We start from the raw sequence: 72089 nt of genomic DNA on the forward strand, positions 1-72089 counted from the left end.
CGCACAGAGCCATGACCTGCATCCATTTGCAACAGCGCTAATTAGCTTTGACGGGCCCCAGGTTTGCGTGGCGGTTGTAAAATGAAGCCCTGCAGTGCCCTGATTGAAGAAAGACCCGGTGCAGCTACTCCGCTCCGTGCCCAGCGTTTCCCCTTTGCCGAATGTCAAACACATTAAACTTAATGTACCAGCAAATCTTACTCAATTATTTGTATGTTGTTGAAGTGTGCGCACGGGCGTGTTTATGTGAGTATCTGGTGGCCCTAAATGGTGTTCATATGTCAGTGTATGTTCAGCTGTCTGAGCACACTCAAGCATGCTGGTGTTTACATGTTGGAATGGAGGGGGGGGGGGGGTGCAGCCAGTTGGAGAGTTTCACCACCAAGTTCGCGCTGGACGAACTGCACATCCTGCACCGCGCTGCAGACGGAGGACGAGGCAACTTGCTTTTAAGTAAAATAATTGAATTATTGCATCCTGCGATCTAACTAATTATAACGAAGGCAAGCTTACAATTTTCCAATTATTATCCTATGCCGATTATGTTCCTCCCCAATAAAGGGAAGCACTGATGCAAAACAAAATGCTGGGACTCCATTTCCTGTCTGTGCCTTAGAGCTATGCAGAAATGAGGGACGTACACACCCTCCGAATATCAGCCCCAGAATCCCACATCAAACATCCAACCACAGAACCTACACACTACAAATTGTTGCCATGTACAGTGATTCTTTCTCTGAATCCAAAGAGATGAGAAATATTTCCGTTGCATTAAAATAAATACTGCATAAAAAAATGACAAATTAGGTATAAAATCAATGAGTCCCTCCACATCTGACACATCATTGTTTTCAACCCCCCTCAGCAGGTCCCCCCCCCCCAACGCACACACACACAGTCACACACACTTCAGTCACTGTCGTACGTGAGTATCAGTGAGTATCAGTCATTCATACGTCGCTCAGCTCTGCCTGTCAGTCTTCCGCCAAATTCCCTGGATCACACTACATCTGACAGTATTTCATCTTGGATTTGAGGATAAGTCGGAGGATTTCACTTCAAGCTCGGAGCTTAGCATGAAAACACAGTTCAGTGTGAAGGGCTAAGGGTTTACACGATGTGGGATCCCCCCCACGACCCACCCCCATCCCCCTTATTCTTTCTCCCTGTGTTACTCTCTCTCTCTCTCTCTCGTTGTTGATTTAGCTGTGAGTGGCTGCCTGACACAACACTAGCTAACTCCTCAAGGAGCTAAACATGGCTAACCCTATGCATAGTTATTCTATCGCCTGGGTCCGCGGGGAGCCCAAAAAAGGATGTATTTTAATTAGGCAAAACCCATGGGCCTCAGCATTACTATAACCACATGGAGACGGAGACAGAGGAGGGAAGGTGGAAAGACATGGATTAAGCAGTGTGAATGGAGGCTAACTGTAATCCACGGGTATCAGGTAAACATAGTGGATGATGTGTGACGGGAGATGTAATTAATGAACACATCAACATGTGAAAAAAAGAAAGCAAAGATTTGATGCACATATGGTTTGGGACAATTGCAACGGATACTGAAATACCGACTAGTCAAGTTGCCTTTTGGCCAAAACACAGGTCACATTTTAGTTCAACCGTTCTGGCGTCTTCAGGGTCACAGATGAAGATAGATATGTTCAGAGTGACATTTGACCCGTCACTCTCACGCTCTCCAAGCACATTGTGCACGGGAATAATCATCGGTCCTTGGTGATTTGTTTGTTCAGGTTCAGGTTCAGGTTCCTACGTTAGTCCCTTTAGCAGCTTAATGTACTGGAGATTCTGATATTGACACCTGTTTATACACATAAACAAGTACATTTAAAATATCACACACAAGCTTCTGTCCTGCTTATAAAGTCATTTACATATAATTACAGTAATTATACAAATGCCTTCCAATGCCTGTGCTATGATTTGCCTAACGTGGGAGAACCCATCATAAATGAGCACGCGTGTTTACGTCTGTGTGCAGCACATTTTGCTGCAGCATGCACATAAGATAGGCAGACTAATAACAAGTGAAGGGTTAGTGCCGACCCTACACACACACATATCTGCAGCCAAAGTTAACCCTGGAAATAAAGAAATAAAAGCATTACATGGAGAACCTGAGGAGAATCTTGAATGCCAGTAGCTGGTGGGAAAGATGGATTGCCTGAATTCTCCACCAATCACCAAACAACACATTGGCCGCAGCATTGATTGATGAAGTATTTAAGTCGTCAATCTCACATCACCTGCTTTTCTTCTCCTTCGCCCCAGTGGCTGCAGAAAAGCTATGCTGTGTCTGCAGATCGGATAAACCCTGACGGATGGAAAACTTAGCAGATTTTCAGTTATCAGGCGTCAAAATTAATAAAGCGGTAGCTGAGGAACGATGGGCTTTTAACGAGGGATCAAAAACCTTTTGTTTTGTTGACGATTAAATTGACAACCCTGCATATGTGTGTGTGAGCTCAGGCAGTCATTTGGAAATTACGCACCCACCACCGCCCTCTCAATATTCCGTAATAACCCCAGTGCATATAACTCCTAAGCCTAATATTATTGATTGCAAATCATGATTAACAATAATAATATTGATAAAAATGGAGCATTAGCCCTCACCTCTGACCTTATTTGCAGACCTCTTTGTACTATACGATGTATTCAATATCATAATCATGCTTGAGTACACCTGGTTTGGAAATGGGAGGGGGGGGGGGATCAATTGAATTCCACTTATGAACAAGGGGAAAACATCACACCTGCAGATATTGTGTTGACAGTGCACTGAAGAGCAAACGCAGAGCTGGTGTTTTCCCAGAGTTATGCTGAAAAAGCCATTGATCCACTGGTTAACCTATTCTCCTGCCTCAGTACAGCAGCAAACGCCTGCGAGGAAGGCGGCCCACCCCCACCCCGGCCATTGTTTCCCTCTACTAATATGATACCCCCCGAAGGTTCTCCACAGACCTCATTTCTAATCAATGCATGTGGTTGGTGGGATCATCCTGTCTCTGCAAATTAATGACTTCACTTTTTTCTGTGGTTTCATTTCATTGATTTGTTTTATTAGCCCATTGATCTCCATGCACCCCCCCTCTCTCCCCCAGCCTCACCATCTCCGACTAGGTGCTTCCTCTTTTCTTATTGATATGAGTTTGTGGCTTTCGCTCCATATCAGCCGATGACGCCTAAAAGCAACATGAACGGGCGCGACGAGTGAGACCCTATCTGCCCGTGTGACGTAGGTGTGAGGCTGCTTGGAAAACATGAGAGGATTGTTCAAACTTCCTTTTCTATTTTAGCAGATCCCAAACTTACAGTCACTAATGAAAGAGTTTTTTCAAAGCAGAGTACAAAGGATATCTATGTTCTTAGTGAGTCAGAATGAAGAACATCCAGCGAATCCAGACAAAAGACTCAGGTTTTATTAGTTTAATACAAATGCCATGGTCTAAATCACTTAGACGTTCATCTGGTCAGGCCCCGGTGGTCTTATTAACAGCCATATCTAACGCTCTCTCCTATAATTCCCTTTGAGATCCCAACAAAAGGATAGGAAGTGCTTTACTCCGACAAGTCAGACTTCACTTCACAGGAGGAATTGCAGCTTTTCATTTTCTGTCACTGGAGCGTTTTAGTGAGGTGCCCCCACTCGCACAACCATGTTCTCTCCTTCCTTGTTTCATGACTTGGGCGACGCATGAAGAGTTGATTCACAAATAATTAATAAAAGTACAAACCACAAAGTTTGAAACACGGCTACAAAAATGCACACAGTAGAGTTTCTCACGCTGAAAGAAATATGCAGCCGGAGCCTCGTGGGCCAGAAAACAAAACCTTAAGCCTCAAGCCTTAAGTGAAACAGAAACACTAACATCTAGTTATTCCCCATGTCCATCAGTGCTTCTGTCTGAAAACATACTGTAGATACTGTAAAACAGTTTCTGGACGCTGCCTATCTTCAAAGATGAGCGCGGCGGGGACTATCGAGCACCTCGCTCCCCGAGCGAAAGAAATGTTTATCCAGCTTGTGGGAGTTCCTGTTCTCCAGGATGGATCTGGAGTCGTCACGATTGGCCACGTTCCCGTCCCACCCTGCTCTGCATCCCACACAGACAGTTACTCACTCTGCTGAGGAATGCTGCTGCTGCTGCTGCTGCTGCTGCTGCTGCTGCTGCTGCTGCTGCTGCTGCCGCTGCTGCTGCAGAAGCGGCCGCTACGTTAATATTTAAAAATAGCAGTGAACCTGGGCAAACTTGCACATGTGCAACGCGGCCGCGTCATCGTCTGCCGGAGCCGTGACGTCAAACCTGACATTTTTTTCCAGTTGTTGGTTTGAAAATCGGAATTTACTGTACACACAGTAACGATAACTGAGCTCCTGCCCCGTTTACAGCCTCTCGATGCCAGCATGTTCAAGCGAAACGCGGTCATGTCAGCGCATTAACGGGCAGGTAACTGAGTTCAGGTACCTCTGCAGTGCATCGCTACGTCGCTCTCCCGCCTTTGCATAAAGCCTTTCAGGGCTTCTGGCAGCGGTTTCCTGCTCTTTCATCTGGCTCCCTTGTGGTAGGACTATTAGAGCAGCCTGTATACCTGCAAGTGTTTGGGAGGCAGCTGGCTCTGGATGCTCAGCGCCTGCACGGGCCCAGGGGCTGCTGGGACCTGGGAACGCTGGCACCAAATACCAACGGGTAATTAGACCTTCGCTCAAGAGCGAATGTGGCAAACATTAGACACAAGGCTCTTTCCGGTTCAATTCATATCTCCATCCTGCCTTCCTTCCCTTCCAAACAGCCAAATTCAGTCCTCACGTCTTCGCCCGGTGCTTTTGTTGTGGTTTTGCTTGTCTGACCTTGGAAAATTCAGTGAAGGAAATATTTGGTGTGTGTTAGTTAGTTATGGAATTTTTTTTAATTAACATTCAATCAATGTAAAAAAGAAAAAAAACCTTTGCAATTCACAGCACAAACTATCTACTGAGAATTTTGAGCTGCTTCTAAACTGCAATAATACCCTTTATCCTTCAAATGTTAAACAGTCCACATCACAAACTAATTCATTCACGTAGCCTCACTTTTCCTACATTGTGAGAATCATGACAGCGGTTGTTTCTCATGCAAGAGGAAAACGATGAGAGGCCCCGTCTAGTTTTGTGGTGAAAGGTGACATAACCCATAATTCCACTCAAACCACAAAGTTCTTTTATCAGATGCTCGTCTCTGATGTTGTGACAGTGGTTCACATGACACGAACCGATCGCAAATGACGTCTCGCCCGTGGGCCCGAAGATGTAAGGAAGCCCAACAAGTCCAGAGTTGCATAGAAAATGCTATGCTAAAATATATTCATAAAAATAAGCCAAATGAAACAAAGCTTCACATTTTAAAAGGGGAGACAATTAAGCAGTCTGCATTCTCACTATGTAATCAAACTACATTAATGACAAATAACTAGAATATTAGCAACAATGCATGTGTCAAACCTCCATTTTCAAAACTTCTGGGCTTATTTGCACAACTTACTTAGTTTCTTCATACAAAGCACGTGGATCTGAAATAGCTCAATTTTACACCATAATGAGAAATAATTGTTTCCCTCATTGCAACCTGGTGTCACAGGTAAGGGAGGCTTGAATAGGATTTGAATCCGGAGGCTGGGGAGGATACTGCTTTTAGCGGTCAGGGAAAAAACACTGGGTCCAAATTAGCATAAACAAGAACACAAAGGAAAAAGGGGAGAGGAACGAAACAGAAAGTAGTGTTGTCAACAGGACCCCCCATTGAGGAATTTCAATTTCATATATCTAATTATCCCTGTCAGATGGATCGAAGTGACAAAAAGCCGCCTTTGTTCTCTCTCTTTATCTCCCGCATCTCGCTCAATTAATTTCAGCATACGAATATGACTAATTGTCTGTCTACAGCTCTGCAGCCACATAAATAATAATTTTAGCCCGTGATGGAGAGAGGTGGGATGCTCACGCATCAATTTTTGATATTTGAACACAATGGGTTGTGCATAATTCAGGTGTGCGCTAGCCGGCCGACGCCACCTCTCTGTAGGCATCACCTCGCAGTCTTGTAGTCTGCATAATACCTCTGTACTTTCCCTCCTTTGTAAGCGAGAGCATTATGTCCCTCATTTCTGTCATTGGGATTGTTTCTTTGTTTAGAGTGGTGATATTAGCATCATAATCAGGCAGAAAGAAAGAGGCGGCGGTGATGACTGATTCATGAACGGCTTGTTGTGGAGCCACCGACACAACCAGTCAGCATCTCGTGTGCAGATATGCGCAGTCGATTATTATTTCCGCCATTCATGTGCTAACTACTTTGAGAAAGTCGCATTTCTCCAGTTCTCGTTACTTGAGACGTGAAACTTTTTGGATGTGTTTTTAACCTTGTGTGCGTTTACTGTAGAAACTTCATTATACTTCACAGAGGACGCAGTTAGGTTGGTCATGGGAAAAAGATTACAGTGAAACATCCTGCTGTCTGACTGTAGCATAAAAGTAGAAGACGTTGCTAAAGCGATGACACTTGTTTGCTCTGACCAAACGCTGGTGGAGACAATGGGCAGAAAGTAAACACAACGAGACAAACGTCCAGAACCTGTCCACACAACGCTTCAGTGGAGCCTCTGCACTTCAGCCATAAAACACACTCAGTCATTCAGCCGCGTGGGGGGGGGGGGGTCGAGGGGTGGGGGTGGTATTGTTACATTTCATTAGACACATTCCTTCTCTGTGGACTCTTGACCAGTTGCCATGGCATTTCAGCTGACCACGTTTCATATCGCTCGCTCTCGCAGCCGCCGTTCTTTGCCGCCCGTCAGGTTCACGCTCAACTCAAACTGGCTTTGCTGATGTTAGTGGGTTTATAGAGACAAAACAGCAGAACGGCCAGAACCCTCTCTCACTGCTCTATACAGTTATGAGATGCTAAGTGAAGTTAGACATAAACACCAGAAATCTCATATACACATCTTGATCACACGCTGAATTCGATGATATGACATTATTTCAATAATAATCCAATTGACTGTATTGTATTAGGATAATTAATAATTCATTGTCCATGTGTGTTGTTCAGCATCATCACAATGATAATCAGATAATCACCATGTTATGAGACATTTTTACTAAACACATGTTGCTCTCTGCAGTATCTACCCCCTTCGTATGTCTGAAGCTACATAGGAGAGGGCAGTTGTATTTACTAAAATGCTACCACTTCCACCTTGACTCTGACTTTGACTCCTTGACCCATGTATTTATTTTATTATAAATGTGCTTACAGTAATGGGTGAAATGACTAATAGACTAATTGCACACACTTCTCTGTAGTTGCAGTGGCTCCATAAGTGTTTGTTAAAGAACTGTATATTTATTGTTTAGCCAAAATCAGTGAGTCTAAAGAGTGGATGATGCTCCTTTGACTCATCTACTGAGCTTTTAAATAAGAATATAAAATAATTCCTCCCCGTTGTTTATCTTTGTTTGTAGCAGCAGTGGAAGCGGCGCCTGATCGCATTGGTGTCATCATAATGCAACCTGTCACTCAAATCCCGCGACATGGTTTGAACTTTCCATGGACACGTTAATTAGCATTTTTCCATCAACAGTCAAGTGTCAGAAAGACGATAACAAAAAGGAGAAACACTTGATTTGCATTCTGCGTATAAATAGTTCCAGGACAAGGGCTGTTATGTTTGAAATTAACATGTAAACAGTTGGAAAGTCTGCCCTGCTACTCCCACCGCTTTCCCCTTCACCCCCCCCCCCCCCTGTTCCCTTTTAGCGCCTTGATAAATATACATAAAGCCTCGCACAAAGCCCGCCTTGTTCCTTTAAATGGGCTACTTTTTAATGGAGACATATATTTCCAGGATTATATCAGCATTCAGTTGCAAATTTTGAGTTTTAATACTCCGGTCGGAGGAGTCTATGAATGAGAGCATCATCTGAATACAGCGAACACCTGGTGCTGAGGGCTGGGCTGCGCGCGGGGGCTCGGAGCTGACCTGGTGTCAGTGCCAAGGCTTTGCTTGTTCTCGGCTTTCCCATTCACATTCTCTGATATTGTAGACTAAAGCGTGTGTTAGGGCAACCTAGAGGTTTTAAACGTGCATTATAAAGTGTGTGAATTCTCAATATCTGTAAAAAAGAATTATTCTGATCAGTGAGATTCCACCTGACTAGCAGTGATTATTTGGTTTGAGTAAATGTTTGGCAAAATCAGCGGCACCCAGTTCTTGTGAGGTTGCATTCAAGAGCTTAAAATCTAGTTCTGTAACGAGAAAAAAAGATTTTCCTACAATACTCACTTGGCTGCATGAGAAGAGATGGGAGTTGAAGGGAATGAGTTGTGTTGCTCGAAGGGAGGAAGGAGGAAGGGGTCCCGGGTCTATTCGTATGCGCTCCACATCCACTCAACACACAATCAGGCCTGTATTGCGTTTTGCAAATTTATACCCAGGATGTTGGTTTAGAGTGTTTCCCTGAAAAAAAAAAAAAAAAAAAAACGAGAGAAAGAAGGATTTTTTTTCAAGTGTCTGCTTTCATGAGCAAGAGTGATTGAAGCACACAAACAAGCCTTTGTTTCCTGGCTCACAGATGCAAGGCCTGATTTATGCCCCACCCCAAGACGAATTTACACTTGTTTTAATTCTTTGAGACTAAGACAGCGTTAAAAAAAACATGGATGTCGGTATAAATGACACAAATAAAAAAAAACACAGGCTACAGTAAAACACAATCTATCAGAATTCTTTTGCAGCTAATTTTAAGTAAAGAGATACAATGTTTATACAAACATATGCTGTGATATTCTCACGAGCGTCCACCAGTCAGGTTTTCTCACACTATTTGCACAGCTGTACTTTGACACAGTCTACAGCAAAAAAGGACACCTGTTGACGTCTTCAATTAAATAAAAAATGAGCAAAGAAAGCAGAACTATAACAAAGTCTTCTTCATGGCACCATAAACCACATCCTGGTTTATCATGCTGGAGGACTTCATACACTACACTACAGGTATCATCAGACTCAGAGCTTTGTGCCTGCGACTGGATCCAACCATCCCGCTGGTGTCCAGTCCCAGGTCCGACCTTCCTGCCTGTGCTCTGTTGTTGCTTGTTGGTTGTTATTGTGCTTTTCTCCCTCTCTGTATCCGCTCAACCCAACCCGTCGAGGCAGATGGCCGCCCACATTAAGACCGGTTCTGCTGGAGTTTCTCTTCTCCACCGATGCTGTCAAACTATAATTAAAATCCAACTCATCTTTATGTGGTTACAATTAAATGCTCGCTCTCTGAGGGATTTGTTGGGTTTAGCTTTGTAAGGTCTTAAACCTTACCTTGTAAAGTGCCTTGAGACAACTGTGTTGTAAACTGGCGCTACATAAATAAAACTGAATTGAACTGAACGTGTATTAGTAAAAGTGCATCGTCTGCAACCACAGATTATCTTGTGATGAAGTTGTGTTTGCTTGTAATGAGGCTGTTTCAGAACAGATTCATATTTTTCCACCGATATATATCGACTAGAACGTTAAACAGTTCAGCAAGAGAAGCCCAATATTGCTATTCACATATTATGTGTGATATGGATTTCCTACATAGCATAACTCATACAGGTTCTGTTCTTTATGTAATAGCTGCATTGCGTCTGTCGGGCCGAGCGCACGTCGGCAGGCTGCTGACAACTTGTTTACGTCAGTCCCAATTAATAATTAGTTTAATGATTTGAGCGCTTGACATGTGCCCTGAACAAATGCGGGCAGGAAAATGCACACACGGCGCTGTTTGCATAAATCTGCCGTTTCAGCTCGGGGTTGAGTGGGAACAGAGGGAAGCGAGAGGTGGGGGAATTATAGGACTCAGATGTGTGTGATTGGCGGTTCCCTCGGCTCCCGGGGTTAGAGAGTTCAGAGAAAAGCCGATTATTGCTCTCCCTCAGGTCAAGCCTTCATAAATAAACAAGGGGAGCGCCCGAGGCACCGTGTTTTAGTATGATTAGCATATCATACAGCCTATCGACAAGGCACTTATCATATTACAGCACGCGGGGGTTACATGTACAGGGCTGCTGAGCATATATCTCTGTTCATTAGACGGGTCCTTGGGGGGGGGGGGATAAATCATATCAGCACGTGGCGGCGGCAGCCCGTGTTAACCGGTGCCTTTAATAAGCTGGAAAGGGTCTGACAGTTACTGGCAGCTCACTGAAAAGCAGAAGAGCCGTGGAAATGATTGGGGAGATTGATGGCGGGAGAGGAGTCCAACGGAGCAGTGCTGTAATCGCTGGGTCACTTTTCACACAGGGTCTTGTGTGTTGGGCCCGTTTTGGGAAGTGGCATCTCAAGCTACAGACTACACGCTTTCAAGCTTTCAAGTTCTGTCACACGACCAGGGCTTGAGGTTGAGGTTAAATGTTCCTAATGTTCCACAAACATCTGCAGTTACGCAAGTGATGGTGAAGTCAGACCTGAGTATGTCCATCTCCACCTCCCTCCGAAATGCACTCATCGATTAGTCAGGGTTTATATTTAAAGCAGCAATAACTGTATTATGTTCTTAATATTTCCTAAGAAATATTAGAGACGCCTCTGGCTTTTCCCCCTTTTGACCCAGCAGCACCTGGAGAGTGTCAGCAGACGGCAGCAGCCTCTATTATGCACATGCACAGTTGTAAAAAGTCGATTAGTAACCTGGTTACGCGTTTCCACGCCAGCGTAATACCTGGGGCCCTGGGAAAGAAAAGTTCTGTAATCCCCCACCCCGACTGTGGAAACCAGGCTTCTCGCTTATTCTAGTCTGGTTACTTGAGTGCAGTAATTGTGACTACAGGCTGCACATTGGCCCTGTCCCACACCTGAAACCACTGGACTCCAGTACAAGTTCAACTTTCTCTGCTGCAGCCACTGGACCAAAGACCAAGGCAGCATTTATTAGCATGATTTTTAAGTATTGTTGATGAGGTTATTTAAATGTCAAATATAGAACCCACGACATAATAGTTCCTGTCTAGGCTCATAGATTTGCAGAGACTGACTCGGAATGCAGATCATTTTCTTCTGATCTCAGAGTTTGGTGCAGGGAATAAAGTAATGTTTCACTGGATTCCCAAATGAAACCAGGGGTTATGACTATGCCTGAAAACGGCACCAAGGCTCTCAGACACGGTGCTCCGATTTCAATTTAGCCAAACCTTTTCTCCTCAGCCACACAAGCTCAACCCGCGGACCACAATTAGCAGCTAGCCGCTCCGAACAGGTAGAAGGAGCAAATGACATCGGGCCCTAAGCCCTTCTAAGCCTGGGGAGCAGGGGCACGGAGCAGCCCCGGTGCTCAAGCATGGCGTCTTTAGACGGGCCACACTCTGGTTGGAGATAGCATGTTTTAACCGGTATTAGCGCTGGTTAGCCTCCCTCCGGGGAGAGAGCGGCCCGCTGGGTGCATATACAGTAGGGTATAAGCAAAAATGGGAATATTGGAGGCGTGTCCTTCATGTCTTCACGGCGGCGGCACAAAGCCGGGATCAGTCTCGATGCCGATAATGACACCCACCACTGGCATGGATCTGAGAGGGACGGAGGGAGTCGGGAGCAGCTAATAAAAAGGGCGTTTTATTTTGAAGGCACGTGGTTGAATAAAGCACCACCTTGACCACGCTCTCAACCAGCAAAGTCCGCGTCCTTCCGCCGCGTTCCCGTGCGTCTCACCGTGTGCTCCTAAGTGATGACATCCACCCCCCCCCCCCCCCCCTCTCACACACACACACACACCAGCCCACCCATGCAAATTAGAACTTCACACGCGTCGCGGCAAGCTGCCGAGCGTTCTGTGATTTCACGCGACCAATTAATGCCCTCGTGGCAGTTGTGTGAACAGTTTCATTAGAGGAGATAATATTGCAAAGTGAAATGATAAGCAATCATTATGATTAATGCCCAGACATTACATTGCTCGTTAATGAGGTGTAAATGATCTCATTATTTTTTGAAAGAGTACAGATTAGATTAAAGTGGAGTGGACAGCGCTCCTCTGTGTTCAGACAAGTTAGTGTTAATTAGGCCCAATCTCCAGGAGCAAATGAGCCGCAACCCTTTGGTAAACAATTAGGCTTCCATAGCCAGGGGCTAGATGGACATGGATAGGCAACGGAATGGATAGATCGCAGGAGAGATGGATGTTGAGGGAGCCTTTGTTATTACATGCGAAATTAGACAAGTTATCCTTTTTCCTTGTGATAAAAGGAACGTCTGTGCGTTCAAATCGAGCTGTTTGGTGTCGCTGGCATGCGATATGAAAGACTTTATTTATACACCTATATAACAGCTACACAAAAGAGAATTTGTTTCTGCATCCTCTAAGATGCCTTCAAATCTAATGATGTTTTAGCATCAGCTGAATAAGCAGGATGCTGTGCTTCAGCAGCCTTCTGTCTGGAGTCGCTATTTAACCTCGCTGCGTTTCTGGACACGTCCTGGACTCCACCTAAGCAAAACAAGCCTGTGACTGTTCACGGTTATCAGTAGCCCATTAAAAACAAATTTTATAAACTGGTCCATCCTTGCTTTGCTAAATGACACAATGGACACGTGACCTAGTTAGAGGCAAACAAAAGGCAAATATGAGGCTCATGACAAACTGCTGGATATTCAGGGCGACTTCCTCCCACCCTCCGCGGCGCACACTTGCAGGCGTGGAGGCAGCTGCTTTCAAGGTGAACGAACTTCAGGGGCTTTAAATGCCTTTCGGAGAAAAAAAAGCAGTGATTTTTGATTATGAGTCATTCTTTGTCTTTATTGATTCAAACAACACTTCTTTGTTTGCGATTTGGAGAAACAAAAACGCTACAAAGGCTTTTGTCTTCGTGCTTTTGTTTCTGACCTTAGTGATGAAATTCCATTCATTCAAGGAGATCCAGCGTATTATCATGCTCGACTGAAATTATTCTGCGCTTCATTGTGGAGGCGCCACAATAGCGTCTGTAAACCCAGGAGCGAAGTTGTTGCGGAGTTTAGAGGTGAAGATCTCAAGACGCAGGCTGATGTCTCAAAGGCGTGAGGAGCGATCCTGTATCTCATCTAGTGGTGGCGTTGGCGTAGTCGCAGCAGGAAATGTTTCCCTTGGACCGCATTGATTTCCCCATCCTCTTCCTTTGTCTGAACAGATATGCTTAGATTATGACAAGAAAAACTAAGCCGTAATCCGCCTGCCATGCGAGTTATGCTTCAGAGACATCAGGCCCTTATCGGTGATTGATAACGCTTAACTCAAAAACATATAGAAGCATTAGGAACATCAATATTTAGCCAGAGACTGAAGGTGACCCCCGGTTCCTGTGTTTGCCGTGCGCGCAGAGGGGCTTTGATGGTAAATTTGTAAGGGCGGTTATGTGGGGAGGCTATTATGGATTTGCTATCTTGGCCTGAAGTGTTTGTGGCTGATTATGTGATTAAATCAATAATAATTTCTGTTTGGGCTCCTTTGCTCCTCTGCTTCGTCTTCTTTTCCCTGTGTGGCTGAGCGGAACGGCGAGCGGGGTGCGAGTTGCAGGTGCAAGCGGCCACGTGAGCGACCGAGGACCACGCCCAGAACATGAAATAAAAAATAAATAGAGGAAGTGGGAAAATGCTATACACGCTGTTATATTAAACATACACACCCCCCAGACCTTGGTTTGGTGCCGACTTGGTGCCAGCCACTCCTTAGCAACCACAGTCGTTCCCCTCCCTGGTTGTGCCAGGTCTGTTGTTATGTCTAGACTCCAGGAAATGCAACATTACATTTGTTTACAACCAACAGGAACTAGAACCAGAAGCTGTTGCGTGATTAAAGAGCGCTACCCAGAGAGAGGGTGTGTGTGGCTCAACCCCCTGGGTTTGGCAACGGCTGACTCCATACAGGCCAACCAAACTGGAGCCACAGAGATGGCACTTAGCGCGGCGCTACCGCGACCCCAGGTACCGGGAGGAGGCTGAAGGGCCGAAGCTGGGGCCCTGTTTGTTCTCCACGTACTGTATTTATGCTGGTGTTTGTCTGAGCCTTTGACCGGTATACTACGCATTTAGGGTGACTGTGGCTGCGCGTGTGTGTGCGACTGTGTGGCTCAGTTAACTCACAATCCCTCAGCACCCTCTTAAATCTATACCCAATAAAAATCAGCACCGTCTCGAAAAACAAAACCCAGGGAAACATCTGTAAAACATTGATTTTGCAGATTGCAAACCAACTGCATGGCTAATGAGAAAAGAAATCATTTTTGATTAATTAACCCAAAAATTGGAGAATCTAAGCCCGCCACCAGGGAGATGACAAGTGCCGCAGGCCCGATCGCACAGGAGGAGGACATACAGTGCTCCGGAGCCGCTTCCAGGTCCAGCCCTGGCTGGAGAAGGAGGAAGCCGGGGCTCTGGGAACGCTGGAGGTTGAGGTATGGCTTCCATTAGCCAGCCAAAATCACCACGAGCCGCCGTGGTGATCAAATGGAGGAGGCAAATATTTTCCACCCAGTGATTGTGCCCGTTTATTCATGCAGGGGGAAATGTTGGTTAGCTATCAGGATAGGTGGAATTTCCTGCCTCGACAGTGCTGCCGTGTGTTGTTGGGTCTAACTGGGCTGCTTAAAGGGAGGTTTCCCCCAAGTGCCAACAAATACAGTATTTATTTTTGCGTTAGACCAAGGGATGCACTTCAATAGCAATGTGACCTGTTAAAAGGGGAATTTTGCCTACAAGCTAATATAAGTAATTTAGAAGAACTGTATAAAAAGTTTCCGTTTCTACTAATAGGAAACACAGGAAGTCCTTTTTTTATTTTGTTTGACTTGTGTGAACTAATCAAACACAATAAGAAGCTTGTTTGTCTGGTGGTTTTTCTGGCTCTACCACGCTCGGCCACTCATCCAGCATCTCAGTAGTCGCTCCTTCAAATAAATGATCGAGCCTGGAACTACGTGGCTGTGGAGGGCCGTCCGCACGCAGACGTGTGAAAACACACACTCTGCTCACACGCACATCAGTAAGGGTTTCTCGCACACACGCGCAAACACACACACACACACAAACACACACACACACGGTCACACAGTCACATGGGACCTGAGGGAGGCTGCGGAGCCAGGTGGACCTGCTGCACTCACAACACAGCTGGTTCCACAAGGTCAGCGAGGAGCTCGAGTGTTTCTTTGTCCATCTGTTGTGTTTGCTTTCTGTCACCGTCAAGGCAAATCCACTTGAAAAGTATAGATTAATATTTAAAGAACATGAGAAAGTTTTATTTTCCTCTTCTTTGAATCGGTGAGGTTTTTTTTTTTATTTCTCACCATCTTATTTTTCTGTCTTCCCATCAGGAAGGACTGCTAGCTGTTCCCTAGCAGCTCACCGGGCAGCTTCAGTAACTACCTCCCACCCCACTGATGGCTAGACAGTAGGCCATTGTAAAGCTGAATCGCCATGGATTTATAGCCACGGGCCCGGGTTCCCAGAATGCAATGTCACTCTGTAACACCGTCATCAATCTGCTGTCGCTGGGCCAAAGACAAAGAAGAGAAAAATCACTTCTGAAAAGTAGCACAACAAAAAGAGTTACACTCCTCTATGCGTGATCTCATTTTTATCAGACGCCTGTCGATCATCGGTGAACGGGCGTGAACGCAGGAAGCTTCCTTTCCTCACATCACACACCGTCCACAAGCTCCACACTGATCAGTTAACAAGAAGCTAAGGAGTGTGAAACTCTCCCACTGTAGCAAATCAACAAATGACAGAACTTTAAATCTCCATCACGCTGGGAAATCTGTAGTTCAGCCTTGTTCCACTCCATTCTTATCACACAATATTAGCACATGGATGATTAATTCGTATAAGGGTCGTTGTATTAGATCGTAAACTACTGAGTATTTCTCCGCTTCAGGTTAAATATTTTCACGCTCACAACTAAAAACACATAAAGCAGCTGAGACAATAGGCTGCTCTCTGTCCCCGCTCATAAACGCTCACCTTTCAGAGTCATTTCCCATGATCTACACACACAGATATTGAACATCATAAATCAGCTCCATAAAGAATGTCTGAGAGATTCCCTGTCTATTTAAAAAAAAAAAAAAAAAAGAGAGCAACCTAAATCCTGAAGATGAATGTGCTCTCAGACGCCCTCACAGCCATGGCAACCAGGGCACAGTGCCATTTAGAGGATCCAGGCGCTGACATAAAAGTAGCATTTCTTCAAGTCTCTCACGCTGATGCATCGCTTTAGTTCAAAGGGTTTTCGCTGCCCGCTCCCGTTTCCAACCAAAACACTGTCCTCCGTAGGGCAAATGCTGTTGCATAACATGACAAGCACGATGAATGTCCATTACAGTTCTTGTACGGAAGCTGCACTGGGTTGAAAAGCAAACAACTTGCTTGTGTTTTTTTCTGATTTTGTAATGTTTTTGTTGAAGTAAATACATTTTCACAATAGCTTTTCACAAAAAGCTTTTTTTAAGATATAGAAAGCAGGAAAAAACAAAAAGGTTATCTGCTACTAGAATATTCAATAAAATCAATTATAACAAAGCACTAAATAAAATATATTATATACAGAAAGGACATTTTTTTAAATGAAAGGCCTTTGGTTACATTTAATTAAGTCAATAAAATGTAGCAAACACATATGAAATCAAATAAATAATATAGAGAGTTGCTTTGCAGAGTAGAGGCAAGAAGAGACCGGTGGACTTAAAGACAGAGCAAAATTCACCCAGAAGGCAGTGCTGCGATTCTAAGAGTTCCTGTTGAAGCCTCAGATGCGTCAAGTACCTGATGCGTGTCTCCTTTAATTTACTATGTCAATAACGCTGCTGTGGAAACACAGCCGGCATGATGGATGGAGACGTTTTGCATGGACTTTCCTCCAAAGTGCCAATTCTTGCAAGTAAAAGGTGAGAAAATGAAGGAAACGAAAAGTGACGTTTTAAAATCAGTTCATGCTTTAACTGCTATGTGGGTACTGCTTTTATCTGATTTAGGGATTTCACTATATATTTTATATTAACAAATTTTCTTTCTTCTTTAAGTGCAGAAGAAATTTTGATTTTGGACCTACAGTATTTTCTCTTTTGTATAAGTAATTAGTCAAAATAGTATTACTATTTTTATTTATTTATCAATAATTGCAGGCATTAAAATCTTTAATCCTCAAATCAAATTTCCTCTTGAGAAATTGTTTTTAGAATAGAAGAAAGAAGTTTGGAAAAGTTTGAGTCTCCCTCATTATAACTGAGGACGTGAGTGTTTTCTCAGACAAACGGTGTTGACGGGAGGACACTGAGTTCTATTAAAGGTGGGAGGTGGAGGTGAGCATTGATTTTAAAGACAGTATTTCAAACTGCACCCCAGAGTACAGGCAGGGCTCTCACACCGATGACACTAATTCTTTAGGGAAATTCATGTTAGTTGGTGTCTAGACGTTTTATTACTCGGCACCAAAGTGTCGCTATGGCCCCGTCTCAGAGGCTCAGTTGTCCAGTTGCTTTTTTCACCCACACCAGCTTCGTTTGAACGGTTGCTGGCTCATAATCCAAGGTGCCTGTTGTGAGTGAGCTTCATTAATTGTGCAAGAGTGTGAGCGACTAAAGAGAATCCCCAGCAACAGGAAGCGCCTTAACCATCTTCATGGTGCAACAGCCTTTACTGTAGACGGGCGACACAAGGCAGTTTGACCATCAGATGAATTTTGCTCATGTTTTGTCACAATTTCCAGATATTCTGCCGAAGACAATGCAAAATAAGCAGGATCTGTGAAAAACTGCTGTATTGGGATTCCAGAACAGCCTAATGGCACGACAGGCAGCGCTCTAACAACGTGGCATCAAAGTGGAAACATACTGTCTTTCATGTATTTTACAGTCAGCTTATTCCTCCACACACTTACAGGTTTTAGTGTAATATGTGGCTAAACAGGAGTTGCTGTTGCTGTATTTGTTACAATACAATACAAAAACATGCTCTCGCTACAGTTGACCAGTTCATGAGCTCTCAATATTTTAAGACACATCTAAAATAAGAATCAGAAGATTTGAGAAAACTTTTAATATATACTGTACGTAAGAGTGAGCTATTGCCTTTAAAATATTTAATGTAAAATTAATGCATTTCCCTTTAGTGCTGCAGCATTGTTTGGAAACATCAAATAATAAAGTGAGAAATAAAATATTTGTGTTGTAGTAGAGGGATGTTACATGTCTCTATATTAATAGTAACTGTGATTGACTTCACCAAATATACTTTTAAAAAAACAATTTAGAATTAGTTTGAAAGCAGAGTTTGAGCACTGAAACGATGACGTCCGTTTCATCATACCGAGTTTAAAGCAGACACTTTCACACAGAAAACACACACACTCAAGCTGATTAGCGGCGCTCCTGTGTGCGTGTCGTGTTTTAGTGGAAAATTACAGCTCTTTCAACAATTCCTCAGTCGGAATCCCGTCCTAAAGTGGATTTTATCTGCAAATCACAATTATTTTGTTCATGTTCTGTTTTAATGGGAAGCCCCGCTGGGCTGAAGAAGACGCTTCTCTATTCATAAATGTGTCACTGCTGGGGAATCATTAACTTATTGTTAGCGGAGCGACTGATGGCTTATTGACATGACAACACTTTTGTCTTTAAGCCCATACGTCCATATCACTGAAAACAATGTCATCTAGCCCATTTCCACCACTCCCCCTTGTGTGTCTGAGCTCAGAGGAAGGCTTTTCAGTGAAGAGGAAACAAAAAAAAAGTGCCCAGCAAGAGATAAGTGTAGGCTGGGCTTCTGGGAAGAGTGGAGAGGTTTTCTTTATGAGGAGGAATAGGAAAACAAAAGCACCAGATGCCCTGCTGAACGGGCCACCAGTGGATCAGATCTGCTAAAAATGACCTGATCCACTGGATCTGACTTCGGTTCATGTAAACTTAAAAGAAGTGTGAGGATTGTGTCAGAAGTGGAGCTCGTCGCTGATTTGTACGGCCGGGACAGTCGCAGAGTCAGGCAGTTTGCACAGATGGTGGCCATCCTCGGTCAACATGCAAATAAAAGTGGAATGAGCGTCCGTCACCCCCCCCCCCCCCCCCCCCCCCCCCTCGTGTCCAGCCACGCTGCGCTCCGTGAAAGCAGACGCAGATAAAGGGACGGGTGTAAAAGTGTTTAAGTAGGCAGAAGTTGTAAAGGAGAGAAAGGCCGAGTCGCGTCGCTCTGCTCGTGCAATCCTTTCTGCCTTGTTGAACTTTATTAAATTCTGTCCCTGCTTCCTTCCCGTCTGGCTCCTTTTGTCAGCTTCTTCACATGCATCACTCTTTCTTTTTTTTTTTTTTACAGAGGTTTTGTGGAGGGCTGAAAGAATGCGTTGGCGATAATCACTTTACAGTGTACCAATAAGAATCCCACAGAGGTGATTCACGGTGTAACACAGAGGAGCGACGGGAATCTGAGCAACAGCTTCTGGTCAAAAAATGGGAGTTGAGGCTAAATTTCTGTGTCTTTAAATGCAACGCAGCCTGAGTTTACGCCACAGAAGCTTACTATTACTGACTATACTACTACCACAACTGCTACACTTTGGTTTCTTCTTTTTCACAATGCAATTTTAACCAGACGTATATAAACTTAAGCTTTCAATCCATATTTTTTTCCAAACATCACTAATCATATTATGCTTCTTATAACTGTCAGATAAAATGCACATAAAGTACTGGAAAACTGTTTTAATATTTGTGGGAGATGTTTTTTTTAATATTAGTCATCTGTCAAACGCTCACATTTACAGTATCAGACAGTTATTTAGGAGTCCAAAAGTGATAAAAGAGCATGTGAGTCCAAATGTATCTACTTCAGGGATATACTGTAGCAATATTTGAGCATTTTATTTATTATTTATTCTTAAACAAGTAAAAGCTGTTAATGTACCAACACATACATTTGCACATATACAAGAAAATGCATTTCAGCCTTGAGGTGACATACTGTAGTACTTGCTTGAACGGAGCAGGAACATATCTAGTTCTACCCCATGACCTCACCTTTTAATCACTCATACCAATTCAACATTTAGTTTATGTTTAATGACTAAGTTTATGACTAAGTGACTAAGTTTAGTTAAAATTCATTTCACGACATGACTACACACAGTAGATGGAGATGGTTCAGTCCTCTTACAGTAAACAAATCCTGACATTTTCTGGGATTCCTGGAGCTGAGACGTTACGGCTCAGCTCACCTCACAGCACTTCCTGTGTCTAACAAGCAACTTTGGTCCTGAGGGGTTAAAATGGCAGCGTGACTCATGGGTGATCGCTGGGAGATCTGAGCAGAAGTGGTCCTGGAGGACGGACCGAGAGCCCCCAGTGACGTAGCAAATGCGTAGCAGCCCTGTAAACGCCCCCTAAGACCCTCCTCACAGACCTGTTGCTCCGCCAGGTGCAGCAGTGAGTAGGTTTATGTTATGAGATTTCATCAATGCAACTGTAATGGACAGAGATGTAGTGCATAGAGACCAATCAGACACGACCTCTCGTTAGTCTAATCAATATAACTATGACAATAGGACGGTGGTCCATTATGTTGGTTGAGGAACCCGAAGCTATAGGTTCGGACAAAATGAACAAACTCAGCCAAACAAATGGAACACTGACGGATGGATGACAGGAAAAACTTTGCTAAAAATGTTTTCCATATATGTCTGACTGTTCAACATTATATAGACGATTAATTAATCTGTGTTTTCTTTAATTACTCCTTATAAAATATAAGCAAGCAGTGTTTAAAAATATAATATATATAACGTGGTTAAGAGATGACTTTATTCACCAGTAGCTGCGCTGGTGGATGGTGATACTGCTGCTGTTGTGTTCTTCTGGGCCAAATGACTTAAGGAACACAAGCTTTCTAAAATGTCCGAGGTTATTTCCAGGCTTCGTGTCTGTAGTGTGGCCATTTATTAGAGCGGCTACGAAAGCTCGACTAATGGATATGAAAGTCTGATCAATTGGCCAAAAAGGAGAGATTAGGGCAGAATGAATCACTACATTCCTGCCTCTTGACAAGCATGTCATGTCTGGAGGCCTCTCCAGAGACGCCGCCAATTGATGCCTATCTTTCATCATTCCAGCTTTAATCTGACGTCCATGCGCTTCATAATCATATCAGCAGAAAATCTATATCATCTCATCTTCTCCTTCCTACCTGCGGAGCCCAATGTAGTTTTTAGTTCTTATAAGAAGAGGATGAAAAAAAAAAAAACGAACCTGAAAAACGGCGAGGGACATGTTTCTATCTATTGATCACAGGGAAAAGCAGAGAGCTCAGATAGCGAGGCGGCAACGACGGAGGGGAAGAAAAGTCGGTGCCGTAAAACAAACAGCGCGTGTGAAGTGACATTCTGGGGAGAAGTGGCAGACTCTCTCCTGGTGCCGCCAAACAAACAAACAGAAGAAGCAGACAAAGTGCAATCGCTGACCTTTGTTCAAAGAAGCCATCTAATCTGTTTCCACTTTACTTAATTAGAAAAAGCAGAGGGATTTTTAATGTGCACAGTGTTAATGGGAAACAGCTCACAGGTGCTAATTAAAAAGAAAAAAATGGATTTGTGAGGTAACTTTGAGCTCATTAATCCACATATTCATCTATCACTAACTTGGCAAACTTCTCAGATTAGACGTGAGTTTATCCAAATACTAATCACCCAAATGTTACGACATGTCACGTTCGGCCGTGTTTTGAGAATAAAAACATGATACAATACGCGGAACTCGCTAATGCTTCGTGAATTACAGGGTCTGGTCTTCGTCAAACCTTGGAGCGCAGTCATTTAAAGGCCTGACGCTTTTCCCCCCACTGAAGGCTGCAGCGCTATGCACACGCCGATTAGCCGCCGCTTTATAGGTTCCACGTAGGTGCGGCGCTTGCCCTTGAGGTGGCAAATTCATTTCCTCTTTGACTTTGACTGCTGCGAGGAGCCGGCGCTGCCACGGAGCAGCGATCGACTCCGCCATGAGGATCAGACGACGCGTCAGCGGCTGCTGATGAGTGAGAGGCGCTTGGATCCGACTGTGATGAAAGCCCGGTGACACAGGACAGTGAAGGCAACACCAGTTTAAATACATGCTCAACATCAGAATACACAATAAACACTGTCTTTAAAAAGTTAGTGTATAAAACAAACTAAAACATATTCACCTTCTGCAATAACAACATTAAAAAAACATCAATAATAATTTTATGTAATTGATCAATTTGAACAGTTCGTTCACCTACTCGCTCTCTCTCTCTCTTGCTCATTTAGCTCTATTAAATTTTAATGATATTAAGGACTCTTTAAAGAAACTGATACGAAACCAATCATTGTATAATCCTTGCACATGATGATCAGGACCAGGCACATATTTTGGTGGTATAGGTCACAGTAGCCGGTGAGCTTCACCCCATGCTACGCACCCCTCACCACATTAAAGCCCCGCTTGCATTGGCAGTGTGTGGTCTGCCTCTCGGGGACGGCAAGGGGACACAGGAAACAAATTAGCTTTCTTGACCTTGGCCCAAGTTTCCCTTCCACCCTTCACCCCGCCCCCTCTCTTCCCTTCATCTGGACACTTCAAGGGTCAGCCGGATGACAGCACGCCGCCCGCGCCTTGTCGGCAGCGGGGGCGCATGTGGATGAGGAGCTCGTGCGAGGCTGACGCGCTACGTGGGGAACCGGGCTCTGTGCATGTAGTCGACGTATAGATGTCACGCTCCTCGTGCCGAGCAGAGGAGTCGTTTTAAGTTGAAAATACAGGAAAGAAGTGAGAGCCAAGGTGATGCTTTTCTTTTAGGCGTTTGTGGCTCCACAGCTGAATTTCAGCGTGAGATTAAACAGTGAAATTATTGGAAGCTGGAACATTTCCTGACAACGCGAAACAGTCATGAAGTCGTTTCCCTTTATCCTCCTAAGGTCACACACACACACACACACACACACACACACACACACACACACACACACACACACACACACACACACACACACACACACACACACACACACCACAACCGTAAGTGAAGACTAGATCTTTCTCTTTTTCCCACCGCTACTTCTGTCCGAGCCTTGAGCGAGAGACTTTCAGCTATAGGAGTGAAAAGCATCCTTTCGATGACAGATATTGGATTGCAACAGCCGAACGGCAAATCTAATTCTCCAAGTTCACGCCAAGGCACGTCTGTGTGCATCGCCGTTTAGCCTGAGAGCTAAAGAACCCGCGGCGTCCACAGGCGGGAGAGTAGCAGCACTATATTAATGCTCATACTCTTCATTGATCCACGAGGACTCCTTAATCTCGTGGGCAGCTTCCTGCTACGTATATTTCATAATGTGATACATCATGCATCAATAACGTTTGTGGGCCTATACTTTGTCACGCTGGCTCACAGCATTTATTGATCCCTCAGCGAGGTAAACATGTCTTCGGCACACGGGCCTGTCAATCCTTGCAGATATAACAAAATTGTCAAGGCAACATCCTCGTTATCAGACGCGCTAACGATGACAGGGATCGATAGTTAACATGACAAGATATTATCTGCAACGTTAATAACTGCCAGGATGGAAAATGAGGAGGTTAAAAGAGAAACCCTCAGCGTGGTTAAAGGAGCGCGAACGCCTGGTCGACACACGTTTTTATTGCTCACCACCCTAAACCCTCGGCTCTGAGGATTATTTATTTGACGTATGATTCAGCTGGAGTTCTGGGAAAGCGCGACAAAAAAAAAAAAAACATACAGTAAAGTGACTCAGGGCCTCGGCTTTGGCAGCGCAGCCAATGGACCAGACCCCTGTGACTAAACAGGGGCTTAGGCCAGAGCAATTTCCTTCTGCAGGCATCCAAGTAAAAAATGATTATAGGTGAGCATTTGCAGCAACGTTTATGCGATATGGCTTTATGAGTGTGTTGTGTGTTTTTTTTTTCTTTTTTTGTACAAACTCCCCACAGCTGTTCCGCTCCTGCAGATGTTGGACCTAAAGTTCTGTATTTTACTCCTGACAAAGTGATGAATGAAAAGAGACCTGGCTGGTTTTAAAGTATTTTTTATTTCATAAAGTTTTTAATATCTATCAAATAATTTGTCATTCTGTTTTTTTTTTTTTACGCATCTGAGTCTACGTCTGGGAGTATGAGACCAATTCAACTAAATCCAGGAATAAATGAAGGCAATTAGGAGCTAAAATAATCTGCAGGGTGAAGCCACTAGTTGCTGATGCCACGGTCGGTCGCGTGTGTGCTTTGCTCTACTCGCGTCGCCGGCAGTCTGAGCCCAGACGAGGGGAAGTGAAAGTGCTACTGCAGCCACAACACAGGTCGCATCACAGCCACAGTTTTCCACTGCAGAGTGCAGTCGCTCTTCTCGTTTTACTCGCAAAATTGCAGAAGAATCTGAAAGGATGATCCTTAGATTGACTCATGAGAGAAATTACAGTGTGAGAAATAAAACAATAAATATATAAAATAAAAAGGCTGATTGGTATTCTCTTTTTTGAATTGACTTTTTATACAATGAATACTGTATGATTTGAAAAGCTTAATAGGACTACATTACGTTTGTGTTATCAGAACGCCTGCTGAGGAGCTCCCTGTGGCATTAAAGCCGCTTTGATGAGCTGCACCTTAAAGTGGAAACACGCTACGTGTTGCTCAGTTTGATGTTTATTTTGTCATTGTGTCAGATACCAAGGGAGGCAGCGAGAGGGGAAGTTGTGGGGTTTGACAGTGGCAGATGTGGCAGTGTAAAAAAAAAAGATCCGAGCAAAGGAGGAGAGCTATTTGTGTGCAATGAAGAAAGACATAAAAAACACCCTCGCGCTGAGATAGTTGCTCTAAGTGAAATACCTGGAGATTGCATGTTGCTTTGCATTTGCAGGGGTATTCAATTTTAATTAGGGTTTTGGAGACATCTTTTATCAGACTGTCACTAATCTTTCTCTCTCCCCCTCCCACCCTCCAACCTCCTCCATCACACACACACACACACACACACACACACACACACACACACACACACACACACACACACACACACACACACACACAGAGTCACTTATCGTTTAATCCCAGCTTCCTAAAATGTTAATTCACGACCATCAGAAAAAAAAAATATGGAATTATACAACAATTTGTCTGATACACGCATTATCAAAAAAAAAGCAATGAACTGGGGACAAAAAGCATTGTCCCATTTCATTTTGGAGAAAACACCATTACCTCTACTTTTTAATTGCATTTTCTTTGGGGCAAAGGTGATAATTAATTTTGCTCAGGGAGACGCACATGAACCAGTAACAAGAATATACAAAAATGCTAAGTAGAAATTTTGCCTTCAGTCCAACAATAACTATTTAAATTCTAGCAATGTTACTCTATAAAAGCATAGTGCGGGACAGAGGGGAAATAAGATATTATAGTCTATTTTCACACACAACAATATGCTAATTCCTTTCAAGTAGCACTGAGTTAGGCTCACAAAAACAAAGAAAAATAGAAACAAAATTGTAGATCAAAACTTTTCAAATTAAAAGTACTAAGTAGTTGCATCATAATCATAAAAGCACAGCAGAATGACTTCTATGTTTATGAAGGTGTTAGTATAAAGCACTGTTTTCCGGAGGCCTTTCTTATACTATTCACGTAAAACATTTCAGTATCACAAATAAAAAGCAGATTTAGTGCAGTTTATTCCTAACTATATTTCCACGATATTACTAGAACAGGTCAAGTTGAACCTCTGATGCCAAACCAATTTGCATACGCTTTTATAAAACGTTCTAAGCATAAAGATAGAACAAACTTCTGCCAGTAAAATGCACCCCGTCCCCTGGTTTCGTTCCGAGTGTGTGGTGGTGGTGTGGTGGTGGTTAGCCTGTCTCCCTCTCTTCATTCCTGGCCCCCTTCCATTGTTAGTCACCTTGTTTATTGGCTGGAGCAGCCCTGGCGTACTGGACATCATCTGAAACTACAAACGACAGGATGCAATAAGCTGGAGAATAGCAGCAATCTGAGGAAAGTTCTCCATTCACCAGGGCTCCCTAACTCTCTGTCTTCTTATCCTGGGTAGAAAATAAAAAAATCAATACGGGCTCACAGGGCTTGATAAAAGTGCTGGACAGGGAGAGGAGCAACGCTGGATATAGTAAATTAAAGTGATCAAAATTTTCCAGTCGACTCAGCCCACAGCCTACATAAACTAACAACCCTGTCTCCACAACTGTCCATCATCCACCTCCACCCTGCACCTTCATCTACCTCCTAACTTTGGTCCTTTTTTAATTTACGTCAATGTTTTTTTTTGTTTTTTGCTTTCCAGTTGATTCTACAGTATCAGGCACATGTTAGCACATGTGAATAATTGTAACAGCACAGTTCTCATAATTGTTTGTGATGCATGTATATAGCAGCGTACGGTAACAAACTTATAGCTAACGTGAGCGATGTGCTCACGTTAGCTAGACAAATGTAACAGCATCACCACACAAAGCTTGTCACTTGCTTGTGTAAGCGATGCTAATTAGCTAATTAGAGATGCTAATTAACTTTTCATCTGCTAACTGCCGTGTCTTTTTCCTAGCATGAAGTCAACAAGTCCTCCAAGCTAAACCTTCCTTCTCCTTGGATGCGTGGACATTTGGCAAAACAGCGCCACCGCGGCGGCGGGCGTTTGTTGGAAAAAAACATAGAAAAACAGGAGATGATGAAACAAACTAGTAAGAAGGAGCTGCTGATAATTCTCTGCAGAGTTGTTGCTTGAGGCAACACGTCTCCTTGTGTAGTCATGTTTTCCATCATTTAAAAAAATTCTTCCTCAACATTAGCTGGTAGCCAGGACAACGCTAGCCTCACACAGCAGCGGCTGTGCTAATGCTAGTTTCCTCAAAATTAAGACCATAAATCCTGTTGCTTCTCGTGATAAATAGTGTGTTGGTGCCTCTCCACCCTCGTCTTCCTCAAAGGAATTGTATCCAACCTACTTTTCCACTTGAAGGATACCGTATATGTTTTCTTTTTTCCTTTCGGCTGTAAATTCAAATTTCAAATTTACCAACAAGTAACATTACTGTATGAGTTATGATGTGATTTATGATGCACACTCATCTGATAATCCAGTGTGATAATGCGCTGCGTTAGATTATGACCCTCATCGCACTGTTGTGCACACCTTCATCCACTCTGTCACTTTGTCTGACCACACATACACTAATTCAATTACAGTAATTCCGGCAGCAGCTGACACCATGGCCGCCCTGCACCGGGCCCCCACTTGGCACCGTGTCCGCCTAACAGTAAGAAGGGATTAATAGGGATTGGCCAATCCCATTCAGTCTCATGGTGTGTGAGCTTTACCTCAGAGCTAAGCTGCCCACTGATAACTAGAGTTTGACGGCTCTGCTCCACACGGAGGCGAATGCCCTGATAGTGGTCTTATCTTTACATTCTCTTATGAAAGGCCGCATTGAGATTCATTTCTACTGGGACACGCCGCCTGCTTTGGAATTACCTCAGCCTCCATTGCTGGTTGTTGCTGCCGAGTGGCGCAGCAGCTACATCTCCACCTGTCTTCCTGTACATGCCAATGTGACAGTGGTTGTGAGTGTTAGGGATCAGCTTAAAAGCAACACCTACAACCCGGGCCAGCACTTGCTGTGGCCTAATATCCTGTTGACCCAGGTTAGACAGCAGACAGCCTTGAGACACTTAAATCCAGCCGTAACCCTGAGCAACATGCACATGTCCTGTTAGCTCACATCACAGCCTGACTTTTCAGGGACCTAGCGTGGCCTTCAGCCAAAAGCCTGCGCAGCCTTTCTCCTGTCAAACGTGCCGCACAGAGAAACTTAATACTGGGAATCGCAAGTGACGATGTGAGGTAGAAGCTCAGCAACTTCATCCAATAATTACACAAATTTAAATAATAGCATTATGTCTGTTTGTATTTTCATGAATACTATTTGTTGAGGACAGGACGCTGCGGAAATGAGAAAGTCAACAGATGCATCAGTTCAAAGGAGGATTAAGGAAGAATCCTGTTGATCAACGTGTCTTATTAATCTCGTATTAGCCGCGGACATCCTGATGGTCAACCTCTGCCTGTCTGTGGCCATGTTTATCTATTTTAATCTCTTTATAAAGCAAAGCGATTCTAATTACAAATGCCACGAGAGTCAATCCAATTGAATAACAGTTGGCGGACCTGTGTTTAACACCTAAAACCTTCAGGAAAGATTACGGGCGGGACATCGCGTGCATATGCGAGATGCAATGACTCAGATGCATCGCTCCTAAACCGTTTACCTAAGTGTTGCTGTCAGAGTCGCACGAGAGCCAATTAATTGCGGGTCTTCGCCGAACGCTCAGACGTGAACCCCGAGCGACGGCGCAGGCAGGAGTGGGACCAGGATGTTCTGCGTTTGCAATCAGCACGGCGCCGACTAACAAAGGCTCCTTGAGATCAATGTGAGGTTTAGTCCTATAATTCTGCAAACAGCTTGCAGCAGATGTTGCAGAGTCTCAGCCTGCTCGTAGAAAGAGCAACTGATGAGTGTATCTCTTTTTAAACACAGACATTTACACACACACACACACACACCCACACACACACACACTGAGTGAAGCTCAGTGAGGGGTCCTTAGTCACAGCTAAATATTTGACTGATCAATGAATGATATGAGGAAAACCTGGAGAGTTTATTTAGCTTTTATCCTTTTCTTTTTTTGACCCATTTGTACCACTGAATATATTTCTCTCTCTGCTAACAGGCTTCAAGCCCAGCTGAGGTATTAATTAAAATCTAAATACTAAATATTGATTGATACGTTATCAGGGCGTAGCAGTTGGTCTGCAGCCTATTGATCCGGCCTGTGATTTATTATTATATTTAAGAAAAATCATTTTGCGTGATTATACGACGTAATGGATTTTTAGTGAGGGGTGTAATTCTTTTTTTGTATCGCGATTGTTATGGGGAAGGTGGAGCAGATTTCTCAATTGCATTCGGAGATCACTGATATCCTTGCCTCTGCAGACACCGACCCCACCCCACCCCCTCGGGCCCCCACCTCCGACAGCCCTGCTCCGGCCTCTGAGAGGCTAAAGCTTGTGTAAGAGAACGATCCCCACTCTTGTCATTGGGAATAATGGGTATTGGGATTACCTCTTTAATCACAACAAAGATTAACAGATGGTATGAGAACAGTTATTAGCAAGCATCTTGCACTCATCAAATCAATAAGATGATTTGTAATCAGACTGTCGGTGCAAGTGAAAAGGGAGCCGGGGCCGTTCCCAGTGAAAGATCCTGGCAATCAGAGGCTACTGTGTTGCAATTACCTCTCCACAAAATAGGTGCTCTTCCTCTGGCTGGCAGTCCTCCAAAACACACAGCAGACTGATAGCAACACGGGGCATTAACACAGCAAAACACAATGCGCTGCATGGGTAACCTTGTATTTGATCAGGTGTTAGGTCGCCCTGTGATTTCATTTCACTTTGTGCTCTTTAATTCGACGGATCTCGCCGTGTACTTGAGGAGAAAAATCTAAATGTTTACACGCGCTGTCTGCGGCTACAAAAGGCCGTATAGCTCATTAGCAGGTTACCATAAATAAGTCAGACGAGGGACAAAGCGGGAAGCGCGCGGGAACTGCACAGAGGAGCGTTTCTCCCTGGATACGAGGAGAAGGAGACGGGCTGAAGGACACGCCGCTGCATCTGGACTGTAAAGCGTGTGCAGTGGGCGACTCAACATATTAAAATAGCTTTAACATATTCTTTAACATATCTAACATATGCTCAACATGTTTAAAAATCTCATGAGAACAATTCACTCCTGGCTATTCATTCATTCATTCTGAGTTTAATGTGGAGAAAGCAGTTTGGGATTTTCTTCATTTTTTTTTGTTCGTGTGGATTTTGACCTGATTAATTACGTTCCACATTTAATGCTTATATTAATTACTGTATATGCTCACTCTATGACTTTGTATTTAATTTTATTTTTTTACTCAATTCCATAGAAATGAATCCTACCTTTTAAAATATAATCAGCTATTACCCAGATGCTTATTCCATTATTGATCGTACAGGATAAACCGGAGCTAGCCTTGCTTTTCTCCCACCTTGTACCAGTAGTGGACGACATGTATCACTTCAGATCTACCTGCTGCTATTAGAGCTCAGAGGACGTTTGCAATCAAACTCACTTTGTTGGTAGTGAAGCTTTGCATTGCTGCGTGGGTCTAGAAGTGTCTGGACTACACTATAGAGGGAGACCCAGTCGACTTTAAATGTGTATATAATGTTTAAGGATCATTTCTTTCTGTGTGTCTGTGTGTCCTCAAATGAAACTGCATCAAGCACACACACACACTCACACACTCACACTCACACACTCAGACACATGATGTGGTTGCTACTTGCAGTATGACAACTTTTCTACTTTCAGTCATGATGCAACACACACACGCACGCACGCACGCACGCACGCACACACACACACACACACACACACACGCACGCACACACACACACACACACACACACACACACACACACACACACACACACACACACACACACACACACCTTTACATTGTCACTAAGGCAGTGCAGATATGCACTTACCAGGATTAAGCAAGCCAAATGGTGCCAAAACAATGACAGCATGGAGTAACTGATGCTCTTTAAATATTCAAAGACCTCTATTGAACAGACAATGTGGCACACATATCACTGGGCCACAGATCCCTGCAGCCCAGTGGTCTGGCTGCTGCTCTAATGCACATGCACCTCTCTCACTTTAACCCCCCACCAACACATTAGGAGTGCTACACCTCCATGCAAAGTGACACACGAGTTCCCAGTACAGTTATAAACATTAGACTGCTTTTCTACACAGACATTTGAAAATAAAAAAAAAAACACTCTTGTATGTGTAAACGCAAACAGGAACTCACCCTTACCTAAATGCAGCCACACAGGCACCCCTCCCCTCGCACGCTCACACACACTTGCTTGTTGAGTGGCTAATATCTTTCCAAGGTCAAACCTGACAAGGAATTCCAATGAGATTAAGTGTCATCAGTGCGGCTTTAGCCCCTTTCTGCTCATTGTTCTTGGAAGTGGCATTAGCGCCACGGACGGCCACGGCCTTGGACCTGTAAACCCTCTTCCCCTCCTGTGTTTGAAGCCAGTGTGCGCAATAATATTCGTAGATTCATCTTTATCAAGGAGAGTTGGGCTGCAAGTGCTGCGCTTTTTAATCAGTCTAACAGTGTTTGTTGTGCATGTCAGTAGCCATATAAAAACACAGATTCCGCCATTGATCACCTGTATGATAGTTTGTTTTAATCCCACACATATACCTCAATGAGCGAGTTTTTGTGCGTGTGTGTGTTTTACTCACACACACTTGTAGCTTCGAAGCAGCCTTGTCAACAAGTCAGCCAGGATTTTCCACGTTGCCGCTCACACTGAATTTGACACATAGTCCTTCCGTGGCAGCAATGAGCATTTTGTCATCTCCTCTCGAGTGCCAACTCAAAGTCCAATTACACCCCAGCTACTAATTTAATTACAGTAGCAGAAGAAATGGGTTGATTGAATTCATTTCAATTAGGCCCGATTCCTCCAGTCAGATCAAATTTTACTCATCACACGTACGAGCTGCCCATCACATTAGATCTCCACATAAACACATAAACAGGGTCCCAATATGATGCATTAAGATCTATGGCTGACTTCACTGATGTACAATAGTAAATAGTGACCAAATGGAATTGTTAAAAATTGTAATAAATATTAAAAGTATCACATTAATGCAAATGAGACTGTGATAAATGTGAAAGGAAAACACTGTGGTTTCACAACAGAAACACTGTCAGTGGCCACTTGATATAGTCGCAGCTACAATAGTCATTACTTATGCATGTCTACAATTATGCACCAAATAGTTTTACAGATCCAACTCGTGGATACTTTAATCATTTAAAACAATAGGAAAAATAAATAATAACATGACACATGAGAAAACTTACACTACCCCAGTCTCTTAATGTGACACATGTCATTAAAAGTGTTTTCTTAGTCATAATTCTTTATACAGCATAAAAAGCAACCCAGTATCACAAGAGGAATATGCAGGAATAAAATAACAATAGGCTACTGTTCCACAACATAGAGACAGAAATGTTATTAATAAGATCCGCACTTCAAACAAATGACTTTAACGCACAATCCATATAACAGCACCTGCCACGAAATATTAATAATTCTATTCAAAACGTTATCAGAAAATAATACATAATTATCATAATAATTGAATGCACGGAGGCATATAATTGTTCATTTGTTTAAATAACATTGTGGTCTGTTAAAATACAATAGAGCAACGGAGATTTCAAAAATGTGCTTATTGTTTTATAAGTTGTCACATTCACAAAACTTGCGAGACCGTGTGAGAAATGAAAGATTTCAAAAGCGGAGAAAAAAGTCAGGAGATGAAACTAAAGTATTAATAAGTTGAGTATAAAGTCCCTCCTATAATCTTTCATGAGCTTAAAAAAAGTGATGCCTTGACGCTGATTGGTGCAGATCAAATTCTCAGCAGTATGCCATAGGCTGACATAGGCTGCTACAGTAGCCTGCGGTGCGTTTAAATGCCTCTTGGCACCAGTTGCGGCGGCGCAAAGACGTCTGATTGGACACTGACGCAGGGGACACAATATTCCAGACCGCGCCACTCAAGCCACGGGCTTTTCTATAGCCTATCAAACGGGCATGTGTGAATCATTTCTTTACACTCCCGCCGTGATGACGCCTAACGAATACCTTTAAACCCGAGACGAGCACCTTCATTGACGATGACGCGCGGCGGCGGCAAAAATGATTAGTCAAATGAACGCGTTCGAACCGCGGGCGTCGTTTACCTCTCGGCGTCTTCCGCGGGGTCCGGCCTCACGTCGGCGTATCCGCAGCGGAGGCGCGCATAAGCCGGCGGCGCACTGCGGAGTGTGAGAGGAAAGGAGAGGAGTTCTCACAGAAGTGAAGCCGGAGCAGTTTGTGAAGCAGACAGGGCCAGTGGAGAAGCCAAGTAGCCCCTTTTTCTTACCTTGCGCCACAGATCCAGAGGGGGTGAAATGGGTAAAAATGGTTGTTTGGGTGATTACACGTTTCTCCTCTCCCACACTCCCTCCTTCCTCCCTTCATCCCTCGCCCTCCTCCTCAGCACCCCCCCCCCCCCCCCCTCCCCCCCTCCCGCCTCTTCCACCAGCGCTGCTCTCCCCTCTCTCGGTGAATAGAGAGTGGCCCCGTTTGTAATAGCCTCTATGGGGCTCCAGCTATGCAGCAAAACAGCCCGTCTTTTAAGGTTAAAAGATACCTCTGAGGCGCATCCGGTACCAGCTGTATCATAAAACAAACGCTTTTTTTTTACTCTTCCTCCGCGGTGACTTAAATGGCTGTTAAATTGTTGTTATGTGCCATTGCGCTTTTCAAATTCATACTAATTTTGATTGTTTTATTGTGGATGGGCGGCGTGAGTGAGGTCCCCCCCCCCCCTTTGTTATAAAACAGCTGTATTTGTATGGAAGTGTAATTGCAGGTTACGCGCATCTCGACAATAAAAACTTTCACACCAAATGAATTACTTTCCCAGGACCCGAGCTGTTTGGCAATCTTAAACACACTGGATCTTCCACTCTCTCTCCCCCGTCCCTCCCGCCCTGTGTGTGTGTGCGTGTGCGTGTGTAGTGTATACCGGATTAAATGGCACCTCGTCTTAAATTGGCACTTTGCCTCGTTTCCCCTCTCCTTTCATCATCAGCAAAATAAAGATTAGGCCTACAGAGGAGATTGTAAAGGCTCGCCTTTCCAAGCGCAGGGATCTTCATTCCTCCGCCTTTGTGATGATATTGATGATGATGATGGCCAAGTGGACAGTTTGATTTTTGTGTGGCGAGCTAGTTATAAAGAATCAATATTATATCAAGGGGGTAACTTTGGTGATAAAGGACTTCAGCCACTCTGGCTATTCATCATAAGTCTGTAGCAAGCAGATAGGTCAAAAGAAATTATATTGCTCTAAAGAGTGTGTCTCCTTATCTCTCAGTACCAGGGGAGTGGAGGACACGCCGATCGATACAGTAGCTGCCGTATACTCCTTGCAATTATCAATAGCTGATTTTGTCTTCCTGGGGCTGCATCTATTAATACCAGATAATAACAGCCTTTTGGACATAACTTCTAAGGGGATGATGGAAGGAGGAGAGGGGGAAGAAAAAGAAGACGGGTGGGAAAAAAAAGGAAAGTTTGGTCAGAGGACGACCTTGTTGTCAACAGATTTGTCTCTCATATGAGGTGGACACAGGGGAATAGACAAGTCAAACAGACAAGAAGGCGAGGGAGGGGGAAGGAGGGGGGGAGGGAGGGAGGTGGAGCTCTAACCGCCCCCCACCCTCCAAACTAACAAAAAATGCTCAGTTACAGTAAAATGGGTTCGTTTTTAGGAACCTGCTCCGAAAGAGGAAAAGGACAGTAACATTTCCAACATAATCATTTAGCCTCATATAATCGCTTCCAAGGATTGGATTATATCAAATGCCTTAATGCGACATTTTAAAAAATCGGTGAATTAAATGAACTGACGTTGCAAATATGTTTATTTCATGTTTATTAATGAGTAAATACACATGTTTAGATTCGTATTCAAATGCTACATCTTGCGGCGCATCTTAATCCGTACAGTGCATTTTATCACCGTACTGTGGCCTCACGCAGTCACACATTCTCATTTGAAAAGCAACGTGTTTATTAGGGAGAAGCGTTGGTGTCAATAAACAGCTTTGTTTCTTTTTGCAGCTCTTTTAATGTAAATATAGGAAAAAATAAAATCTTACAAAATATCTAAGGTGTTGTTATATTAGTCCGTCTTTGTGATTTGTATTCAGTGTAACAGGATGCTATAAAATAAATCACCGGGATGTGATTACTGTCAGGACAGGACGGGACAAACCATGGACGCCACCGTGCGTAAATTCTCGAAGAGCCGTTAGAATAAAGACGCGAACTTATGACCACGAAATCAGAAATACCCTTTGTGTGATTAATGTGACCGCTGATTCCTTCCAAGCAGTCGCCGTTCAGCGCTGTGAGATGTGATTCTTTGGTGGGAGGTCAAATCTGGGTGTTCACGCTGGAGTCTGGGGGCTGTAGCCATTGAACAGCAACGTGGTGGTACATCCTAGTGGTGGCTGAAAGCAATGGGCTGAACCTCTGCTTGGGGGTTAACTCTCACACACAGCGCAGTCCCCCACACACACGGAGCCATGCGCAGCACCGAGAGACCGACGCTTCTCCCGGGCAGAAGATGACTCCAAAGTTGGCTTCGATTTGAACCGGTGAGCTCGAGCGAAACGAAGACGGCGGCTGAAGTTTTAAAATTGGACCACGAGCGCTGTTTGTTTGTTTAGTCGCCAAACGGCCGGGGAAAAAAAAGAGAGAGGCACTTTCGGAGAGCGCACCGAGGCGAGCGCGCAACCGGGAGCTACGGCGAGAGGAACTTGGTCGCGAGCGCAGACGCGGACGCAGACGCCGGCGCCACGTCTCTTTGGTGGGACAAACGAGCTTCTGACCACACTGACACTCATACCGTCGCCCGCAGGAGGACTCCCACTCATCGCGGCGGCGCTTTCTCGGAAGACGCGCGTCAAAGTTTGAAGAGCGGCGCCGCGCGTTTAAAACGCGAGAAACGCGCATACGCTTTATTGCTTTTGTCAAGAACTTTACTCATCCTGTCCACCGCCGTCGAGCCGCCACTCGACCGAGGAGATGTCCGGCAGGGGAAAACTTTCGCGTCCCGAGACGCCTCGGCGAGCGTAAACGTCGCCTCGTCTGCGTCCAAAGTCAGAAAGTTGCCGCGTGCGAAAGAACTGAACCCAAGACCTCAACACAGACGTTCACGCGACGCCGCCGCCTGAAGTTTTGGGCTACAAATGGGATCATAAAGGTCGCGGTGATGAAGATGAAAGATACTTCGTGAAGAAAAGCCGGCGTTGAATCCTGAGCACTCGTGAGTCGGTGCGCTGCGCGAGAGGAGGGGGGAAACAGTCTGACGTTCCCGGCTGAAGACCCCCCCACGCGCTGGGCATAACAAGAGATTTGGCGTGTTGTGCTGTTGGGGGAGGCTGGACAGTAAAGAGAAAAGAGACGGATAAACTCCGAGAGTGAAGCGGCTAATTGCTTGGCCCGTCCCCCATTACCATATCCAATGCGCGTCCGCTGGACTCCAGCCAATCCTCACCACCTTTACACGGTGCCATTAATCGCGAGGCATTATTCACTATCATAATTATTACACCGACATGCGCAATCCGACGCACGGCACCAGCAGCCACGGCAGCCGCACCGGCTAATTTCAGATCCCCCCCCCCTCCGCTCCGCGCCACTTCGCCAGCAGACTGTTTGCGAACTTTTGTGCGTGTTGCGTGCGCGTGTTGATTCGCTCGCTCTTCGCTGATGTATCTGCAAAACGCAGAGGCATCCCGGAGCGCACGAGCAGCAGCAACAGCAGCAGCAGCAGCAGCAGCGGCAGCGGCGGCAGCAGCGCCCGCACCGACGCCAGCAGCATGTCCCGACGCAAGCAAGCCAAGCCGCAGCACCTCAAGTCGGACGAGGATCCAGCGCTGAGCGGGGTGATTTCCGAGCACGGTGAGTGGCTTATGGTTCAGCTCAGATCTCCTTTCACACAACTTCCTCCTCACAGCTGGTGCCGCGTGTCCGCTTCACTTTGTTTCGGCTCTTTCATTTTTTTTTCTTTTACTCCTTTTTTAGTTTGAACTCAACGAAACAAAATAATACAAACTACGATGTAGTGTGTTTTTTTGCAAGCGAGTTGACATCAGGGACTACGTCTTTATAATGGATGAGCAAAAATGTAATTAAGTTATTTGGTTAAAAGTAAACACTCTGTCGAAAGCGAAGTGCACAATGTGTTTGTTTTCCCCGCAAAACTCTGTTTGCACACACGTCGTCCTGGCTGCATCATCGCTGTTATGTTATAAGAAGACTTTTGACGTCTGTGCAACCAATGAGTAAAATATTACACCACAGTTCACACGTATTTCGCCGAAGGCCTTTTACTGCAGGCCTGACTGGAAATAAAATTCATTTAATATTTTCAACATTTGCCAAAGGCGTGGGATTAAATATGTAGTCTTACTTTGAAGGGGCAGCGCGCAAACGACGTTAGAACTTGGACAATATTTGACACTGTCTCTTCCACGTTGCGTTTGAAATTCCTCACAATTTTAACAAATAGCTAATTACATTTTTTTATCATCTAAACCGGGGGATTAAAGTTGTTTTAATCATTAGTGTCGCCCGTTCCTCAGCGCTTGTGTGAGTCCCCGAAAGGCAAAATGCGGGCTCTGTTGCAGGTCGATGCCTTGTTTTGTTATGGAAATCTTTTTTGTTTACCCTCCTCACATAAATTGAGCTCACTTGATTTGTTCCCTCTTTTTTGACACAGCTCAATGAGACAAGGCTCATTTGTCTTTTATTCAGCACTCAGCCTTTTTTTTCGCAATAAAACGACCGTTACAGAGCTAAAGTCAGAACTAAAGAAACACTGCTGTAGCAAATGGATAATATAAACTGTGGCCAGACTCCGTTCCTATTATTGGTTTGTTAAAATATAGAATTTTAATTGCAGCATTTTTTACTTTTATTTTAATAAATGTGGAAAGAGCAAATTTAATTTTGAGAATATTTAGATAAATTGCTTTATCTATAAATACTCCCAGAAATAAGACAGTGATTTATTTTGTGGTATAATCATATTTTTTCTCACTATTACAACTGCTGTTCATTTATTTTCACATAGTTAAACTCATAGGTTTCCATAAAGTATTGAGCAAATCAATGCTATTATTTATGCCTTTCTACCTTGGCCCATTTTGGCCAGTTCACTTACTCACTCCCCCTCTCTCTCTCTCTCTCTGTCTCTCTCTCTCACACACACACACACACACACACACACACACACACACACACACACACACACACACACACACTTGAGAATACAAATGTGATGTAATCTCGGGGGAACAGTTCCTTTTGCATGGGGAAATGTCCACTCTGACGACTCTTGGCTCTTTTGTCCATTGGACTGTGTGGAGTTCTTTTTTATGTCATTTAATGGCGATTCACACAAACGCTGTCCTTGCTTCGGTGTTGAGATAACCTTCCTCAGATTATGGTCAGCGATATGTAACATCCATCAGGTTGCTGTCCTGTAGGATCCTGACGTGGAATTGAACTTCTCTGTTCCTGCAGTCTTATATTCAGATCATGACGTAGAATTGAATTTTAACATTATTTTAATATTAAGTCCAACAGAAAGAAGGGTTTTTTGTGGTCAGTCCACCTGGGTTGTTCTCTGTCTTTTCCCACGGTGCTTCTGTGTATGTACAGGTATCTGTTGAATGCGTTGTGTGCATGGTGTCCATGACATTGTGCTTCAGACTGGAAGTGGCCGTGGAATGTTTTCGCTCCTCTCCTTGTTGGGGCACTATAGTGGCTTGCTTGTTTTCAGGACAGGCATCGCAGTCGAACAATCGCGAGCCTTTGGCCGAGCACAGTGGGCCCATGCACGTCCACGCAAACCCAATAATGCCGCGTCTCATCCAAAGCTACCTTACAGGACGAGCTGCAGACGCCACAGCGTTGGTGTGGGTGCGTTATTGCAGCGTGATCGGATCCTCCGCCGCCCATGGCTGCGGTGCGGATGGTGACGACAGTATTGATCCTCGGCCTTGTCGAGCCGTTGCATATAATGTCGAAGGAGATCAGAAGTTCCAGTCGTCGGCTGCTTGATTTAGACTTCAAATCTTTGCACGTGGGGCTGGCGAGCACTGGAGGGCTCAAGGACACGCAACGTGCACGAGGCTGCATTTGAGGAAAAGTCTAAATTCCAGAATAGCCTATAGATGAGTGGAGTGTGACACCAACTTTTGCCTATTTTTGCCCGTCTTTCGAGCTGACCCTCGTCATCTGTGGCCGTTGTGCTCGGGACCTCTTTAATCTGCTGCATCCCCCGAAAGCACGAAAAACAAAAATCAAGTGCCAAAAAAGCACTTGTCTGGCGTATCATGACCCCCGCGGGCCTTCCAGACCCCCCCCCCCCTCCCCCCCGGGGGCACGGCGGCTCTGTACGTGTGTTAGCACAGAGAAAAGGGAGGCGGGGGTCGGCTTCCATAATGCTCGCTGACTTGACCTTTGCCAGGTCCTGCCTCTGGATGCGGAGCTCCTCGTACAATTAGAACGCGCGTGCCGGTGACCTTGGCAGCGCAGCGCACTCGTGTCCCAGAAAGTGTGAACAGCGACAGGCTTTCCATCTTAGCACCGCTTCCCCTGCATTCACTTTCAATGAGGGGGCTGCGTGTGGAATGTTCTCCCCATCCACGAACAGGATCAGGATGTAAATGTTCCTCTTATTAATATTATATATTTTTTTAAAAAAGCGCAGGTCACACCTTTAATAGAAGCTTAAAATATTCATGTTGCTGCATGTTTTGCTTCTCAGAGAACATAACGTTCGAGGCCGGACTGCACACACACACATCAGGCTGCAAAAATACAATATGTTGAGAAAATTCCCAGCTGGAAGTGACAACACAGTTGTTGCCCATTTCCCTTGCAGTGGGGCTTTGTTTGGCTTTTGTTTTAATTCCCTCTCACCATTGGGTGCAGGCCTGTGGACCACCCACGTAGTTGTGCCAAAGACATCTTTTAGGAGGCACTCAAATATGGCTGTGTCTTAATTACTAGTCAGCGCTGAAAACACAGGCGGACGAGTAAGATCCTGATTGAGAGGAAGGACTCGACTGAGAGGGGACGGCATTTTGCGGGTTTTTGAGAGGTTTGTGCCAAAGCTATCACACCTTCAAGTGACCAACACGTTTAGCTATTTGTTTTTTTTTTAGGTGTTTATCTTTGTGTCGATGATTTCATTGCTCATTAGGTCATAAGTTATTGTTACACATGAAAACATCTGAAGGAGATGCAGAGAAAAGGACAGATTCTCCTCTCATATATCTTAAACCTGCGGGAGTTTGCTTCTCCTTCATCTCTGGCTCCTTTGTACATTCGGAGACGTCGAGCCGCCTTGACCGGCGACACAGTCATCTGGACCGAGTGCCGTCACTGAATACTGTATTGCAAATGCTTACACAAACAAATCGTTAATGTTTTGGCTGCTTCACATCTGCAGGCAGTGACAAAGGCCTCTCTGTGAGTGCAGATATGACTGTACCACTCTGCAGCAGGACTGACCAGGCCGATGATACACACACACACACACACACACACACACACACACACACACACACACACACACACACACACACACACAGGGCTGCAGGGGTTGATCAGGCCTCTTTGAGTCTGAGGAGACATGGGATCATTCGAAGAGATGCATTGTGTGCTTATAACAACAGAGGCATTACTGTCCAGGGACCCGCAATAGTATATTTGTTTATTTGGAAAAATAAAATGCCATATGTATGGACGCAGCTTGAGGAAAGGACATTCAGACTGTTAATAAAGGGAGAATTATTGTCCTGTACCTTCATCAGCCAATGAAAAATTTGAATCAACACAAAAACCTGTAGACATGCAATGGAAGTATTTGATAGAAAAAAAGTGTAATTGGCAGAAGAATTCCGACGCTGTGGAGCCCAGCAGGCCGCCCTCCCCCCGCCCAGCTCGGGCTGGACCCACAGTGATGCATCTCTCTTTAGGGTCTCGATTTCTCCTCAGATGCGTGAGAAAAAGGCATTTTAAAGGGGCAGGAGGAGGAGGCAGTGAGTGCAGAGGCTCTTCGGACGCCACTCGCTGCCTCGCTTCGTGGAAATAAAATTCGGAGCAGCACAGTTTGGCTGTTGAAGTGTGAGGAGGGGATACGCCTGCAATGGCCACGGCGACGCCATTAACTTTACCTTAACGCAGAGTAAATGTTGCCACTGTCTTGTCTGTGGCTGTATTCATTAAGTGAATCTGGAAATTATTAAGACTGGGGTAATTTGCGATTGCTTCGCTCAATGCCCAGCTCTGTGGCTTTCACAGAATCAGTGGAAAGCATGAATACCTCATCTGATATAATATGTCAGATTAGCGGTTTCAGTTAGCATGCCAAAGATTGCTGAGCAAGATAGCGGACACACAGATTCAATGTCCACAATCTCCCTATTGACTATGCTCAGCTTAATATTTGCATCTGGGTAAATGAAGACTCTTAAAGGAATGAAAAACGGATTGGATTTTTTTCATCCAGTCCTTTCTCGTGGTACAGGAAAATCAATACCCCCCCCCACGGACACACACACACACATAGAGGAAAACACTTTTTCATTGTCTTGCAAAACACAAATCAACCACAAAATGTCGCCTTCACAAGCGGCACTACATGATGATCCTGCACTGTTTCACATTGATTGTGAATGCAAATGCAATCGATTATAAACATACACACCGTTTTATTATTTTCAGTTAAGGCAAAATTTAATGGTGTATTTTGGTGTCGACATACAGTAGCAAACTGACAGCAGCTTTTTTATTAGTAGTTACAAATTTTTTACTCAGTGTATTATTTATTTGAATTAATAAGAAAATCGTCATGACTAGTGGACGCTGCACATGAACAGTAAAAGAAAAACATATTATACAGTAAAATTAAAAATAATTGGAGATATTTTTAAATTGGTAATTTTTTACTTAAATTAGCAGCAACGTTTTTTTATTTTTAATATAGAAATATAATTTGTGACTTTGATGTAGTTAGGCTGTACAGTTTTATGTGCACGCTACAAAGCATCCTCCAATAACAGCAAAAAGATTTTCTTCAGATTTTCTTTTCACCTTTTTTTTTAAATTGTGTACAATATTTGTTTCTGTTGTGCGTCTGTGTAACTGTGTGAGAAGGTGCCAGTGAGTGTTAGGTCAGAGGCAGACAAAGGCCCCCACTTGTAATTGTATGAATGAATAAAAGAGATTGACAGTAATACCATTCTAATAACTAATCAGCTCAACACAATGCCTACTCATTTGTGTTGACCTTTCAACCCTCAATTATGGAAATGAGTTCTGCTGTCCGCTGCTGGGCTAAGGAGATTTTTAGCCTGCTGTCACATGCCGCTTACGACTGCACTGCCTTATTCCTCTTAACTGGTCCTGCAGCTGTGGTACAGGATTGAAAATGAAAACCATGAAACAAATGTTTTTCATTTTGTTTCATTTATGATTTTACGGACTAAAAGCTGGAGGGAGAGGTGGCACTGGCAGTGCAAAGTGGATGTAATGCAACTCCAAAAGTAAAAGGATTCTCTGCCCTTGATTTCTGCATATCTGTTCTTTAACATTTAACTGAGAAACTTATACAATTAAGTATAAACAGATCAAGTTGTCAGCCCTTCCCTCAGCGACGAGGGGAACACAGAGTCCATCCAAAGCTTTTCTGTTGATAATTAGTTATGTTCCAAACACCAGACCTTGGTGCGTCATGCTCCTTTTGTCAGAAATGATAAAAGAAGCAATGGATTTCTTCACTAATGAGTTGTTATAATTGGCAGAAATGCTACGTCTGCTTCACCATGGTTTGCTCCATTTTAACCTTTAAAATGAGCGTAGCTACTGTATTAATCTAATAATTGTTCCCATATAATAGGGGACGGCGTTAATGCTGGATGGTGAGTGCAGTTTGTAATGTGTAGTGTTTTCTAGGAGCTTTTGAAGTAAACACTGCTCTCAATAAGTCCTTTTATCTCTTACTTCCAATCAAAATCAGCCTGGTCAGGTCTATTGAGTGAAATCCACTTATATGATTAGGAGACATTTCAGGACACATGAATAATTAAAAACATGTAGATACAGGCCTGTTTTTAATTATTATGAACTTTCCCCATATCAAACTAATTGTTTCTCTTTAGGATGAAAATGTTTTTATAAATAAAGTTTTAGTAATTTGCAATAAATAAATATGAAACGTCTGAGAATATTTTGCATGTTGTGTGAATTTAGTATAATTTGTGGATATAATCACCAGATCTACATCGTTAATTGCTAAGCTGTGCAGACGGCTGTAAAATAAATCACACAAAGGACGCTGCGGTGGCGGAACACATCCGTGTAACAGAAGGGACGTACACAGGCAGCAGACGCACACGCGGTGTAACTCCAACACAAAAAATAAACACAGGTTTTGATCAGGTGTGAATTAGGCCTGTGTTCTCGGCTCCTATGACTCTTGATGGTTGCATGTGGAAGAGGAAGTGGCTTCCTACAACTGTGATTAAACATGTGTAACTAATCAGAGACTTTGCTGCCATGGCACTAGCATGTAATTTGTTGAGTCTTATTTCAGAGAGCTCTGGAGGGGGGAGAGGGAGAGGGAATAAGCAACACTGGGACCTTCTTAACTAGGAGGATTTCTGTTTTGTTTGAACATTTAAGAAACAATCTTATTCTTATTTTTATTTTTATTTTTATTCTTATTCTTATTCTTATTCTTATTCTTATTCTTATTCTTATTCTTATTCTTATTCTTATTCTTATTCTTATTTGTTTTGTTTTGTTTTGTTTTGTTTTGTTTTGTTTTGTGTATGTTAATATGCAGGACATCTATAAAAATAATAGTTTCCTGTCTCTTTAATATTAAAACTGTATTGGCCTGTATGGCCCCTCACTTAGATTCAGGACCAAAGCAATACCTTTGCAATGCAAAATGAAAGGCATTTGAAATTCAGGTAGGAATAGACTGGGCTTGCTAGCAGAGGGGAATCCTAATGCGGCCATCAAAGTCTTGATTTGTACCCAACAGATGAGGCAGTCGTGAATTGTATGAAATATTGGAAATCAATAGCTTCTATGGAATTTCATTAAGCGGCAGTATCCACATTTGATAGGCCCTCATAATTTGATGGATTGCACAAAGAAAATTATTAGCTGGCTCTATGGAGAGGGTGCTAATGTGCAAACCTGGGCCTTGAGAATTGGTGAACTAGGGCAATTTGTTCAGAGTAAAAAAAAATAAAAAGATTATTGATTCAGTTTATGTTAAAAGAGAGGAAAAAAATCAACGGTTAAATCCTTGCAGTAGTGCACCGCAAAATATGTGTGGATTCTTTATTGATTATTTATTCATTAATTCTTCTCTTCTTTTGCTCTCTCTCTCTCTTTTCCCTCCCGCCCCACTGAACCACCCTCCTTGCAGCACGAGGTGATGCGCTGGACGATGCCGATAGCGGGAACGAGAGCCGCAGCGGCAGTGAAGAAACCCATGTATGTGAGAAGTGTTGCGCTGAATTCTTCAAGTGGTCAGACTTCTGTGAACATTTAAAGAGCTGCACTAAGAACCCCCTGGTGCTCATAGTGAATGATAATGAGGACACACCTAACCCCTCCCAGGAATATCCAACAGAGCCTTCCCCTGTTCCCAGCTGCCCTAGTGAACAGGCCGACAGCGAGGACCCCAGGGAGGGCAGCCACAGTCCTGCTGGTGAGGGTGATGATGTCCCAGAGACAGGGACCTTAAATGGGCTAAATGTCCTAGAAAAGGAGGACGAGCAGATGGAAGTAGAGCTTTCTCCTGACAAAACAATGGATCCTGACGAGAGAGACGTGACATCCCCTGAGCCAGACGGCTCCCTACCTCAACTCCATGATGTCGGGCCCTCCACTGTTACAAGCTACACCATGCCAAGCACCAATGTTACCTTGGAGACACTGCATGGCACCCGGGTCGCGGTAGCCCAGTTCTCGCAGAGCGTGAGGGCGGCAGCAGGCACTGGGGTTTCCACCATGGCCATTCCCATGATCCTGGACCAGTTGATGGCCCTGCAGCAGCAGCAAATACACCAGCTGCAGCTGATAGAACAGATACGCAGTCAGGTGGCGCTGATGAACAGACAGCCTGGCTCACAGACTTCTCTTAGCCACCATCACAATGCTGCTGGAAACCAGGGGTCTGTCACAAATCAGCTCCAGCTACACAACTTCATCACTCCTCCCATCCATCAGCTGCCCGTGAGGTTGCCGGCTACTCTCCCTGGTCAAGGCCCTTCGTCTCTGACCTCAGCAATAGAAGGGTCACTCTCTCAAACATCGCAAAGTGGCAGTCAGCAGTCTGGTTCTTCAATGCCGAACTCATCCTCGAGTAATTCAGTGTTTCCCCAGCCCGGTGGTACTGGACTGTCATCTCTACTTCCTTCCTGCTCGTCCTCACTCACAAACAACAACATTAGCACCACTACCACAAGTGGTGGAATCAGCAGCATCAGCTCAGCCCTTTCCAGGAACTCCACCTCCCCTCCTTCCCTCAGTCACAGTAGCCTTCTGAGCTCTGCCTCCAGTCTACCACTGATACCTCACAGCTCGTCCAGCAGCGTTATCTTCCCTAACCCTCTGGCCAGCATAGCAGCTACAGCGAACGCGCTGGACCCACTCTCCGCTCTCATGAAGCACCGCAAGGGGAAGCCCCCGAATGTGTCTGTGTTTGACACTAAGCCCAGCTCTGAGGACCCCTTCTTCAAGCATAAGTGTCGGTTCTGTGCCAAGGTGTTTGGCAGTGACAGTGCACTACAGATCCACCTGCGCTCCCACACTGGAGAGAGGCCATACAAATGTAACATATGTGGCAACCGCTTCTCCACCAAGGGAAATCTAAAAGTCCACTTCCAGAGGCACAAAGAGAAATACCCCCATATTCAAATGAATCCTTACCCGGTGCCAGAGTACCTGGACAACGTGCCCACAAGCTCAGGCATCCCATATGGCATGTCTTTACCCCCAGAAAAACCTGTAACCACATGGCTAGACAGCAAACCCGTCCTCCCAACAGTGCCCACCTCAGTTGGGCTCCAGCTGCCTCCCACGCTACCGAGTATGATGGGAGGATTTGGTGAGTCTCCAAGCCTCACTCCACTCAACAGATCACCTCAAAGGCCATCTCCACCGTCAAGCGAATGTGCATCTCTTTCCCCCAACCTTGTCAGTGATTCCGGCATGACCACTACTTCACCCTCCCCAAAACCAAGCTTAGGGAGTGACATGCCTCCTCTCTTGAAACCTGAAGGTATTCTTCTTCCGCCAAGCTGCTCTACCAGACCAGGGGAGAACACCACCACTACAACGACGGTAACTCAAGTGGTTCTTTCCACTACCATCACCTCCACTAATTCACTCAGCGGTGGGCAGGTCACTGAACCCGTCACAAGCCTAAACTCTGTTTCCAACCCTGTCTCCCATCCTGTCCTTCCCATGCTCTCAGAGCAGTTCAAGGCCAAGTTTCCCTTTGGGGGCCTCTTAGACTCTATGCAAACCTCAGAGACATCAAAACTGCAGCAACTTGTCGAAAATATCGACAAGAAAATGACTGATCCAAACCAGTGTGTCATCTGTCATCGCGTTTTGAGCTGTCAGAGTGCTCTCAAGATGCACTACCGTATCCACACAGGCGAGAGGCCTTTCAAATGCAAGATATGTGGCCGAGCATTTACAACTAAGGGAAACCTGAAAACACACTTTGGTGTCCACAGATCTAAACCCCCGCTTCGTGTCCAGCATTCATGCCCTATTTGCCAGAAAAAGTTCACCAACGCTGTTGTGCTGCAGCAGCACATCCGCATGCACATGGGAGGGCAGATCCCCAACACGCCAGTCCCTGAAAACCTACAGGAGATGGACAATGACCCCATGTTTGATGAGAAGAGCCTTGATGCAATGAGTAATTATGATGATGACCTTTTGGATGAAATGGAGCAGGCTATGGACGATGAATCTGACTTAAAAGAGGGGGATGTGGACCCGTCTAAACCTTACTCACCTGGGAGCTCCCCTCCTACTTCCATCATATCAAGCATCGCTGCAATGGAAAACCAAATGAAGATGATTGACTCCACTGTCAACATGACCCAGACGTTTGGTCAGAAGCCTATGCAGAACGGCAGTAGCTTTGGTGGAGAGACCGACTGCTTTACCACTGATTCTTTGTCCGCGACAGGGGATGCTGAAGGTCAAAGCCTGGGAAGCCCTGCTTTGTCGGAGTCCTCTGGCTCCATGCAGCATTTGTCCCCAGCTCACAGTCATCCTGAGAGCCAGCGATCTAAATCCCCAGCTACACTCAACAATAACAACGGTGGTGCCATGATAGCAGAGGAGGGCCACGAGAACAATATACCTGGCGTAACAATAGTAAAGTCGGAAAAATCAGAGACCCCATCTCCTCTTTCTCTAACCGAAGGCACTGGAGCTCTTGATCTGACTGCCACTCAACCCAGCAGGCACTTTATCAAGGAGGAGAGCCACTTCAACATGCTGTTTCTCAACAGAGACCGGGGTATGTATGTGTAGAGTCAACCAACCTGAATGCTTGTTTACAGATGTAGATAAGAACATATGTTTTGAGTTGTAACACTTAACTAGTGTAACGTTCCTCTGACTTCTTTCCAGGGCTAAGTACACCGAATCTGGCCAGCACCGCATCCAACATGATCAAAATGGAAATGAACGGACACGTCAGCAAGTCCGTCTCTCTAAGCGACAACTCTCACCTGCCTATCGGCATCCAGATTCCTGCTGCAGTGCCCCAGGCCACCATGAACTCCAGCATTAACCCCATGCTGGCACCACCACCTCCACGCCGCACCCCTAAGCAGCATAACTGCCACTCATGCGGGAAGAATTTCTCTTCTGCCAGCGCTCTACAAATCCACGAACGCACACACACTGGCGAGAAGCCTTTTGCCTGCTCAATTTGTGGAAGGGCTTTTACCACAAAGGGCAATCTCAAGGTAAGAGACAGTTTGATTAAGATCAGTTTGAATTTTCTATGAATGATGCTGTGATGGTAGGATCATGTCTCGTTTGTGACTCAGCTTTTTATTTCATTGCTGTTCTTAGGTTCATATGGGTACACACATGTGGAACAACGCTCCGGCCCGAAGGGGTCGGCGATTGTCTGTGGAGAATCCCATGGCCCTGCTGGGCGGGGATGCCATGAAGTTCAGCGAGATGTTCCAGAAGGATCTGGCGGCTCGGGCCATGAACGTTGACCCAGGCTTCTGGAACCAGTACGCAGCCGCTATCACAAATGGCCTGGCCACGAAAAACAATGAAATCTCTGTTATCCAGAACGGAGGCATCACCCAGCTGCCCGTTAGCCTCGGCGGTACAGGAATCACTTCACTGGGAGCCATACCGGGAGGAATGGACCGTGTTCACACTGGTGGCAGTCCTCCCATGACGGCGATGGAGAAGACTGGCCTGGAGGTTGGAGCCAGTCGGCCCTTTTCCAGATTTATGGAGGAGAACAAAGAGATTGGGATCAATTGAAAACACTTTTCTGTATTATTTCAAGGTAGGCGCTTTGCAAAGACTAAGAGTTTGATGAAGAGAGAACAAAACTGTTGATCCAGTATGAACTCATGCATTATGTACAGATGAAATATTTTTTGTTTGTTTTTGGAAACATAGTATTTAGTATTGATTAGAAGTCTTTGCCTTCCACCCCCTCCCTCCCCACTTGATATTTCGCCTATACAAAGAATACTGTCTCTTGTTTGAGAATATGTCGTCTTGCAAGATTTGCATGGTACTTATTGGTTTTTATCAGTACGTTTGACTGCTTTTATGAATTTTCTTTGAAAACCAGGATCCTGCCTCATTTATGATGAGCAAGCATCTAATGTGGACTGTACTAAAACAGAAAAGAACAGAGGTTTGTTAAAAGTATGGCCTTTGTCTAATGAACCTTGTTTCTGATTGCTCTTTTACATAGAAAAGGCTCATGGATAGGCTGAAGAAAAGACTGAAGTATAGTGTTTCTGTGCTCGCCTGATATTTTTTTCTCATGAACTAGAAAACTTGAAAAAAATAATGTTTGAACTATTTTAACCTTTACATTTAGTCTCCCAGCATTGTCTTATACTATTGTCCTGTGTCTTTAGTATTTATGATATTGACAAAAAAGCGGGTATACAAAAATATATTTAATGGCCCAAACATTTTATTGATCTTTTGTTTTCTAAACTGCAGGCTTCGCTGATCAATATCTCAATAAAGACAATATGTGATTTGATTTGAAGAACAGAGAAAAGTTGTAGGTTTTCTTTGGATATCTATCGAGACCATGTGTACGTTGTCAAATGGTGAAGAAGCTAGAGATATTCGAAGCTGCTATGACCACAGCCCTACTTTTAACCTTTGTAAAAGAAAAAAGAAATGATCCTTTTGAAGAAATATCTATGTATAGAAATACAGACAAATCTAAAACAGGTATGCATATTTTGTATCACATAAAAATAGACATCATGAGTTGAGAGTATTTGTCATGTTTGTGAATGCACTTTTTAAAAACACGACGTTTTGTCTGTGAGTTACCGTTAACCTTTTGACTGAGCTATCTATCACATGCTGTTTTCTTTGTTTTCAGCGTGCCACTCCTACAATTTGCAGAGTCGGTTCTCTGGTATTCTGTTCCTGCATCTGTGCTACTCGTCAGAGTGCAAACTCATCACTCAATCAGATCCTTCTTGAATAAAAAAGAAAAAAAAACACGTGTGTTTGAATAGTTTCCTTCCTGGATCATGGATCATGTTTTCTTTCATCTATAAATGTAAATTGAAATAGCAATTTAATAATAATAATAATAATAATAATAATAATAATAATAATAATAATAATAATAATAATAATAATAATAATAATAATAATAATAATAACAACTGTTTTAAAAATATTTAAAATATACAGCATCATAAAAATATTTTAGTAGGTGATTTATCTTGCTATTAATATATTACTTGAAATGTTTTTTTCATATTTATTAATCACATCATCTGTAACAAAAAATCACTCCTTATTTTTTTCAATTTGGATTTTTTTGGCATTCTATAAAAGACAACATATGATTCTTTATGTTTTTACATTGTTGATAATACAGTATAAATATGAATATGAGTGTTGTGTGTGTTTGTGTGAGATTTCTCACTTTACTTATGCCACATTCTACACAATGTGTCATACCTTAGAAAAGCAAGCATTAATATGCCAAATAGTGGGAAGAGTGGCTGTACCCAGGCACATCCTTTTATGATGTGGTTCTCTGAAACCCCTGGAAGGAGCGTGGATGTGCTGTGTCTGGGCAGTGCCGCACACTGTGTGCGACTGAGGGAGGTCATCATTTGTCCATACGTGTGTGGATCAACGGGAGCCTCCTTCCTACAGTACACAAAACACATGGTGCACATGTGTCTGAACACACACTCCCAATCTCACACTCCCACAAAATGTCCATGTTCTCACTTTCTCCAACATAAAACAAGACAACACGCAATCACGCCGAATATCCTTGGAGGAGGGAAATATGGCCCCGCTGGGAAGCGTGCAGATGCATCAGGTGCAAGATGAAAGTTAACACTGACTTTAATCACTGAGTACAAAAGAGTTTTTCCAGTGCTTATCTGTGGTGACTGGCCTGGCAGATGTGACTGCTGCTTTGATCTCTAACTCCTCACTATATACAGTAAAAGATTAGCACAATTCTAAAGCCATTTTCCTGCACATTTGGAGCTAATAATAAATCATCCCTAAGGGCACAATTCAAGTGAAACAAAAACAGTTGATTAATTGATTGTTGATTATCTGAGCCACTGTGGAATCCAAGCCTACATGTAGTAACATATACTAAGGCCAAGATGCATGTGTGGGGCAGTAATACACCAAATGACTCCTGCGAGCCAACCCGCACATGTTCCCCCTGCAGCTGAAGTGATGATTGGTCCATCAGCGTCCAGCTTACATCAGCTTTCATCAACAAGCCATAAGTGTTTGTTTTGTGTTATTTTTCTCTCGACTTTTACACACGTATTACTTTTGATGTTGATGAATTGGAGCTAAGTACGCCCTCGGGAGCTCTCGGGGCTGATTCGATGGTGCGTGCTGCCGTTTGCATGCCCGTTGTTTGACACTGCACTGTCAGCTGATCGCGGCAGACTCAGCCAGTGAAATTGTTGAGTAATGAGCCAGTTCCATACTGACTGTTCCCCTTTATCCAGGCACTTATTTTGCTCATATTTGAGCGGAGACAATACATACCACGCATTCTTCCACTCATGCGCTCGCATTTAGTGAACGGTTTTTGCAGACTGCATGTAAAGACTGTTGTTTGAGAATCTCACTGACAATTCTCCTCAGATTTTTAATATAATTCAATAATCGATACTCAATAAGCAGCGCCACAGAAATGCAAAGTTTTACCTCAAGTGATTTCAATTATGATGTCTTCCCACCTCACGTGGGATTAAACAAGGTTGTAAACCATTAAAAAGTAGGATTATCATGTATATTACAAAACTTAATACAGATGTTTTTGTCATTACTTTTTTTATTTTAAAACAATATATGAACTGCTTTGCTTTAATATTACAGTTAAGGAATTGTATGAGATGTGTCTATTTGAGATTTTAGTGTAATTATTGAAAAGTAAACATAACGTGTCTTTCATGTTTTTTTTTCTTTCCTCCTTTCTTGAAATGTGGCAGCTTTCCTCTTTGTTCAGCACACAGAGCAAATTGCTTTGCCTTTTTTGTTGTTTTATCTACACTTCATCCCTGTGTGTGTGTGTGTGTGTGTGTGTGTGTGTGTGTGTGTGTGTGTGTGTGTGTGTGTGGGCACGTGTGCGTGCGTGCGTGTGTGTGTGTGTGTGTGTGTGTGTGTGTGTGTGTGTGTGTGTGTGTGTGTGTGTGTGTGTGTGTGTGTGTGTGCGTGTGTGTTTGTGTGTGTTTGTGTGCGTACACGCACTACCTGTGTGAAGTGACTGTGTGTGACATTTGGGCATGGCACAGTGTGAACAGACAGGCCATCATTGGGACGGGGCTGTCGGCTGTTTGTTTAATGCCCTGCCTACTGTGAAAGTCTCCCTGAAACAGGCGCAGTAAATATCTCCATTGATCCAGAGGCAGGGGGCCCTACGATGATGTAGTGGCGAAGAGCCACAGGAGTAAATCTAAACGACAGTAATCCAATCTCATTCTCAAGGCTGTGGGATCTGAGATAGGTGCTTTAAATCCAAAAGTGTGCCTTTTTTGCACAATTTCTCTACCTTTGTTGGTTCTGCTTCTCTTGCTTTTTTACTGCCTTGTCTCAGCTATAGAGTCGATCTGTAGCTTGCTCAAGTCCCACAATAATGTTGTCAGCTGGGCCTCCTGCTCAGTCCGGCCTCGCGCTACTTTCAGATCTCCCACTCGTGCGCATGTGCCTCAAGTGCAAGCTCCAAAGTTAAGAGAGTGTGAACAGTGTGTGTGTAATAACACTCCTCAGGTAATCCATGTTCTCCGCGGATGAAAGAGGGATACGTTGGAAACTCTGAATCCCCATTAGGCTGGAATTTCCCTTTGATGGCCAAAAGCTGCCTACCCAGTGCTTGACTGGTTGCTTGGCTGCCCGGGCGAGTGTTAGTTTTCATGCAGGCTCTCAAGATGACAAAGTTACGCACTCCAGAGCCTCTGGAATAGGATTGTGTGGTTTACAAATTCCGATTCTTTCCTCTATGGATTGTTGGGAGTCGCTGAAGTGTGGCGCACTTCATCCTGGTGAAACGCTAACAGCATCGACGGCAGGTCTCACCAGAGGAGACGCCTGCGGTCACCAGCTCACATCATAATCGTTCTCAACGCACTTGATGCAGTTGGTGGTTATCAGGGGCTACGTTTAATGCCACTGACCACAAAGTGAGGGAGAAAGATTCAGGCAACTATGGGGAACATTACCAATAAAAGTGCTAGAGAGGATTAAAGGGAGAATCTTACAAAAAATCACGTTCATCTAGTTAAATTGTTTGGTCCCTGTGTGAATATGTGGATTTTAGCCCAAAGTCTAGCTACCTGCTTCATTTCTTCTCTTGAGGTATGCGAGCAGAAAACAAATCCTTGACTTTTGCTCTCATCTCCCGATACTTTTAAGTTGATACACCTGGTAGGCCTCTGTACCAACAAAGAGGCACTGTATCATCTCCGAAAGTCCCACTGGCTGGTAGGAAGCAGGTTGAAGTAGACCCGTCTGGCTGTGGTGTCAAAGTCAAGGTGGGGGTGGGTTTATCTTAGTTAGGTGCCTAAAGAAAGAGGGAAGAAGAAGCGCAGGGTAAAGGTGGGGGTGTTGTTGAGAAAATCAATGGACGTGTGGAACATAGTGGTGGTCCACCTGAAAGGGAACACGTCATCAATTAAACAAACTTGGCGAACAGGAACAATTCATCAGAGTGCGGCGTGGATCAGCTACTGGGTTCAGCTTCGACGTGACAAATGCCGGACCTCCTCTGTGTGCCCAAGGTTGCCGATCGATAGAGATCATCATTGTGATGTGGCCTTTTATCTCCCAACCTGCTCCCCGAAGCCTTATGTCATTCCCAACACAGAGATCTCAACGGATGGGGTGGGGGGGGGGGGGGGCTCTGATTGTATCTTTTATTCTCAGGACGTGAAGGCATTATTTGTTTGACTTTTGATGATCAGCCTTATCCCCCAGCAGGAAAGTTCTGCACCCGCTTTTGTAGCTTATTTCATCTTGGGATCGTGGAAGCGCGTCGCTCTGGCTAACGTATCAGAGACTGAATCCTCCCAGCGTGAGCCTGCTCCCCCCCAATGGCACTTATTCAAATGTGTCAAATCCGGCTGAGAGGAAAGACTTCTGGGTTGATATTGATTCGAGCCATTATGGAATTCCATGCCAATAAACTGTCGTGACTTACTGTAACAGTCCAATGATTAGGCTCCACTTCAGTCATGTGACCACGAAAAGCTTCCTCATTATCAGAGGCCATTATGAGTAAATGGAGTTTTGCAATTGAGTTATGCAATGATAAATATTGACTTATTTCAGCTTTAATCGGCTGCTTTAACTGTGTTATGGGCATATGGGCCTATAGAATTGCCAGTAATTGCCGTGTTGTTATGTGCATCATGATCTACTCTTCTGACTTTTTTCTCAACCTCCCATTTTTACTCGGATCTAGGGCTTGTTACAAGATGTCTGCTGATAATTTTCATTTTTACAAGCTAGCACCGGTGGTTTTTGCCTCCAACTGTAAGTTAAACTCTGCCGGCTTATTTGATCAACTTCAAAGTCTTTGTCAAATCACTTCAGCTCCTTGCAAGTGCTGCAACTTTACACCCACGTTGTAGTGTAAAATATGCATGCGGCCACTATCGGTTACATGCTTTTAGCCGGCTCCAGCTGGGAGAAATTGAGGATATTACAAGTCGCCCGGTGTTTCAGCAGCCAGCCCAAGTCTCCCAACACTGATTTGAACTAGTCTCTGCTATCTGTTGTTCATTAGATGAGATTTTCAGTCCCACCAGTAGCTGCCTGAAAAGCTACAACAGCAGTAGCCCCCCAGTAATAGCACGGGGATGTTGGCAGATTAACACACAGCTGCTGTGATCTGAAGGTGTCCGGCGCTACTGTAGAGTTTTTAAATGGATCGATCCTATAATAAATATTAGTTTTACTAATTCAGTATGTAATAATGCTGATGCTGCAATAAAGTGATGACGGAAAAGAGGAGCTGCAGAGAACCGGAACTGCAGCAGGTCTTGACTCTCACATGCTGATGTGAGGAATCTGCAGAGTTCAAAGTTGTCACTGTCAGTGATTGACATGATGAGAGGATCAATGTAAAAGCCTTCCTGCCAAGCAATAATCCATCCAAACTGATCACGCTTAAAATTGCCTGGGGCTATTGATTGCATGTGCAGGCCTAGAAAACACAGTAAGCGCTGTGCAATAACAATCAAGTTGGTTAAAGAGGTCGGGGTTTTTTTCTACATTTTTCACCCATTTCGTAAATGTTGTAAACCCACAGAGGGTTGTTCAACTCACAGTGCGTCATTGAGGAGTATATACACGCAAATTCATTTGCAATTGAAATTGTGCAGAAATAAGGGAAATAAAAGTCACATTACCTGACATCTAGATCTGAAAAAATGTTTTCTGCTTTATCTTTACACACCCACATGCGACAGGTTGAGAAGTTGTGGCTATTGGATGCTAACATATGATGAGTATTCTCCCCATGGCTTAAATGAGAGGACATAATGTGAGCTATCATGCAGCTGTTGGGACTGCTGTATGTAGGACAGACCTGTCCATGATCACAGTAGACCATTGCATTACACCTTATCATTTCCTCTGGAGCTGAAACTCAAACTGAGACTCATCAATAATGCACCTATGATCTCCCATTCAGAAGATCTCAATGGCAGATCAAGCTACTGTCGTATCTCCTCTCCGCTCTTCTTCAAAGCGAAGCCCGTACATGCAAATTTCACGGGACCGATGGCGATCTCCTTGGCTAACAACTGCCAACGTTTTTGGCATAGATTTTCCCATCACTACACAGCCTAAGATTCGTTTTGTCCACGTTCTCTTCTTTATTAAAGCCCCCCATGAATAGATGTCTTCATAATGAGGTTTTCCTTTGTTGGCCAGAGCAATAAACTGCCGGCTGCTGTCTCTGGACAAAATGATATTCCTGACTACGCTGGGTGAGCGATGCTCCTCTGTTCAGTTCTCTTACTACCTAGCTGAATTATTAAATACACAGAATCTAGTTAAGCAGTGTACATTTTCCTAAAGGTCAGAAGGTTCATTAACTATGGGCGGCCATTGATTGTATCTTTGTGTATTTCTCTGCTCGGTGTAGGTTTTCGACCTTGGTTATTGAGTAAGTACAACTGGTGCAACAAGATTCTACCGTGAATGTTAACATATGTTTTACTGCTCTGAATGTGAGCACAATACATACCTTTATCTCTAAAATCAGGTGTTATCACATACACTTTTGCTCTCAGATTATTTTTCCCAAATACAATAAAGGTGTGAGTTCAAAAGGCCGTCCTCTATATTGCACCCAGTCGATGCGAGCCAGGTTCACTGGCTAAAGAACTTTTCAACGTCAGGGCCACATGCTTTTTCCCCCTTAGCTGTATCTTTAGGCAGGAAAATTCCATAATGAGTATGACAGGCGAAGTATCTGTTTCACAACAGTCTGCTCATGTCAATCAGCATAATATCGATAACGATCAGCATTTTGATTGAACGTGTGTAAAAACTGCTCATACTTTACACGAGTGACTCTGATGTTGACCCGTTTGAAATCATATCAGATGCCGCGCGACGGCCGCACGCCCCAATCAGCCGCAATGATTTCATAAAGAGGGCTCTTGGGTTTCAGCGTCATAAATAACTCATGGTAATCCCATATTTCTCTGACTTGTCTCATTGGAGCTTGGGATGGAAAGAGGGCAGTTGTGACAAACATTGTTAGTGCGGCTGCTGAGCCGCTCGGACCAGGCTTTATGTGTCTTGGCGGCTCTCTTTCCTTTACGCAACGCCCTACTGTATGAGGCCACGTCCCGCGTTATCCACATCCTTACCTTTTAACTCATTAAACACAGAAGAGACGTTGAGCTTCAGGGATCGTTTTAAACCAAATCACCACAATGTGTTTTTTTTGCCTTTTGTGCCGTGACACTAAGAATTCATCCAGAAAGGGGGAAGCTCGTGATTTGCGTAATCTCCTCGCTCTTCCGCGCTCTGAGTAACGTCTCTGGTTTCAGCCGCCTCTTTTTCCAATGGCAATAATGATAATAAGGTGTCAGGGAACGTGCGTATGAGCGCGCACGTGCCACCCGTAAGGACACTTGAAATGGCTTGATTCATAGGTCACGGCTTCTTCCTGCTGAGACGTCTTTCTGCATGTGCAATTTTCCAAAACCAGCCACTCGCCAAGCAATAATTATGCTGAAGTTTTCAATTACACTCCTTCCATTTCATTAACAAAAAATGTTTGGCTATTGTATAATTAGATATATGAGCTTACCACCTACATTTAACATAGCCACTACACAGCGGCGTGATGGAAAACAGAGACGGATTTTAGCATATGTGCATTCACGGCGGTTTCGTCGTCTACTATAAAGTCGGATGGGTTCGACGTTTTACGACGCGCTGCCCCCTCCTTTTTTCCATCATTTCGCCGAGGCCCTCTAATCCACCAGACATATGCAGACCTTTAATTGAATATCATGAGATGTTTGATGAAGCATGGGAGGTTTTGTTAACCTGCTAATTACACATACACACTTGGTGCTGTATTGTCACTTGTCGGTGCATAAATGTCGGCAATATTAGAGCAGCGGGGGACTATTACACACCTTCGTCACTGGTGTTAAATTGAACTAAGAAAAATATAACATGACCCCAGCTGATCAGTTCCCTCTCAGTGAATCTTTTTATCAATGAATTGCCTTAGATTTAGACTTAAACTATTTCTCCCCTTTGTCCCCGTTGCAAACTATGACCTGCCGATGATATTATATAAAAAATTAAACTGTCCATCATTGTGGCTATCTCGCCATCTTAAGTGGCTGTACCCTGTTACCGCACAGGCTCGAGTTTCAGGGCAATGCAATCCAATACAAACCGCAGAAAGTCTCCTCAGCGCTGTCATTTTGTCTGTTCCCTTTCACATCCCTCGCAACAGGTTTCCACTGGAGGCCAAGGTTGTTCTCAGGGAAGAGGTATGTGCTGCTGCTCGGGCCTATGCTAGCAGGAACAGGGCTCGGAGCGACTCAAAGTAACCTAGAGGTTAGCCCGTACGTGACGGACACAAATACTGATGGTTGAAATTTGACTGACCTAGGTTTCTAGGGTTGTTCAAACGCTGACTGAGCTGGAAACAAAAAAAAAAAAAACAAAACAGGAAGAAATCAAAGAGGCGAGAGTGATCTGATGACGCGGAGATAAAGTCAGCAGGGGACACGGTTTTAATGAGGCTGGCTTCTCTTTGGAGAGCTGGCTAGATGTTGCGTTCAGCTGGGCTGTAAAGTGATCCCAGCCTGATATTCCCCAGCCCTGGGACAGAATCAAGGGCTCATCCGTCGCCAGTGTTACCCTTCACAGGTCTCTGAGGACCGCCTTTTGTTCCACAGGTAGACTGACATAGACTTTAAGTAGTGATGGTCAGTGACTCAACTTGGAGCGTGACTCGCTTTCAGCTGCACTTAATGTCCGCTTCTATCTGTCAAAGTTAGGCATAAGTATTATGTATATCAGCCCTAATTCTCCGTCATTAGTGATGCTAATTGCATTATAGCGGTCATCAGTTGTAAAAATGATCTCAGAGTGGTGTCCATTTTTAAGGCAATTTTGATACTAAATGGATTTTGCCCCTCTGTGCATAGGAGCAGGTCCCCTCAAGCCTGTACTAATTACATCCCATAATCAAATGCATTCTGGGCCTCCTTCTTAATGACATTGATCTTTTGGAATATCCAAGCCTATATTCTGTGAGATTATTGGATAAAGTGCAGGGCAAAGTCTGCGTGACCCCAGGAGGAAGATGTCGTTGCAGACATAAGTGGGTATTAAATGGATATAATTGACAGTGACCCTTTCTGGCACTGTGTGCTACCAAGGCCTCCGGTCCATAGATCATACAGCAGCGGGGATGAATTAGCATAGGTTACGAATGGGAAAATTAAAATTAAGAAAATGGAGATGGGCTGAGAGATGGATCAATGTTGAGCCAGTGGGCTTATCATCTGATCGGGGCCACGGGTGTAGTGCTCAGGCGTCCATGCGAGGGCGAAATCCAGCATGTAGAAACTTTCTGCCTTTAAATTCATGCAAAAGTTTAAAATAACCTTCTTGCTCATTATATTTTTATTATTATATCTATGTTTGCTATTATGTGAATCAGCAGCCTCAGTATGTTTGCTTATTGATCATGACCTTGTAGATCGAATCCATTGCGATAATGTAGACCAATGATTTTTAGTGGTATGAATTTAACCTTGCAACATATACGTAATTAGAATTTTCTACTTCACAATAAAAGGACTAATTAAGTCTTGTAGTGTTTTTGTAAATGCTTCTAATTGTAGAGCTGAGCATTTCAATTCCGATGACACACTGACCTCTCTTCGCTAGTCTGTCTGGCAGCCATTCCACCCCAGCACAGGTGGGTCCCATTGTCGCATGGTGTGTGTGTGTGTGTGTGTGTGTGTGTGTGTGTGTGTGTGTGTGTGTGTGTGTGTGTGTGCTGTTCGGATTTCTGCTACTTCTGGCATGATGAGGGTAATTGGAGTGTCGGTTGGGTGAATCAGTGCCAGCCTGGGTGGGCAGATTGCATATGATGATCATGTTCTGACCAGATGGCTAGCTGGCACACGGTCCTGGATTGGCAGAGTGTGTGTATATGTATTTTTGCGTATGAGCGTGTTCCGGCGGAGGCTAAGAGTCTGGGAATAGCAGCTTATTGTGGCTGCTCGTTTGTGTGAACACAACACACACTACTTGCTCACAGAGAGACAAAGGGTCTCTTGGAATGAAATATGAAAACAAACAACATACATGGAGATCCATGCTGTGTGTCGCTGTCTGACAGGCTTTGCTGATGTAATGGGAAGGAAGTTACTCATATTGTACAATCTAAAAGTAAATAATTAGGCTAAATGATTAATTTTCTTTTTGATGTGGGAATAGTTTTTTAAGATTTATATTATAAGAAATTTAAATATGAAGCTGAAATTATGAAATAAACAAAACAATATATATTATATTATTTAAATATTTTTTTAATTAAAAAGTGTGACTGATCTGTCACAGGATTTGTGCATGTGTTGCTTAAGTTCAGTTTCATTTCTTTATCTTTCCCCTGCACCCACCAGCCGATCACTAGCAGACCTCAATGCGGTGGCCAGTCTCTCATCCGCTTCTAAAATCCCAGCCACTTGGAAATGTATTACTTTGGAAGATGACAAATGGCTCCGGCGAAGTTTTGCACATGCGGCCGGATAAAGTTTATCTTCAGGGCATGTGCAGCTGCCAGCAGTACTTTGAGAAAACTTTAATCTTTCCTTTCAGGGGTTCACTTCCCATTTCGGCACGGGGGCCTTGATGGGAGGCAGACCGGGGGTGTTTTGACACCCGTCTGAAGAAACCATCGCAGTGAGTGGGCCCGCTGTAGCCGCGGCTGGTGGTGTGGCTGCGCAGCTTGTCTGCTGTGGTTCCCGCTGGCTGTTTCTCTGTAACTTAGCACCCTGGCTACTTAATTAGAGCTTTAAGTTAGGAGAAAGAGCACTTCTCCCAGTCGGCCAGCCGTGCGGCTAACCAACCGGGGGAAGGCGCTTTTATTGAGAATAATCCATCACTGTGATCCGAGGTGCTGATAAACGGTTGACCTGCGGGGAGGATGATGAGCAGCTTATTAAATGTATGAGGTCCACCGTTACATGGGGTTGAGTTGCTCACCCTCGGATGTCAGCGAGGAGTGATGCCGGACTGCTGAACGCCAAACAAATAAATTAAAAAAGCATGGAGCAAAGCAAACTGGCAACAGTAAACACTATTGATGTGGCCGGCAGATTTCATTACAACACTCTGCTGTTTCAACTAATGACTAACTTCTTCAGCAAAATCTAACATTGCGAGAACAGCAGCAGAGAGAGAGAGAGAGAGAGATTGAGAGGGAGGGAGGGAGCAGCGCCGGCGCTGCTGTCAGTGGGGGGTTCAGGCCAAGTGGGAAAACGTCAGCACTGTCAATGGGAAGGAGGGCTTGATGTTGCAATGATAGGCCTCTGTAATGGGCACTTTAGAAAGAACAATCAGGGCCCTTCTGTGAATCATATAGACCGGCATGTAATTCATGTTTGCGTCTCTGAATTTGTGCCAGAACACAGGAACAAAACCTATTTGTAGTCTGTAAACTAAGCTAAAAGTTATGTATTCCCTTCAACTCGCACCGCTGTGGCTCATAGTCTGACTCACTCGTAGTCTGGATGTTAAAGTATTTTTTCAATTTTTTTGCCTTCCTCGCTGTCTTTATTTGTACGCAAAGAATTTCCTGTTACATAGTTTGTTGTTTTATTGTCAGATATTTTGCTGGAAGCCCACTGGGAAGTACGGTATCACATTCCAGAGCAGTTACCGTCCATTTCATATCCTAACCTTACATTAGTGGCTCTGAAATGTGTTCTGGTTAAGAATGTTTTACGTCACGTAGAACATTAGGATTCAAAACAAACACATGGGGGGGACAAGACATTTTCACTTTGGAACCGATCTCTGTGTCCCTGTCGTCGGTGCCTTTGGACAAAAAGACAAATCTGTGCTGCTCAAAGCCCCTGCGCCTCCTACCAGATTAAAAATTCACAAGATGTATTGAATCGGTGTGGAAATACCAAAACATATGCAGTTTGATCAAGCGGGGATTAAAAGTGTCATTGTGCTCGTCAATAAGGGCCGGTGGCGACGCGGCAGTATCACATTGACTCCTGCGTATTAATACTCAGTGTCCTATTGGGCCATCAGCTGATTGTTTGGAATGTAAATGATGCTGCTGATGGCTTTGGTGACGGATGGCTTAAATTCCAATTAATCAATTGCTTCATCAGTTTCTCTAATTCAGATCAAATATCTCCTGAGTGCACACTCTTCTTTCAGTGGTATTAGAAGAAATAAACGCTCTGGAAGTAATTTTCATCAATCTCGTGTACATGCCAATATTCCTCACAAGCCCAGTTCAGGTTGAGGGCTTAATGTCTTAAGTGTGTGTGTGTGTGTGTGTGTGTGTGTGTGTGTGTGTGTGTGTGTGTGTGTGTGTGTGTGTGTGTGTGTGTGTGTGTGTGTGTGTGTGTGTGTGTGTGCAGGAGAAGAATTTGTATATTACACAGAGAGCGAATGGAGGAGAAGGGTGCTAGCGTATTTAATAATGCAAAAATGACATCCACAATAGAACCTGGGCCTCACCGAAGGCACAGTTACACTACACCATCTACGCCCCCTCGCAGTATGCGCGGGGCGGTTATGACAGGTCATGATCCCGGCTGTAAGGTAAACCTGCGCGGGGTGCGCTGGGCCTTTGTACCGCAGCTCTGTACTGTACATATCGCTGCATCTCCAAAACCCAAGCTGCCAGTGAACGCGTCACCGTGCGATAAGCCCCGGTCAATTATACCAAATAAAATCAACTATTCATAAGTGGCCTGTAACAGGATATTGCCGGACAGATTTAATAATTCAGTTTTGCTGAGGCTTAACTAGTATTAGTTTGTAGGTAATGGTTTTGCATTGTAAAAAATTAATTGGAGACAATGTGAGTGAGAAGATACACACAATTATGCCTGCGTGATTTAAAAGCAACTTCTAAAGACTGTTTGACTGTTTACGCATGCAGAAGCTGAGGTGCTGTAATTTGATTTATGAATTTGATCCCACCCACCCCCTAATTTAATTCATCAATGTTTCAGAGGGAGCAATTATGCATTGTACTGCAGCTCTTCATAGCTCCGTTATCCAGCCTGAATATCTTTGTCAGGGGGCGTGTAATGGTATTGCTAAATATTCCATAATGGCTTGAGGAGGCCTTGTCCCTCACACCCATTATTAGTGTGTCCTTCTCCTCAGATTGAATTTTTTTTTTTAATAATAGCTTTTGATGATAGCGGCGAAACCTTAAGAGGCTGTGTCGAGTTTTAGGATCTTTTGTTTCAACGTCTTTTGCCGAACTGAAAGCCTTGTTTGATGCGGCCTCCGTCTGCAGTGAGCAGCGATCCTCGCAGCCGTTCATGTCACATAGTGTTTTCATTTGCTCATTGCAAACAACAGCAAGTAAAGTGTTTCCAATCTAATTAAACACACACACACACACACACACACACACACACACACACACACACACACACACACACACACACAAAATATCCTGCACACATGGGATGAAAGCACAGTTAAATTTTTTGTGAGACCGTGTTTTCTTTATTCATTCACTTATTTCTATTTACGGGAGTGTTTTTGCTGGTTTTGCTGGATCTCTTTGCATCGCTTCTTATTCTGACTGAATAAAAGCAACCGTAATAATGAGGAAAAACACTGTTTTGTTTGCACTGCGTGGTGTATTATCCTGGCATGTGTGGGTGGCCAAGGAGAAGTAGCTATCACACAAACGCACACACACACACACACACTCACACACACACCACCAGCTCCACCACCCCTCGACAAATGCTCAGTGGTCGTGAACTACATCGATCTGGGGTATAATTCTCTATGAAATTGATGGATGAGGGCAGCCATTGACAGAAAGGGTAAAGACCACTTTGAGATGTCCCCTGTGAATAAGTATGATGGAAAATAGATTGTTGAAGAAGATTTATGTTTGTTCTCCGCTGCCCTAGAGCCCCCCCCCCCCCCACACACACACACACAGTCCTACCCTCATCCTCCATACCCACACCCATCCTGACCAATCACAAACGTCAGGTTCCGCTCTACTCAGCTACCAACTTTGTGACAGTTCACCCATTCTCATTCAGCCTCATTGACAATGACATAAGTTCATCCTTACATGAATTCAAATAAAAGCAACACAACTCTGCATTGCTAAATTCATCTCATCCGCCGCTTCCCGTTTCCACACAACCTCCTCGGTTCCATTTCGCTGCCGTTGGCTGAGCCTTCACAAGCTCAGCTCAGTGAGCGTCTGTGCAGCACGTCTCGCTCCTGGCCTGACTTCTCTGTGGTATAGTATTGTTTGGCTGCCAAGCGGTGTAATCAGATAATACCACTGAGAGGTCAAAAACACTGCAAGATTTAGCTTCAGATTTCTGTCACCTTTCACAAAAACAATCCAAAGAGCTTTTGCAAAAAAAGAAAAAAAAACTGCATCTGGAGTCGACTGCAGACACCGGTTCATATGGAAGCAGCTTCCACATAAACCACCACAGTTATACAATTATGGAGTCACATGACGATACGGATGGCGAAGGTTGGCTGGACACTTGCTAGGTTCAACTGTTGTTGATTTTTTACTAACATTATTGATCCCATAGGACTAAGGATTTTGGCCTTTGACTTCTCCACTGGCACCATCATAATTCTGATGCTTAATCTTTATTCATACGTATATAAATGTACTGTGGTCGCTGCTATGATGTGATGACACCAGGGCTCCACCTACCAGTTGTTCTGTAGCTCACTAACCACACCTGACTGTTCATCATCGCATCTATCTGATTTGGAGTTTGTGCTGTTCAGTCAGCAGCTGTCCAGTACACACTCGTTTGCAGCTACAGAGGGTTAACAGACTGTAAATAGCAAGGTTTGACTTTATTATTGCTTTAAAAATCCAGGCAGTTCACATTTGCACAGCTTGTTTCCTACTATGGCATTGCAGTCAAAGCATCATGTTTGATCAGCATCTTGTGTGGGCTCCACTCGTAGCCCCTTCCCATGATGCTCTGCTGGTAGGGGTCCTCTTCTTGTCTAGCTTTTATTTATATCATCATCCTATGAAAACATCACCTTTGACTTCCCAGAGGGTTGAGACAGGATAAAACTAGTAACAATCAGGCAGAGAAAAAAAAAAAAAAGAAGTATCCAAGACTTCAGACACGGCTGAATCTGGCTTTCATCAGATTTGCCAGAGGGTACTGACATCTCTCCTGTGTTTATGTTTGATTTGGCAGCCGTTTCCAGGCATCATTAGTTGTCAGTAGAATACGGGGACAACCAGGGGGATCACCTTCCCTTTGTAATAAACTGGTTGTGGTAAGCTATGGCTTCATTTCACGACCGGCTCCTAGAAAACTACAGCGAGACCTTAAAAGATAAACCATGAAACCATATTGACAGAGCACTGATCCTGTCAAACACACACACAAAACTAATTTCTATTATGCATGACCTGTAATTACCGATGAGGTCAGGGTGGAGGGGTTGTGTATCTGCATGATCCGGATGAGACGTCAGTTGAGTTCCTCTGGAAATTAGAGTCATGTTTTGTTTCTTGACTTTTATAACTGTTATTGTTCTGTAACGTGAAACTATAAGTGGCTGAATGAGGAAGTTACAATGAGCTCCAACCCAAAGTGATTTGAACAGCTGCTAAATATGCCTAGAATTCAACACTTCAACACTGCAGAACAAACGTAACACAAGTTGCCAGCGATCCACCCGAGTGTGCGTTTCGCTGTCGTCGCTTGTCCCCCGTTTGATTTCATGCTGTGAAGAGATGTGCAACTCAGGATGTCCGGGTGGTGAAACTAGCTGTCACTCACACCCGTCATCTTATGCAAAGGTGTAACGCGAGCCTTCATAAGACACCGGCGGTGACGAAAAAAGCACGGGCGTCTTTATACCCAAGGACCTTTATGTCCCTCTGCTCAAAGAGATGACACCGCCGAGATCTGCGCCTCCGACTGTGTTGTCTTCCCGAAGCACTTAATGTGATCAGAGGATTAAAATTTTAGCGAGTCATTTAATGATAGCCGGGGCCAAAGCTAGAGTTTCCTGCGGTCCTGTAGTCATATCTGTGGCTCCTCTCTTTTTGTGTGGCCCCTGTGGGTGTCACACCCACTCCCCGTCCCTGTTTAAGGTCATCACATGGATTTATTATGGCCGGTGAGGTCACTGGAATTTTCTGTAATCGGAGCCGGGCTGAATTGTATTAACAGGTCAACGCTGTAACACAGGTGCATTTACATTTAATTACTTTTATTGACCTCCCGCCTGTTGTGTGTGTGTGTAATGAAGCGCACGCTGTGATTGAGGAGGGAACGCAGTGATATTTAAAATAGAACGGAACGTGCTCGCACTCGCGGTTTTGCTCCGCACGTCTTATTATTGCACGCGATGATGAGAGGGCTCTAATCTTTGAATATGTAAATGCAGAAATTATTTTGTGACTGTTTGTTCCTGTTTATTAACAGCTTAAGGCGGCGGATTAGCTCGTGCCTCACTTCCTCGTGTTCTTTTTTTTGTTCTTTGAAAACGTATCTGCTGTTCAAGTGACTGTAGGGCTTCTCAGTTACACTTCAATGAATGGAGCATATCGAAAGAGCAACACTTTGATGAGCCCTTTATGAATTTTGGGGGATTAGCATTGAGGTACTTGTAACGCTCATATAAGCGACCCATAAATGCGACAGTTTAGCAGTTTCATGCTCCTCCAGTTTTTCAGTGGATGCTCTGGATCCTGGCCAATGCTCGCACATACTGTAGATATGAGATGAGACGTGAGTCACATCAGTAGCACTTTTTACATCCATGCCTGTGTATGTGTGTGTGTGTGTGTGTGTGTGTGTGTGGGTATCAGAATTTCTCCTTCTCTGCGCACATGTGTAAATGTGTCAGTGTGTCTGTATCTGTGTGTCTGGGCTGTAGAAGGTTTGTCTCGTTAATGAGAGGCATTCAGGGCCTCCACGGGGGCCTGTGGAAGATAATCTTCTCCTGTTTTGCTATGAAAGCTCTTCTGAACGTAACCGAAGAAACTCACTCAAATGGTGGAGGGCTCGGCTGAATAATTCAGCATTTACAATCAATTTCGGCCCCCGCCTCATCTCGACACCTCCCTGGACCACAGGGCATGCAGGCTCATCATGGGAATGTTGACAATTCCCTGCACAATGCACTCTCTGGCCCAGTGGCAACATGAGAGGCTGTGGGAGCATAGGCATTTGTGTGAGTTTGCAACTTAGCGTGCTGAATTATTAAACCCCTCAAATGCTGTTTTATTGCAGAGTGAGAACATGCCAGTTACAGCTTTTTTCCTCTGGAGTCACACGATACAAACACACCTTCATTCCCCCCTGAAACTGGCCATATTGTATTATTATCAGTTAAATATATAATATTGAGTAAATATATTTGATATTTTTGATTCACTTTTTATATCAAATTGCTTGTTTCACAAATGTAAGTAGTGCAATACATCTACATACATATGCTCATGCAGTATCAATTAGTATTACTAGTATTCAAATTAATACATACTTTACTTTTTTATTTACTTTTTGACAGTATTTATATTTCACATCAGCAATACACCTTGTTTCTATCCACATAAAAGTAAGTTACAACTTACAGCAAAACCACCACTGGGTGTTTTGAAGTGTTTACCAGATTTACCACAGTTCTTCTGTAATGGCTACTTCTGCTACTCTGTTATTTTATATGTCACATATTGACATATCTGATCAATCAAACTCCATGAATAATTTTGACACATTCGAGACAGCGCCAGTAATGGTGGCTGTACTGTACGATTACAAATGTGCACTGATGGTCCTTTAGCCTGGCAGGCGTCAGCTTTCCTATGGTACAATTCAGTTGTGATGGAGGAGGAGGAGGTGGTGGTGCAGCAGCTATAGCACCCCCCCCCCCACAATAAGCTGCAGTATAATAGTCCTGTGGATTACCTCAATTGCAGGTGATAACAGACAAGCAGCGGAGCGGATAGGCCGATACAGGACACCCACTCCTGTGTGGGAAGCTATATGAATTATTTCTTCTTTGGAGGCTGTGTGTGTGTGTATCTGTGTGTGTGTGTGTGTGTGTGTGTCTGTGTGTGTGTGTGTGTGTGTGTGTGTGTGTGTGTGTGTGTGTGTGTGTGTGTGTGTGTGTGTGTGTGTGTGTGTGTGTGTGTCAAATGTAAAAAAGTGTGCTCCCAAGGTGAATTATGAATTCGTTTGCACATGAAGCTCACATAGAAGCTCAGCCACGTCACCGTTCGTCAGTAGCATGTTGCGTGTGTGCGTGCCGGTGTCGGTCACAGATAGCTTATCAAGCAGGAGGCCATCGCTGCGCTCGATGCAACGCAGTATCCAGGATTCTTTGTCAATGGCGGAATCATGAAGGAAGGTGATACCTGGTTTAAGCATGATTAAATTGACACCCCATAGAGTGTCTCAGATACGTTTTAGTGCTCTTGATACTGTGGCGGCCGCTTATTCAACGCTGGCTCACGTTCAGTCTCACCTGTCATGCTGACATCATTGCCTTGCAATTACAGTGAGTGAGAGGGGGGTGCATTAGTCCAGCAGTGAGGGGAATATTATCCACGTATCTCTTCGCTGACTGTGTCCTCCTATCTTTGATTTTGAGGCACACTGGAAACTTTAATATGATGCAGGACACATGTTTAGGTTAGGTTTGTAAAAGAAAGTCTGACAAAAACCTATAAGTCATGAAGTTGAGGTTGCAAAATATATTGATATGATTTTAATTTCTGTGTCTGAAAAGATACAGAGCAAGTTTCCTTTTGACATTAGGGTAGTTTTACAATACAACAAAGAGTCACCTGTGTGTTTTTTTACTGCAATGGGGAAAATGGCTAAGTACTTCTACATCCTGTAGCTCATTTTACTTTAAAATGAATTAATATCCCCCTTCATACAGTGAGCACATACTTGCTGTACTGTATGCATGGCAGCCCTCCAAAAACTATTTATTGTCAGATACATCTGCAGACCTCTACAAGGCTAAGAGTAACTTCCTGAACATCTGCTCCCAAGATCACAGACCTCTGAGACTATTTTGGTGTTTGAAGTTCATGCTTTGTGGCCTATTTATTATTTACATAATTCAGATTCAGACCGTATTTATTTACGGTCTGAATCTGCTGACGTGCCCAGCACTTCTGCCTCGGCGCACGACGCGCCCCGCTCAGCGTGGCTGTTTGATGACAGTGAAAAGTGGCTGTTAGCGCTTTGTTAGACAGGATAAGTGACAGACTTTTTAGAATCAGACCAACAGTCGGTTATTAGATGAGAGAGAGAGAGAGAGAGAGAGAGAGAGAGAGAGAGAGAGAGAGAGAGAGAGAGAGAGAGAGAGAGAGAGAGAGAGAGAGAGGGGATGGAGACGAGTCACAAAGAGAAGCTTTGTTTATGGTCGTTTCTCTTGGCCACACGCAGGGCTTAGCCAGAGAGCATTTCCTGTACTGATTCATGCTCCACTCTGTCGTTTGTGTAACCCGCATCTCTGTTAACAAAGGGAATCGAATCCGTCCATGGCTGCGTGCTAAGATTATTTTTCACTGACTTTCTCAGGTCACCAGATTAGAACGCAGCCTTTTTTAATCTGACCGGTTATTGTATGAATCACCACCATGACACATGCGTAGTCACGTGGTCAGGAAAGTCCAGGTATTGTCATTGGCTCATTTATTATCCATTAGTGAGTCACAGGGGTAGCACAATGAGAAGACCTGGTGTTGGTGGGCTGTGTACCGTCCCATTAAACACCTGCCTACAGTAAAAACTACAAGGAAGGCGAGACGCTGCTCACACCCATTAACAGCAGTGGAGTGTGTGGTCAGCTAATTCATGGGAGGGGTGACAGAGTGGATGATGGAGGGATCAACAGTGTCCCAGATGAATCATTTTATCCAGGAGCTTCTACTGTACCTGCTTTTATGAAAGTTTTGAAAATGTGCTCCAGAAAAATGTCTTTAAAACACAATTAGTTTCATATTATATGATTTAAAAAATGCTAAACACAGCTTGCTGGTTTTTTTTTTGCGCAAATGGCATCAAAACATCTTCAGAATACGCCGGATGTATTTCATCCCCTTGATTTACTGTTAGACAGGGATTATTACTAGTTGCGAATCCCCGGCTCGATGCGATATCGGCGGCTATGTTATAATCAGAGGACGCCAAACAGTTTGATGGACACTGTGGGCAGGATGTCCCGGGCCTGAAGCTCATTTTAAGCACATAAAATATGCTCATTTGCAGAGGGTGGAAGAGTAATAAAACACGCGGGCTGTTCCTGTGCCGGAGCCCAGTTAAGCTTGGCGCTGCCTGTGTGTTCGGGCCCAGCAGGCAGTGTGTCACTGCAGCCTCTCCGTGTGTGGCCTCCTTGTTTTGTCATCATTTCTTATGTGTTTAGGAATCGTCTGCAACAATCTGACCGCAGCGCCGTCGCCGTCGTCTCAGGAGCGGCAGCGCACACGTGGCCCGGCATCTCCCAGCTGTAAACATATGCAAAGGCACAAATACATGGCTACGCATGTGTATAAACACACGCATATGCACAAGCACTCCGGGTCGCTGCTTCCGTCGCTGATTTATGGAGGTCGTAAAGTTATAATTGCTTCGGTTACATGTGGAGGATTAGAAGTGCCACATGCGCAGGCGCTGCGTCCCGACGTCGGCTGCTGCTCCTCTTGTTGCATTTATCCACAAGCAATTGAGGGGGAAACACCTGAGACGTCTTCCATGCGATGCCAGCACAGGCGAAAGGGGGGAGGGAGTGAGGGAGGGAGGAGCACACAGGCGGCTGTCTCGCTAATGGGACACTTAGACGTCTGGGCTTATGTCATTGAGTCCCAGCGCGCAGCATCCAATCGCTCCCTCCCGCTGCAGAGATGCAGATCCACGACCATCGATCTGCGGCCGGCCTCCTCCACCCCGACGGCCGTGGAGCAGGCAACCGGAGCTGTCAGAGTCCTGAGGCGTCCCACTCACCGTCTACCTCCCACACACACACACACACACACACACACACACACACACACCACTGTCCCACTGCCCCTGCAACTCCTGGCCTGACCTTGATCTGCCTCTGGAGAGCCCAGGAGGAGCACTTTGTAGTTGTACACAGACAGATCCAGAACTAGTCTGAACAGAGAGGGCCACATTTAAACCAAAGTCACACTGAAGATCATTCAACGATGCAGCGTGACTGTTTCATGCAAACAAGCACTAAAACATATCAAAAAGAAGCAGGAATTAAAGATTTGAACGTCTGCAGACTCAGGACCTTACGGCCGAAGGAATGAGAGAAACCACAATATGGAGAAAGCTGTTTGTAAATAGCCTTGTCCCACTGTGACCCAGATGCAAAGAGGAAACAGGAGGCACATGTATTTAATAATCAATAAGAACAGAGACTTCAAAGTTTCAAAGATATCGGGTCCAGCCACATCAAGTCGAGGGAGGAAGCAACAATAAGTTCTGAGAGAATGTTGGACTTCGGGCAAAAGTTGAGTAGTTTGGTGAAGAGAGTGTTGGAGTTTGGCCCTTAATTGTTAAAGTGAATGTTTCTAACAGTGGTCCTGACCTTCAGGTCGTCCACGCTGGTGAGTCTGCAAACAAAGTCGCTCCATTAAGATTGAAAATGCATCTGTCTGAAGAAATGGATCGTGGAAACTAGAAGCAGCCGTCGGCAGCATTGGGAGAGACGTTACTGAACACATGTAACTCAAGTTTTTAGTTTGATTACTTTAGTTTGAGGGACTTCTTATTTGTTTCTTTTCAGCGCCATCATATGAAATAGAGCCTCTCAGCCGCAACCATCCCTGTGAATTCTTCAGTTTATTGCACCCGATAAAGCTTCCATTTTATTACTGTCACGGTTTCTTTGATCAGGCAACACTGGGACATTGAGACCAAACGACACAAAATTTAAAGCGAATGTGCAGTTTTAAATTCAAACCGCGTTATAAAACTGAAGCATCGACCTGCGATTCCTGTTTTGCTGTGAAAGTACAAGTCACCCGTCGTGACTCGCGCCTCCTTGTGTTCTGTGTATCACTTGGCCCCAGGGAACAATACGTGGAGAGGGGCGGAGGCCTTCGCGCTAGGTGGCCCTCCACCTTTTCCCATCATCATCATCTAATATTGATGCCGGTGTCTTCTTGGCTAAGCTCCGGTAATGACAGGGGCTGATTTGAGATCAGGCCGCTGGTAGAGATGATAATCTGCATATGGTCTCATGAAAATGGAGAAGGGCCCTCTTGAAAAAAAAAAAGCCTGCATAAACCTTGGGCATAAACAGACAAGAGTCACGTATCTGAAGTGTGACTGGAGGAGTGAGGTGATTCTTCAAATGTGAACTTGAGAAGAAATGACAGGACGGCGATTCTCACGAGAACGTCACAAAAGAGCATTTGTGTTATTTTTAGAGGATTTATCGGACGCAAAATGTTTTTGAAATGTTCTTTCTAAATATTTGTTATATGAAATTGAAACCTTTTATGCTGCTGCTCTTTCCTCTCGCTCGCACACAAACACAAACACGGAGGGCAAACTCAGAAAACACACTTTTAACTACAGGATGTGAGTCTCCTGGAAGTTCAGCACGCTGAAGTTTGTTTTTGTCTACATGCAACACAGCAGAAAGCCATA

The 72089-nt window shown here is 44.2% G+C and overlaps 1 protein-coding gene across 2 annotated transcripts; it reads left to right on the forward strand.

Annotated features, from left to right (window-relative positions):
* Positions 1-35275: 35275 nt before the first annotated feature.
* On the forward strand, positions 35276-49677 carry LOC114843295 (sal-like protein 3). Of its 2 annotated transcripts, XM_055503304.1 has the most exons (5): positions 35276-36777; positions 44336-47458; positions 47572-47912; positions 48022-48478; positions 49553-49677. In XM_055503304.1, the coding sequence occupies exons 1-4, from the start codon at positions 36696-36698 to the stop codon at positions 48451-48453; spliced, it is 3978 nt and encodes a 1325-aa protein (XP_055359279.1). In that variant the 5' UTR covers positions 35276-36695; the 3' UTR covers positions 48454-48478; positions 49553-49677. The 2 variants fall into 2 exon arrangements, with proteins under 2 accessions (XP_055359279.1, XP_028985553.1); XM_029129720.3 differs by lacking the exon at positions 49553-49677 and having other exon boundaries at positions 35278-36777; positions 48022-49536.
* The last annotated feature ends 22412 nt before the right edge of the window (positions 49678-72089 follow it).

This window comes from Betta splendens, chromosome 16 (assembly GCF_900634795.4).
Source record: "Betta splendens chromosome 16, fBetSpl5.4, whole genome shotgun sequence".
In the NCBI taxonomy this organism is placed as follows: domain Eukaryota; kingdom Metazoa; phylum Chordata; class Actinopteri; order Anabantiformes; family Osphronemidae; genus Betta; species Betta splendens.

What these genes read in the sequence shown, in the direction of transcription:
- LOC114843295 (XM_055503304.1), top strand. Translation starts at nt 36,696, where the DNA reads ATGTCCCGACGCAAGCAAGCCAAGCCGCAGCACCTCAAGTCGGACGAG. An exon ending in GTTTCTCAACAGAGACCGGG is followed by an intron (nt 47,459 to 47,571) that starts GTATGTATGTGT and finishes ACTTCTTTCCAG; the next exon opens with GGCTAAGTACACCGAATCTG. An exon ending in CCACAAAGGGCAATCTCAAG is followed by an intron (nt 47,913 to 48,021) that starts GTAAGAGACAGT and finishes TGCTGTTCTTAG; the next exon opens with GTTCATATGGGTACACACAT.